The sequence below is a fragment of the Pyrus communis genome, chromosome 11, assembly GCF_041283825.1.
Source record: "Pyrus communis isolate YQ-2024b chromosome 11, ASM4128382v1, whole genome shotgun sequence".
Taxonomy (NCBI): domain Eukaryota; kingdom Viridiplantae; phylum Streptophyta; class Magnoliopsida; order Rosales; family Rosaceae; genus Pyrus; species Pyrus communis.
In genome coordinates this window covers 11,995,780-12,067,868 of record NC_142575.1, presented here as the reverse complement: position 1 = coordinate 12,067,868, position 72,089 = coordinate 11,995,780, and the positions used below count along the sequence as shown (strand labels likewise).

Genomic DNA, 72,089 nt, shown 5'->3' with positions numbered 1-72,089 from the left:
CGTCGAGGTCGACCGATTATCTATCCAAGTCTCGGTCGAGAAAGGTTTTCGAACCTTTGTTGGCAGAGGTCACCTTGCTAAGCTTTCTCGGCATAGTTAGGTGTTACGAATCACATTGCTCGGCGTACTGGTCGCCGAGTGGTTTTATGATTGGATACTCACAGGTGAGTTTCAGGGTTCGGCATTCCGACGGCCGAACTACGTTTACCATCAAGACATATATCACGTTCGAGTACCTGTGCCCATACACCTTGGTCTCGATTCGACGTGCTTATACTCTCACGAATATAATCACAGTGACCGAATCGGGCTCGGACGATTTGTGAACTCCGCAGAATTAGCAGCCTTGTCTTCAGGCTGTAGAACCCAGAGACCGAGAGTGTTCCTTCCTCGGTCGCAATCGCAAGTTAAAGAAGTCAGCAACGCGCTCAAAGCTACATCAACAAATTTTACTCCTCGGCCAGGCTCGGCCGACGAGTTGGCACGCCCTGCATTCGACCGAAGGACGTAGTTAGCTTATTAGTTACTCGGCCTGCGCGCCACGTAGGTTTTGTAATTTTTAGGGTCAACATTTTGGCACGCCCAGTGGGACCATTGTGCTAAACCTTCGGAGTTCATGACCATTGAGACACGGTCTACGAAGCAGAAAACAACCATGGGAAAGTCAACAACTGACTTGCCAGTGCAAGGCCTTGGGCAGGATTTGCATTCTACAAAAAATCCGATCATAATTGCGCCGCCCGAGGCCACTAGTATAACACGCCGAGAGAATGAAGTCTGTCTCAGCGGACAACCTTACAACCCCACAGTCCTGAATCAAACAGCTGGAATGTTCATGGAAGAGATTGTAGAAGATTGTGATGACGATGGTGGAGAAGGTTCCGATCCACCAACTAGGACATTCCTTCGGAGACGACTGGATGAACAATATCGTCAGGTCGAGCAGTCGATTGGTCAGAAGATGAATGATTTGCTAGACGCAATACGTAGTAATAGCGATACACAGACCAGAATGCTTGAACTACTAGTCAGTAAAGCTTTCGAAGATGGCCAGGTCGGCCAACCGCGGCAGCTCCCGACGAATGTGCCCATACCAGCCGAGAGAGGGTCCGCTCGGCCACAACTAGTCCCCTTAGAAAGAAGAGGACCAGGAAATAGAGCCGAGGGACCAAGCCAGGGAGAAGAAGTCGCTTCCATAAACGTGACCGAAGTCCAGAGAATGATTGATTCGGCCCTAAAAAAAGGGCCGAAGTTTCCAAAATTCATTCACCCGTACCCAGCTTATGTGGAAAGGTTTGAATACCCACGAGGATTTAAGATCCCCGATTTCAGCCTCTTCGCCGGGGAATCATCATTATCCTCACTAGAACATGTGGCTCGGTTCACAGCGCAGTGTGGGGACGTCAATAGTGATTTCTACAAACTACGACTGTTTAACTTTTCACTGACAGACTCAGCTTTCGCCTGGTACATTAATCTTCCACCCAACTCCGTGCAGAGTTGGGAAGAGTTGGTCGAAAAGTTCCATGAACAATTTTATCGGCCAGGGATGGAGATGTCCGTATCATCCTTGGCCAGGATGGCTCAAGCATCTGATGAATCTCCAATGGAATACCTAACAAGGTTTAAATCGGCCAGGAATTGGTGCCGAGTGCCACTCCCCGAAGTAGAATTCGTCAGGATCGCCCTCAACGGATTAGACGTGGAATACAAAAAGAAGTTTCTGGGGGCAAATATTCGAGATATGTACGAACTTGCTCAACACGTCGAACAATATGAGTATCTGCTCCGAGAAGAGAAGATATCAAAGTCACCATCCCGGGGGACGTTGTATAAGAACCCCACGGTGAGCTATGCATCGGCCGAAAGTGAAGACCCTCAGTACGCTAGTGTGGATGCAGCCGAGATAATAATAGACAAACCCTATGTTTGCAAGGCTTTGGCGCAAGTAAATACCAAAGACGCCAAAACACGTTTGACCGCCGAGGAAACGGCTAAGTCATCAAAAGTATACACTTTTGATATCACCAAAGCTGACGCAATTTTCGATCAATTATTGGCAGCAAAAATCATCAAGCTTCGGCCGGGGCATACTATCCCTAAGGCCGATGAATTAAAAGGAAAGATATACTGCAAATATCATAATTCTAATAAGCATGCAACCAATAATTGTATTGTGTTCCGGGACACAATTCAAAGCTGGATTGAAAAAGGAAAGTTGAAATTTCCGGAAAAGATGGCGGTCGACGTTAATCCTTTCCCTTCAACAACGATTGGTATGGTGGATGCTCACCTTCCCAAAAACAAAGGGAAGGCCGAATATGTCCCGGTGCAGCATATCCGTCGACAAAATGGTCAAACAAGACTAAAGCTTGATATCTTTTCAAATGCACCACCAACGGAACAATCGGCGCAACCCGCCGATGAACCGATGACAAGGTCAAAATCCGACGGAACTTGTGGGTCGAAGGTGTTATGTGACCATTGTAAAACACCAGTCGAACCTGGGAAGAAATCTTCAACACCACCCATGGCCCCTACAACATCATCAAAGGGATTAGGTCCACGACGTCAAGTGTTTGAACGACTCGGCCCACAAGTACAGCCGAAAGACCAGACCTCGGTCAGGCGGCGTCTTGATTTCGATGCACCTTTCTATAATGAGGATTATTACTCGCGCAATGCCAACAGTTCGGGATTACCAGCCGATCGCAAAACTTTCAAACCACCAAGGACATCAGATCAACGCTGGTACAGTTACAATTCTCCGACTGGTTTGTATACGGCACTGTCCAAATCCCAAAAACGTCGTCGTCAACGGATAGATTGCATGGCTCGGCGACGAGAAGCGCAGGCCAGCCCGGCCAATCAATGGCAACCAAAAAAGGCCGTGGAAGATAGTAGCGAACGGCCAACCCCGACTATCATGACCGAGTTAGCCAAAGGGAAGAAAGTAGCGGATGCTGATTTCGAAACCACCATTGAGGAGGCTGAGAAACGTATTAAGATCCTTCTCTGGCCTGGGGAAACGAGAGCTCATCTAGAGTACTTTACACAAGAGGCCGAAAGGAAACTTTCTCCATCACCACCGCGCGAGCCGTTTATCAAAATACGGCGCAACTTACACCCTCCATTCCTCGGTGCATCCATGGAATACATGCGAGAATTCCATAAGAAATACTCCGCAAATGACTTATACGGACTCCCCAAGGCATGTCAGGAAGCCCTCGACTTAGCGCTAACTTGCCCTGATGCCGAGCAAATTATCCAGAAAACTTCTGACCCGGCCATTAAGGCTAGGTTTCAACATATACGGGAGGCTCGGGTCCTTGGTTTTGAGGTCGATCCTTATACAGATATCGACGCCGCCGAATTACCCTTTTCGCTCGAAGACCTTCAGCATTTACGCTATCATTTCGAAGTCTTCTCGGCCGTATCGCTTTTCGGCCTCACGGCCGACGAGGAAAAACGGATAGCACGATTGGATACTTATCTGGACACGAGGAACGCCCGTATTGCATATGAAGAACGAGCCCGTGTAACAAAGGACCAACGTAAATCTTCGGCAGTCCACATCGTCGAAGGAAATGGCTCACCCGCACTCAATTTGGTTCCCACGTCTCAGATACCGGCTCTTACTGAGGAACTCAAAAGTTTGATCGAGGATTTTCCGACGACTGCTATAGAAGATAGTTCTCCAGAAGATGACGACCATGACCCAATGGGCCCTTCGGTCCTCGAACAGATGGAGATTAGTATGGTACACGTTTTACCAGCTGAATTCCAACCGAGTATCCACCAGTCAAGTTTCTTGGACGGGGACGTAGTTGCCGAAGAAGCCACACAGGTAGACTTCGTCGCAAACGACGACGACCGAGAAAACCAAAGCGGAGATAACCTCAAGGCAGCTTTGGCCGAGCTATTTCCCCGCTCCTCCTCGGTTAATCTCCAACACCTGAAGCCGTTGTACGTCACGGCTCACATCGAAGGATTTCCCATTTCTAAAGTATTTGTCGACTGTGGAGCCACAGTCAACATTATGCCAATATCCGTCATGAAGGCTTTACGCCGTTCTGATAATGAACTCATTCCGTCAGGGATCACTATGAGCAGCTTTGTTGGTGACAAATCTCAGACCAAAGGGGTGCTCCCGTTGGAAGTTAGCATTGCCGGTCGTCAACACATGACGGCATTCTTTGTCATTGATTCCAAGACGGATTATAACGCATTACTTGGCCGCGACTGGATCCACCAAACCAGTTGCATTCCTTCATCACTATACCAAGTCCTCATCTTTTGGGATGGCAAATCGGTCGTAGTCCACCCGGCCGATAACCAACCATTTGAAACCAACATGATTCAGGCTCGCTATTATGATGATCACGTCGGCTACATCACCCTCCAAGGCCTTAACGAGGACGGACGGCCGACGAGAATTTCAGTACAAAAAGTGATTGAGGTCGGCGCCGAGACTGTCCAACAGGATTCGGCGAGACTTGGCTTGGCGAACTTGGTTATCAATACCGATGATTGAGCACACCACACAAGAACGGCGTCAGGCTGCGGTTTCATCTACAATGGAACGTCTGCTGGCCCATTGGTACGCCATTACCAAGCAACCACATTCTGGCGTCAATTTAATCGAATTTCTGGCCGAAGCAGATAACGGCCCCGTTCTATCTTTCGATAAAGTTCAGGCTGCGCCGGCCGAACTCGAAGACCATCGACCTCAAGTCAAGGACCCGTTAGAGGAAGTGAACGTCGGAACGGCCGAGGATCCTCGAACATTGTTTATTAGTGCGTTACTCCCCTCGTCCATGAAGGTCGAACTCCGTAAACTACTCCACGAATTTAAAGATTGTTTCGCGTGGAGTTATCATGAGATGCCAGGCCTCGACCGAAACCTTGTAGAGCATGAGCTACGCATCAAGGAGGGGTGTAAGCCTTTTCGACAGCCTCCTCGCCGATTTTCAAACGAAGTGCAACTCGGCATTAAGGAAGAATTAGTTCGGCTTCTAAAGGCCGGGTTTATTAGGACCGCTCGGTATGTCGAATGGTTGGCCAATATCGTCCCTGTATTAAAGAAAAACGGTGCCCTTCGCATTTGCATCGATTTCCGTAATCTAAATCTGGCTACTCCCAAGGATGAATATACGATGCCGATCTCAGATTTATTAATTGATGCCGCAGCTAATCATGAACTGCTATCTTTTATGGACGGTCATGAGGGTTATAACCAGATTTTCATCGCCGAAGCTGACGTCCACAAGACGGCTTTCCGTTGCCCGGGGGCACTTGGTACTTACGAATGGGTAGTCATGCCTTTCGGCCTCAAGAATGCTGGCGCCACATACTAAAGAGCCATGAATATGATCTTCCACGACTTAATCGGTACAATCGTCGAAGTTTATATCGATGATGTGGTCGTAAAATCCAGACGTCGTCAAACACACCTGGACGACCTGAGGCAAGCATTCCTTCGCATGCGCAAAAACAACCTCAAGATGAACCCGGCCAAGTGTGCTTTCGGTGTTTCGGCCGGTAATTTCTTAGGATTTTTGGTGCACCATCGCGGCATCGAGGTCGACGAAAATAAAGCCCGCGCCATCATTAGCGCCCCACCGCCGACGACAAAGAAACAGCTTCAGTCGTTACTCGGGCAGATCAATTTCCTCCGTCGTTTCATCGCCAATTCGGCCGGTAAAATGAAAGCATTCTCTACACTCCTTAAACTGAAGGAGACCGACCGATTTGAATGGCGCGAAGAGCATCAAGCTGCATTTACGCAAATCAAGGTGGCCCTTTCCACCCCACCTGTGCTCGTTCCACCTTGTCGTAACAAACCCCTTAAATTGTACATTTCGGCAGCTGTTGAATCCATTGGGTGCCTACTCGCACAAGATAACAACGTCGGCCGCGAACAAGCTATCTTTTACCTTAGCCGAAACCTGAATTCACCAGAACTTAATTATTCCCCTGTCGAAAAACTTTGCTTAGCGTTGTTTTTCGCCGCGTCCAAGCTTCGGCATTACATGCTCCCCACAGTTACGCAGGTCATCGCCCAAACCGACGTAATTCGTTACATGCTGACTCGGCCTATGGTCAAAGGCCGAATTGGGAAATGGACACTCGCCTTATCCGAGTTCAGCCTTCAGTATGTACCCCAAAAGGCCGTCAAGGGGCAAGCCCTCGCCGACTTCCTGGCACAACACCCATCCCCTTATGGTCTTGAGGGGGGCGAGGTCGACATCGGTTTCGTCACCACACGCGATAACCATTGGACTATGCATTTTTATGGTTCCAGTACTTCGACCTCAGCAGGTGTCGGCATCGCAATTCAGTCGCCTGACCACTACCGATGGTGTTTTTCTCTCAAGTTAGATTTCAGCTGCACCAATAACCAGGCCGAATATGAAGCCCTCATTATCGGCCTCCATGTTTTACACGATCTGCGGGCCTCCCGCGTTCTCGTCCTTGGAGATTCCGAACTTGTGATTAACCAACTGAACGGCGTGTTTCGTTGCATGAGTTGTACTTTAGCTCCCTATCACATGGTCGCCACTTACCTGGCCGAGTCGTTCGACCAAATCACATTTGAACACATTTCACGTATCCACAATACTGACGCCGACGAACTCGCCCAGATCGCCTCTGGAGCACAACTCATGGGGGGCAAACTAAGTCGAATTATGGAAATTGCGAACACAGGTCAACGCTCGTACCCCGTTTTGATTAATCAGCAAACTCTCCAACGCACGCACGTAATACGTACAAGGGTGATGTCGCTCCCATCCCTGTTAGAACGAGGAGATCCCATAGAAGTATGCGCCGTCGAAGTAGAGCCGGATGATTGGAGAAAGACGATGTTACGGTACCTCAATAACCCCAATGGGAAACACGACCGAAGAACGAAGGTGCTCGCGACGAATTACGTGTCATATCAAAATGAATTATATCGCAAGGGCGAAGATGGTTTACTACTATTGTGCCTCGGCCCACACGAGGCTGCCCAAGTAATGGCCGAGGTACATGAAGGAATTTGCGGAGCGCACCAATCTGGACGAAAGATGCGTTGGTTGCTCCGACGACACGGTTATTTTTGGCCCAATATATTAAAGGATTGCATCGAATATGCGCGGAGATGCGTATCATGCCAGATTCATGGACCCGTTCAGAGAGCCCCGGCCGAATTGCTACACTCGGTTACTAAACCATGGCCGTTCAGGGGTTGGGCAATGGATGTAATTGGCAAAATTACGCCATCATCGGGGGCAGCGAAACACGCATGGATAATTGTAGCAACTGACTATTTCACTAAGTGGGTCGAGGCAAGGTCATACGCCGAATTAACGGCTAAAGAAGTATGCAACTTCGTAGAGGAGAATATTGTGACCAGATTCGGCGTACCAGAAACGATCATAACTGATAATGGTACTATATTTACGGCCGATAGGTTTAGGGAATACGCGGCAAGATTGAATATCCGACTCGAGCAATCTACGCCGTACTACCCACAGGCAAACGGACAAGCCGAGGCAAGCAACAAAGTGTTGATCGGCATCCTTGAAAAAATGGTAAAAGAGAAACCTGGTTTGTGGCATTTGAAGTTAAGTGAAGCATTATGGGCATACCGAACTTCACCTCGGTCAGCCACTGGAACCACTCCTTACGCGTTAACCTATGGACACGACGCCGTGTTACCGGTCGAATTGAGTATAAGTTCGTTGCGAGTAATCGAGCAGAGTGATTTATACAGTATTGAATATAGTCAAGCGATGCGACAAGAATTAGAAGTCTTAGAAGAAAGTCGAATCGATGCAGTTAACTTGTTAATAGCACAAAAGAAAATCGCCGAGCGAGCGTATAATCAGCGTGTAAGACAAAAAACGTTCGGCGAAAGAGAATTGGTTTGGCAAACTGTGTTGCCCGTTGGGATTAAAGACCCCAGATTTGGTAAGTGGTCGCCAAATTGGGAAGGACCATTCATCGTTCACAAAGTCCTCGGCAAGGGAGCATATCATTTAAGAGATCGGACGGGTTCAGTTCATAAGTTGCCGATTAATGGAAAGTTTTTAAAGAAGTACTTTCCAATTACATGGGAAATGCAGGAGTAAGGCCATTGTATTAATAACAAAGCAACCATTGTATTAAGAGCAAAACGACCATTGTATTAATAGCAAAAATCTTTACAAGAACAAATACAAATACAATGGTGAAGTCCTAAGGGGTCGAGGGGAGGAAAGTCTCAAGGGCAGCCTTCAGCTCCAGCCACTTCGCTTCGCTCAAAATTATCTCAGCCTGCCGTGTCTTCTTGTTACACTGCAGTTGCTGGATACGCCGTGCACCGGCAGCGAAGGCCGTCAGCCGACCTTTGTTGGCCTCAAAGTCTTTCTCCAGCTCAGAAGCAGTATCCGACCTTTGCCGTCGAAGGTCAGAGATTTGACGTTGAAGGTCAGAAATCTGACGATCAAACTCGGTCAGCTTGGCTTTCTTCGCCTTGATCGCCTCCATCTCTACTCGACCAGCCTCATGCGCGACCTTGGCCACCTTCAAATCGTCCTCGGCTTGTAAGGCTCGCTCGAAGATGAGAAAGTGTTGCCGAGTCCGCTCCAGGAGATCGGTAAGGAATGAGATACCCTCCGGGCTCAGGTGACCGCCACTGGCGAGGTCATTGAGACACTCTCCAACAGAATCAAGGCCCTTGCACCGGAGAGCTTGGGAGGCAGTCAGAGACAAGACTTCGTGCAGCTTCACGAAGACTTCGGCTGGCGTGGCTCCCGCCGATTCGGCCGGAGCTGCAGAGAAGCCGGCCTCACCTGTCGTGCTCTGAAGAAGAGCGTCAAGCTCCACTTCCCACGACGGCTGCACGTAAAAGGAAAACTTTGAGAAAGAAAGAAGACGTCGTGATATAATGCATAAAAAAAGGGGAAGTGTTTTAGACCTGCCAAGAGGAGACTTCGGCCATGCCCTCTGGGTCATTGCTCGAACCCAGGGAACTTAATGGCCGAGCCCAGTGCCTTAGACCGCTACGCAATTCACGCGGCCGATGGAGGTCATTTACATTAGATGGCCACGATGGCGGCCATGAAATATAGACAACGCCCCTCGGCGCATAAAATTGCCGGTGATATGAATGTTCGGGCACCTGACATTTAATAATCTTTTAAAAACATGTGCCACACAAAAAAAAATCAGCACAATAAAAAGCGAGACTCACAAAGGCCGAAGAGACTTCCTGTGGAGGAATGGGGGGATCTTCATCTTGCGGATGGATCGGTCATTCGGCCGTAGCCTCAGGATCGGCCATCGGTCTCTTGCCACGATCCGCCGCAGGAGAACACGGTCGAACAGTCACCTCGACAACCGGAGGAGGATGGACGGGAGGAGAGCTAACTGGTCGACGACGGCGCTGCAGCGGGACCTCGTCGCTCTCGCTCTCGACATCCTGAACAAAAAGAGAATATTTAGCGTTACGACCAGAAACCTAAAGAAGCAAGTGGAAGCAGAATTATACCTCCAAAACGACCGTTGGAGACAAGGGTGCTTCGGCAGGCGCAGTCGACTTCCCCACCTCAGGTACCACGACCGGCTCCGAAGCTGGAGCAGGTGCGACGATTGGATCGGCCGGGGAGACGGCTGTAGGATTCGGGGTTGGAGATGCCGGGGTAGCCGGCACAGTTGGAGAGCCGGCAGGAGCAGGCGTCCCAGTAGTGTCACTGGGGACGACATGAATTTCCCGGTCGCCCTTCTTCGCCAACTTCTTAACGCGTTTAGAAGGGCGATGGGTCTTTTCCGCCGGCTCAGTCTCTTGGTGGGGGCGTTTGGCAGGGACCGACCGCTTGGTGACAAGGGTCCCCTTCTTGGGCACCAGTTTCTTCGTCCTTGCCACTGCGGTGACCACCTCGACAGTTTTCGACCCGTGACCCCCTGAAATAGCAAAGCAATTAGTAAACAAAGACAAGTGAGTTTTTCTGAACTGGCAAAGCAATTAGTCAACAATATACCTTGGACCGACTCCTTAGGTTGAGTCGAGGGCACTGATCTGGGCCGGTCACCAAACGCTTTGCTCACCACGTCTTCGGCCGAGGCACCGAAGAAGTCGCCAGCGTACTCGTCCCACCAGTCCCCAAACGTATCGGTGCCCAAGGATTCCGGAACGGTTGGCCGAAGACGGAACTTCTTGCACCGCTCCTGAAACTCCTGCTCCATCGTCCAGCACTCCCTCTCGGAAGAACCAGAAAGACGTCCCCGGCTCAGGAGGGAACGAGAGACGATCAGGGGTACAGGGCAACCTTGGAGGTAGCCGAGCTGTCGGGCGACAAAGTGGGGCTGGTAGACCTCCCAACCGGCTCGGCGAGCGTCGCAACCAAGGGGAAGGTCGCGAGCCAGTACGATTGACCCCCAGGACTGACGAAGGCCCGCGTCCTCGGCCGAGGCCCAAGTTGCCGTCGGAAGCCCGATTGACGCAGGGTACTCCTGGCGCCGGCACACCAAAAACTCGTCGTCCGAAAGAACTTCGAGACTGAAAAAGTGCTTGAGGACCTCGTCAGCCCGGTGAGGAGGAGCCGGTCGAGAGGCAAGTTGGGGGCCGAGGGCTGCCGAGCGCTGGAAGGCGGGGACCTCAGGCCGAAGAGTGGAAAAATAGACCTGCAGCCAGAGTTGGAAAACCCAGAGGGGCCCATTCTGGTGCGGGTCAATCTTGTTGACGGTCGTCTCGGCCAAGCAACGAAAAAGGTTGGCGAGAATAGCCGGGCTAAGCGCCAGAGAGTGACCACTAGCCAGGGCCTGGGCCACTGGCATATTCTCGACCAAGCACTTGTTCGACCTGGTACAACAAATAAATTTGTTGTACCAATAGAAGAGGAAGGCTTCATGTTCTCCCTTCCTGAGACTCTCCTCGCCTCGCCGGCGAAATGGAGAATCAGAGTATTGTAGTTGAAAAAGTTCTTATGAAGCTTCTGAACTTCTTCTCTTGAAGGCTCCCGACCGCCTCGGCTGAGCGTTTCGACAGCCCGCTCATCGAAAAGCGCCTTCAGGTCGAGGAGGGAGGGGCTTCCAGAAAGAGCGGCATCGATTGGGAGGCCGGATGGTGGAGTCCCAAGAATGGCCGAGATGTCGAGGATCGTAGGGCCGAGGGGTCCAAATGGAAGGACCATGGTGTTGGTGGCCGAACACCATAGGGTCAAGGCCGCCATAAGCAGCTCTTTGTCCATGGCAATCTCCATGGTCGAGAGCAGGATGGCATCATAGATGCCGAGGGCTTTCCACTCCTCGCCGAAGAATGATCTCATTCGATCCACCCAGGCGGCCCAGGCTGTGGTGGTCGAGGGCCAAGCTCCTTGAGGCCGAGCCAAGCACCATTTGGACCAGTTTACCCCTTGAAGCAGGGGTGCTAGGCACTGCTCCTTGAGAAGGGTGGTGATGGACATCGGCACGGCATCTCTGAAAAGGGGGCCCAGAATCTGATGAGTCGTGGCCATGTCATTTTCGAAGCGTAGGGTTTTGATTGCGCTCCGATCGATGAAGTCTTTGCACTTGTTGATTTCGTCGGAAAGTTTTGAGATAAAGGAGGCCATTGGAAGAAGAAGAAATTGCAGAAAGGAAAACTGGGAAGAAATCGCAGAAGGAAGAACTGGGAAGTTTGATTGGGACGAACGAGAATGAGGAAATTGAAAGTTTAGAATTTCTGAAAGCGTAAAAGGCGAATGGCAGAAATATGGGTATTTATAGGCTTTTCAGGATGAATATCAAACGTCTGGGATTGAAAAAAGCACTGGTTCAAATTGGGGGGAAATTTAACCGGGAAAGGCTCAATCATTTCGGATATTTTGGGAACCTGCGAAGAGGGGATCGAGGAGTCGAAAATCCTAGGCGCACGATTGCGTGCGGCGCCAGTTTTAAGGCATTAATGAGGATGAGATGTTCCAGTTATTACACGGTCTCGAGGCCCACGATTGAAAGTTTTAAGAACGGCGGAGAATCGACACGTGGCCACGCGTTGGGGGCAACGAGGAAAGTGCAATCATGTCTAATAAATGCGCAGGAATAACGGTCATTAAGGAAGTAAAGTCCAAAAGAGAAAAAACGTTTTCGCTTCTTCAAGGTCGAGGCCCGACCAAGAATTAACGGTCGGCGACCTCAGAAGCGAGGGGGCAATGTTTGGACCCAAAATATTATTGCTGGGCCGAGTAGCAGGATGCGCTCGGCCCAAGGTGATAACAAGTAATATGGGCCGAATAATAAGGCCCGGGCCAGCTGGCAGGGTCGGCCAAATCCTATCAGAAGTAGTCCAGATAAATAGAAAGGTCGAGGAAGTCCTGGTGCAACTAGGATTCTCGACCAGCAAGGAATGAAGTCCCGAAAAAAGGAAAATTCAGAATCCCAGTAGGAGTAGGTTTGTTCGAGGAAGAGGCGAATTGGGACAAGGACTCCCAATCCAAATCGGAGTCGGTTTCAGGGAATGGGGCACTATAAATACAAGAAATCATGCAACAGAAAAGGACCTTAAAATCAGCATACAATTGCCCTGCGCAAAACCTCTCAACATCTTGAGATTTTTCCTTTTCTTTTTCTGCCGACACACCTTCAGTTTGGATAAACAGCACTGTGGAAGCGCCCGGCGAGCACCTTCAGTTTGGATAAACAGCACTGCTGCCGCAGAATCAGCCGACCGAGAAGCATCTTCAGTTTGGATAAACAGCACTGCGTCGAGGTCGACCGATTATCTATCCAAGTCTCGGTCGAGAAAGGTTTTCGAACCTTTGTTGGCAGAGGTCACCTTGCTAAGCTTTCTCGGCATAGTTAGGTGTTACGAATCACATTGCTCGGCGTACTGGTCGCCGAGTGGTTTTATGATTGGATACTCACAGGTGAGTTTCAGGGTTCGGCATTCCGACGGCCGAACTACGTTTACCATCAAGACATATATCACGTTCGAGTACCTGTGCCCATACACCTTGGTCTCGATTCGACGTGCTTATACTCTCACGAATATAATCACAGTGACCGAATCGGGCTCGGACGATTTGTGAACTCCGCAGAATTAGCAGCCTTGTCTTCAGGCTGTAGAACCCAGAGACCGAGAGTGTTCCTTCCTCGGTCGCAATCGCAAGTTAAAGAAGTCAGCAACGCGCTCAAAGCTACATCAACAAATTTTACTCCTCGGCCAGGCTCGGCCAACGAGTTGGCACGCCCCGCATTCGACCGAAGGACGTAGTTAGCTTATTAGTTACTCGGCCTGCGCGCCACGTAGGTTTTGTAATTTTTAGGGTCAACAAATGGCGATTAAGCCAAAGGCTATCAACAAAATTTGAGGAGTAAACATATGCTTTCGTTGTTTGTTTTAGCCGGAACGTAGGATGCTTTCGTTGTATTTGTTGAAAAAAAATACAGTAAAGTAACTTCTACGCTCTAAAAAATTTAAATCAAATGAATAAAAAATTCACAAATTGGGTCATATCTTGGTTTGAGAATTCAAAACTTCAAAATAACCATCCATCAATAAAAAAACTTAATTTTCTCTATGAGAGCTATTAGAGTTTTAGCTAGAATAAACGTAGGATAAATAAAGAGTGATCGTAGGGTTTAATTATAGTGTTTGTGTTTATTGAAAATTTTGAGTTTTATTATTAATTTCATTTTGTACTTAATAGTAATTATGCAATAGAATAACATAGACAATTAACATTTAAAATTAAAATTAGGTGTAAAAAGAGGTTAAATGTAAAATTTCCCTAATAATAATAATAGAAAACAACCATTTTACCTCATAAAACCAATTGACAATTTGGAGGTAACTTAACTTCCATTAACTTTAACTCAATTGAAGCAATGGTCCCTCAACTTTAACTCAATTGTAACAATGATCCTTCCAACATAACTCATTTTGACAAAATTCTGACGAAGTTGACGAAAAGGATTATAGCTACACGTTTTGATGAGTTGAAAGACCCCAATTGTAACAATGGTTCTTCCAACATAACTTATTTTGACAAAGTTTTGACGAAGTTGACTAAAATAACCATAGTTACAGATTTTGATGAGTTGAGGGACCAATGGTAATGAATTTTTAGTTGAGGGACCATTACTCCCATTTGATTAAAGTTGAAAGAGTATTGCTACAATTTTCTCTTAAACTAATTAACCAATATCAAGAGTTGCCCAAATCGGTATAAGCACATACAAAAACCTTAATTCCCCGATGCGACACTCAACAGCTCTCTCTCTCTCTCTCTTTTACTAGTAGAGCTGATTAGAATTCTTTGGAGATAGAAAATGATATAACCGAAAAGAAACTAAATAAAGTAGAAGAATAGATTGCTTTGCTTTATTTTCACGCATATCATCTATGAAGTCCATATAATATTAAGTATTCTTTGGAAAAGCAAAAGCACAATATTCCCATTAGGGAAAAAAGTGGCATATGTTATTCCATGGCAACCAATATCACTTGAAATACCAAATAGTTAATTAGCACTGTCTTTCAACTCTCTAATTTTGACTTAAACAAACATAGAAAAAGGCTCCAATTCTTACTTTATCATCTGCAATGTAAGATCCTTCTTCCATATCCGCACGCCTTCTAGATCTCTTATCTGACTATTTCTTATATATGTATGTAGTCTCAAACATCCTTATATTAGCAGACCTCATCACATTTCATCGCAGTACCTTGTGCAACAAGTAAACAAATTGTCAAATACATGCATTGTGTGTGCATGGTTGGTATTCTTTTCAATTCATAAGTGCTTAGTTATCTTGAATTTCTGGTGACCGGAAAGTGTACAGATGGCGGGAGCATTGGCCGGAGATGGCCTGGTGCGGTCTGCAAGTAGCATGAGTTGGCGGTCAATAAGCATAAAAGATATGTGGAATGAGCAGCCGGACGTGTTCCAGAGGAGTAGGGCCGCCGAAGAGGAGGAGGAGCTTAGGTGGGCGGCGATCGAGCGGCTACCAACGTATGATAGGCTGCGGAAGGGAATAATGAGGAAGGTGATGAGCAATGGTAGCGTGGAGCATGGTGAGGTTGATATTACTGAGCTTAAGACTGAAGATAAGAAGCAGTTGATGGACAGCATATTAAACATTGTTGAGGAAGATAATGAGAAGTTCCTTAAGAGGCTTAGAGACAGAACTGACAGGTTAGTGTCTCTTCTTGTCTGCAATGTTTTGAACCTTGGGTTTTGGATGGTGAGGCAATGAAAGAAAACATACTGAAGTTCAACTTTTTTTTATTCGAGCCATGTTCTAATTTAATTTAAACTAAACTTCGGAGAGGGAAGTTCAAACTTGGGTACGTATAGAGGTTGCGAGAACGCTGCTCTACCAACTCGTTTAGGCCTAGGCTTGTTAGGAAGTCCAGCTTCAATCTTTAAATATTTTTTACATATATTTTTAATTTGATCTCAATAAGTAGTTTGATTAGTGACTTGTTGACTAATTTTGACTAAATTGTACTTTTGGGAAATAGGGTGGGAATTGAGGTTCCTAAGATTGAAGTGAGATTTGAGCACCTATCAGTGGAGGGAGATGCATATGTTGGGACCAGGGCACTTCCAACTCTGATCAATTCCACCTTAAATGCAATTGAGGTATCACATTCTTCAGCAATTTTCCTTATTATAAAGGATAAACTTTCCTCTGCATTGTATGAATCATAGAATTTCATCAAGGGTCATTTGCAAGATTGAATTTATATGTAAGAGTAAACTAAGAAAATTGTTATTTGTACCCCTAAATCGTCATTCCCCGGAATCTGCACTCCTTTAGCCTTTATTCATTTCACTTGGTGGCAAATGCAAGATGACTTTTTTGAGAGTGCCAGTAATTGTATTCTAGTATCACTGGGTCGAAATTTCCAAATGACGGATATGAATTCAAATTGAAGATTAGTAGTTTCATGTTCATCCTTATCGCTTATGTTTCTAGCTGCATAAAAGCTTGTTTCCTTTTCTCGTTAATTTCGATTTGTATAGGGGGTTCTTGGACTGGTTGGGCTCTCTCCTTCAAAGAAAAGGGTAGTCAAGATACTTCAAGATGTTAGTGGAATAGTGAGACCATCAAGGTATATTCACTAAATTCTACATATCTGTTATGCAAGAAAGGAAAAAGATGTAGTATTTATATTCTATATGCCAAGAAACACTGTATGCTACAATTGGTATGCTTAGACTAGCATTGGCTATAAGAACTTCTTGTTGTTAATTTGGTTTCTAAGTTCCTTTTTAATTGAATGTGGATTTTTTTTTCTTTTCAGAATGTGTCTACTTCTTGGACCGCCTGCGTCTGGAAAAACAACATTCTTGAAGGCACTTACTGGGCAGCTTGATGATGATTTAAGGGTCTGCCTTCCTCTCCCTCTGGTTGTGTGTGTGTGTGTGTGTGTGTGTGTGTGTGTGTGTGTGTGTCTACAACTTCAGTCCCACTAACTGGTATTTTGTGAACAGGTAACTGGGAAAGTCACCTATTGTGGCCATGAGTTGTCTGAATTTGTTCCTCAGAGAACTAGTGCTTATATTAGCCAGCATGATCTTCACTACGGTGAGATGACAGTTCGCGAGACTTTGGATTTCTCTGGACGCTGCCTTGGAGTTGGAACCAGGTACGAAATGTTGGTAGAGGCATCAAGGCGCGAGAAAGCAGAAGGTATAAAACCAGATCCTGAGATCGACGCATTCATGAAAGCCACAGCAGTGGCTGGCCAGAAAACAAGTTTGATCACAGATTATTTTCTCAAGGTTAATTTTTTACCCTCACAAGAAACCAAAACTTTTCAACTGCTGTTCTAAATTCATAATATCTTCTAATTCTTGAACAGATACTTGGATTGGATATTTGTGCGGATATTATGGTGGGCAATGACATGAAACGGGGCATCTCTGGAGGGCAAAAGAAGCGTGTCACTGCCGGTATTTGTTAATTGTATACAAAATTACTGTTAGAACTTAAAAGGAATACTTTTGTTGGTTGTAGTGAGGATTAATCGAATCACCTTTTACACCGGATGCAGGGGAAATGTTAGTTGGGCCAGCTAGAGCATTTTTCATGGATGAAATATCAACAGGCTTGGACAGTTCCACCACATTTCAGATAATAAAGTACATGAAGCAGATGGTTCATATCATGGACCTCACAACGGTCATTTCTCTTCTGCAGCCTGCGCCCGAGACATTTGACCTTTTCGATGACATTATTCTACTTTCAGAGGGTCAAATTGTTTACCAAGGTTCTCGCGAGAATGTTCTCGAATTTTTTGAACATATGGGCTTCAAATGCCCACAAAGGAAAGGTGTTGCCGACTTTCTGCAAGAAGTAACTTCCAAGAAGGACCAAGAACAATACTGGTTTAGAAAGAATCAACCTTACAGATATATCCCCGTAGCTGAGTTTGCTCAGGCCTTCAAATCCTTCCACATTTTCCAAAGGATTTCTGAAGATCTGAGAGTTCCTTATGACAGATCGAATGTACATCGCGCTGCTTTGGTGAGACAAAAGTACGGAATCTCCAACTGGGAACTCTTGAAGGCCTGCTTCTCGAGGGAATGGCTGCTGATGAAGCGCAATTCATTCGTGTATATTTTCAAAACCGTACAGTTAACAATCATGGCTACGATCGCATTCACTGTGTTCCTAAGAACGCAAATGAAAGCGGGTCATTTAGAAGATGCACCAAAGTTTTGGGGAGCACTGTTTTTCAGTCTCATCAATGTCATGTTCAACGGGATGGCAGAGCTTGCGATGACAGTTATGAGGCTTCCTGTGTTCTTTAAACAGAGGGATGCCTTGTTCTATCCAGGATGGGCTTTTGGCTTGCCCATTTGGCTCCTCAGAATTCCCATATCACTGATGGAATCAGCCATTTGGATCATTCTTACGTATTACACAATTGGTTTTGCACCTGCTGCGAGTAGGTCAGTACGCTAAACTGCTAATTTATCTAATTTTGGTTCCATTTGTTTATAAAGTTTGCTTATAGGTTGACCATGCAGGTTTTTCAAACAATTCTTGGCCTTGTTCGGAGTGCATCAGATGGCCCTCTCCCTCTTCCGTTTCCTTGCAGCTGTCGGAAGAACAGAAATAGTTGCAAGCACAATTGGCACCTTTACCTTGCTAATGGTCTTTGTGCTAGGAGGTTTCATAGTTTCCAAAAGTAAGTATTAATCCTTCTCTTTTCGGGTCGTGGGTTTTATCGTTTTGACGTATACTGCTGCATATGTATCATTCTGTACCAGGAATCTTCCAAATTTTGATCATATTTTCACAACTCAACAGTAACGGTTTGTGTTTGTGCAGATGACATCAAACCATGGATGATTTGGGGCTACTATATTTCTCCTATGATGTATGGTCAAAACGCCATCGCTATCAATGAGTTTCTCGACAAAAGATGGAGCACGGTAAGTTATCCTATTGCCTAGAAGAAAATGAGAAATTTCTTACTTTCTTTCTAAACTTCATTAAGTTCATATACTTTGTGCTATTTTCATATATGTTGTTTTCTCGGTCCCAGCCCATAAATGGTTCTAGCCAACCGACAGTCGGAAAGACCCTCCTTAAGGAAAGAGGACTGTTTGTAGATGAATACTGGTACTGGATTTGCATTGGAGCACTTCTTGGATATTCTCTTCTTTTCAACATTGGTTTCATTGCAGCGCTGACATTTTTAAAGCGTAAGTCACTATTTCACAGTAGTAATTTGGTTCCTTGACTTGAATAAATGAGGAGCCCTGTACTCATTGTTGTTTTCGTGAACTCAATTTCAGCACTCATTGATTCTAAAGCTGTGATCGCGGATGAAAACTCTGAAAGAAAAACGAAGAAACAGTTGACAGGTACTGATAATTCAGCAGGTATCAGTTCTTCAAACAATGAAGCTAGAAGAGGAATGATGTTGCCCTTCCAGCCTCTTTCACTTGCTTTTAACCATGTGAATTACTACGTGGACATGCCTGCCGTAAGTCCATTTGTCCTGTTCACCATGAAATTTTCTTCCAATTTCTATTCAGTCAATTTGATGGTAAATGTGAATTATAACGAAACTTAACAGATCGCTGACTACCTGATATTTCAACTGGAATTTTTAGAAATCACATAAATTTGTATCAGATTAGAAACAAGAATATGTATTAAGTCAAGCTTTTTTTCCCCATAACACCAGGAAATGAAGAGTCAAGGGGTTGAAGAGACCAGACTGCAACTGCTACGAGATGTCAGTGGCGCTTTCAGGCCTGGTGTTCTTACCGCATTAGTAGGGGTCAGCGGTGCTGGGAAGACAACCTTGATGGATGTCTTATCCGGAAGGAAGACTGGCGGGTACATTGAGGGAAGTATAAGCATTTCTGGGTACCCAAAGAACCAAGCTACATTTGCTCGAGTTAGCGGTTATTGTGAACAAAATGACATCCATTCCCCCTATGTGACTGTTTACGAATCTCTTTTATATTCTTCATGGTTGCGTCTTGCTTCAGATGTAAAGAGGGAAACACGAAAGGTACTATAATGACTATCCTATGGAAAAATTTTTAAATCATGTACGAAGCATCATAGATGACAATAAATTTCATTTATCTTGTAGATGTTTGTTGAAGAAGTGATGGAACTCATTGAGCTTAACCCGTTGAGGGATGCTTTAGTCGGACTTCCAGGAGTAGATGGTCTTTCGACTGAACAGAGAAAGAGGCTCACAATAGCTGTAGAATTGGTTGCTAATCCTTCCATTATCTTTATGGATGAACCCACATCAGGGCTTGATGCTAGAGCTGCTGCAATTGTGATGCGCACCGTAAGGAACACGGTAGATACTGGTCGAACTGTAGTGTGCACAATCCACCAACCAAGCATTGATATTTTTGAATCCTTTGATGAGGTATATATCTTTCATCTTTGGACTCGATTGTCACTTGTAATGGTTTCTAACTTTGTCAACTTTGACATTGTATCTTTTCGTTTGCAGCTACTTTTGATGAAAAGAGGAGGAAGAGTTATTTATGCAGGACCACTAGGTAGTAATTCTCATAAACTTGTGGAATATTTTGAGGTGAGTTTTTGTGGTACTCATGACTCAAATTCGAAGAAACCTTCTGAAAATTAGGCTATTAGATAAGGCTATTGGATAACTGATATCGAAAACTTCTTGTAGGCTATTGAAGGGGTTCAGAAAATAAAAGAGGGTTACAATCCTGCGACATGGATGCTAGAGATCAGCTCCACTGCAGTTGAGGCACAACTTAACCTTGATTTCTCAGAAGTTTATGACAATTCCGACCTCTATCAGTAAGTAATGTACTGCATCTTCTTCTCTCAACCTCTTTCCCGTTACATGTGTCCTGGTTTTGTCTTATTTTCCCAACTTTTCAGGAAGAATCAGGAGCTCATCAAGGAGCTAAGCACTCCGCAACCAGGTTCCAAGGATCTTCACTTCCCGACCAAGTACTCGCAAAGCTTCATAACTCAGTGCAAGGCTTGTTTCTGGAAACAACACTGGTCTTACTGGAGGAATTCGCAGTACAATGCAATCAGGTTTTTCATGACAATTGTTATCGGTATCTTATTCGGCGTAATCTTTTGGGGCAAAGGAAGCCAGATGTATGTTCAAACTTGAAAGTTCCTTTAAACAAGCTACATTGCTTACGTAACGCATGGAATTTGAGATGAAGCTAAATGCCACATTCTATTTTCTGCAGACACAAACAACAAGACCTGATTAATCTATTGGGAGCTACATATTCTGCTGTTCTTTTCCTTGGAGCCTCCAACGCTTCTTCGGTGCAAACTGTTGTGGCAATTGAGAGAACAGTATTTTATCGGGAAAGAGCAGCAGGAATGTATTCCGAGTTGCCATATGCATTTTCTCAGGTAATCGATATGACCATATCTATCTATCTATCTCGCATTTTCTTCTCTAGAAACATAAATGGTCATTTTCTTCTCTTTGGTGCTGCAGGTGGCTATAGAAACAATTTATGTTGCAATACAAACCTTCATCTATTCTCTTCTACTCTATTCCATGATCGGTTACCACTGGAAGGTCGAGAAGTTCTTGTACTTTTACTACTTCATATTCATGTGCTTCACGTACTTCTCTATGTACGGGATGATGGTCGTTGCACTGACTCCCGGCAGTCAGATTGCTGCCGTTGTTATGGCATTCTTCATCAGCTTCTGGAATTTATTTTCGGGCTTCCTCATTCCCAGGCCGGTATGTAATCACAATTAATCTTCATTAGCACGCGAAAGTAGATAAGATATGAGAATGCAATCTGAAAAGCAAACGAAAATATAATTAGAAGCTAGTATAACGCAGTGACCAAAGTAACTCATGCTCTACTGTTATTGTCTCAGCTAATCCCGATATGGTGGAGGTGGTACTACTGGTGTTCCCCGGTTGCTTGGACAATCTATGGCGTTTTCACATCTCAAGTCGGGGATAAGAAGACATTACTCGAAATTCCTGGCTCAGCGCCAAAGCCGGTGGATGCATTCCTTAAGGAGTACTTGGGATATGACTATGATTTCCTTGTAGCAGTAGTCTTTGCACATCTCGGTTGGGTGCTCCTCTTCTTCTTCATCTTTGCCTACGGCATCAGGTTTCTTAACTTTCAAAAGAGATAGAATTTTCCATGTGCTTTCAAAGAACAGATTACAGATAAGACAGATCGATGTGTGCATGTTTCATTCGCAATCCTAGGCCAAAGTAGTGATCTTTGGCTAGACAGATCGATGCGTGTGTGTGTTTAACTCTACAGATAAGACAGATCAATGCGTGTGTGTGTTTACAATCAATTTTTCTCTAGAAGCTTGGATGTAAAAACTGTGTGGAATGGAGTATGATCATCAACTTCTCAAAACACATGACAGTGTGTAGCACAAATCTTTCCAGCAGGTGTTACATTGAGCGAACGGAGTTGCAAGATTCTAGCCCAACTGACGATAAATTGAAACAGCATCCAGTGACGAGACTTCAGCAGGCAGCCAATGCTGATTACATCCTGAAACCAAAAGCCGTGAAAACTTCAACGACAAGAAAAGTCATACGAACTACGTATATTACTGCAAGCAGTATACAAAGTAAGCCAAGCATCAAATTCAAGTTTACCATGCTTGAAAAGACAAAATAATGATGGCTTTTATTGAAACAAAAGGAATATGATTACTAAATGAGATTAGGCACAAATCATATGATCTTAGAGAACATAAAACACACCGTGCTATCAGAATATATGAGTTCATCTTGATGGTTCGCTCTAAAGTTTGAGAAATTAAATCACTATGTAGACGAATCAAAATGTATTCAAGATATGAAACTTGTTCAGAAATTAGTACAGTGTGACTAAGTGCCAGTAGTGAACTTGTTCAGAAATTCGCTTTTCAAATCATCACCAGATGAATATAACAAGAAGCCTGTATTTAACTGAAGTAAAAAATATAAAGATATTTTGATAACAAGAAAAGGCTAGGGGAAAAAAGATACCCCTCATATCTGGAACATGTTTTCTGGAGAACTGAAAGTTAGAAACCTTGAGCCATTGGGGCCTGAGAGCTTGGTGCATCTTTTCTGCGGAAGGTGACATCCACGATATTTTACGTTGCAGAGCCTCGATTGTGGGTAGGCACATCAAATTCTCGCACCAATGAATTTTCAAGCGGGTAAGCAATGCCTATCTTAACTATAGAAATAAATTCTACAACCAAGATATAGTGGAAAATAAAATTAAATTATAGCGATTACACATACATCACATAAAAATTTATCGAATACCTATTGGAATAAAATAGTGTACAAATTAATTCACAACAAGAACTACCAATTAAATAATGATTAAATTGTAACCATTCTTGCAAATACATAAAATATATGCAAATGGGATGGATGAATGTACTCACTCCTTTCTAATCCCGCTAACACATACCTAAGACATCCAAACCTGCACGTCTCATACCATGCTTATACGAACTACTTGGCTCCGAATACCTTAGAATATGAGTTAAGTCTCGTTCATCCCTTAAGCTCAATTTTTAGAATTGAATTCTCAAATTTCACTTTGTTATGCACTTCCCCCGACGTTCGATTGTATATTCAAGCCTTCCCCCGACGCCTAACATATACAAGATTTTATTAATTTATAACCAACTGGTTGTATACTTAAGTCTTTCCCCTGACACCTGCTGTATACAAGGTTCATTATTTTATATTAAAGGGAAACTTCAGCCCTTGAATATACTCACAACTTAAACACTTTACATAAGTGAGCACTTGACACAACACAACTCTTTTTCTTACTTTGCATGAATGCTTATGTATATGTCATGTTCACATAGATATCAATACTCACATTTTATCTAACAAGCCTACAAGTTTCAACATGAATCAAATTACTTAGTATCAAGAGTAATATAATCATAAGTAAACAACAAAGTAATAATCTTTAATAGCAACATAAATGATAAACAATACGTTACCATTTCCTCCTTTTTATTGTTTTCAATTTCATTTCCTCCCTCGTTATCTTTCTTCCTTCGCCACTTCCCCCTGCTCTTCGGAGATGTTGGCCATACAAAGAGGTTGGCCAAGAAGGCTAGCTCAACCGAACATTAGTTGTTCGAACTGGCGTACAAATTAGTACATATATAGGATTGTCGTGGCTTTTGGATATGTCATAGAAGAGATGATAAGGAACAACTGTTATGAAGGAAGTGTCTCTGTTTGAGCTAAGGAAGTTGGAGTTTTGAAGCTCTAAACATGATTTCAGGGTTTTCTACGGATTTTCAAGGCTGTGACAGTATTTCAACGATCTGAAATGAATGGACCATTGGATTTTTCTATTTGGATATGTTATGGTCAGGCCCTTTATGTAAAGGGATCCCCATTTTTTTTTTTCAAAAAATGGGGATTAGGTGTGAGGCTCACTTTGCATCAAACTTCAACGATCTAAACCGTCTATTTTGTAAGTCTCGATTCATAGATCATCCTTGCAAAAGCTCAATTCAATCCGAAACCATTGCCTATTTAATTATCAAGATAAAATTTCATTGTTTCTTATATAGCAAAGTATTCGTTAATTTCTTTGAACCTAAATACATGTCTTAAACATTTCCAATTTAGCTAATATTTTGTAAGGATGATCTATGAGGTGCAACTTGAAAAATAGACGGTTCGGATCGTTAAAGTTTGATGTAGTGTGGGCCCCACAACTAATCCCCATTTTTATAAAAAAAAACAAAAAAAAAAACAAAAGGGGATCCCTTCCCTTAAAGATTTTCATGTTATGGTTGAGAGGAATATGAACAACTCTTGTGAAGGAAGTACTTCGATCTAATCGACGGAAAATGGGGTTTTGGTACTCATTACATGACTATCCATTTCTGCGGGATTGGAGACTAGGTTGCTATTTCAAACATATGAGATGATCTTATTGTTGGAATTTCCTAAAATTTGGATATATCATGATAGAGAAACAGACGAACAACTTTTATTAAGGAAGTACTTTGATATAAGCTACGGATGATGGTGTTTTGGTCTGAAAAATAGGCGGGATGAATTTCTTGTTTTTGGATATCTTTCTTTTGATAGATGAAAATGATGGTGAGTTCAGTGGAGAGATTTGTTGGGTAAGCTCTCATGCATTTTTTGGGATTTGTCTCTCACTTACTATACAGGGGAAATAAATGGAGATTTTCAATGGTTTGGTGGAAGTGTTTCTCATGGCAATGATCTCCAATTGTAAATGCATAAACAACAAAAGATTTAAGTGGTTCACCAAATCGACTACATCCACTGAGTTTGATTTCATTGTATTTCACTACATATGAGGAACTTACAAATACAATGAAAGATGGCTTAAAGCCTTAACAACATGTAAAAGAAAGAAGGTAATATAAAAGGGAGAATGGCTTTCTATTTAAAGATGTTGTCTGTTTTTTTTCTTTTCTTTTCTTCTTCTTCTTCCTCTCCCTTCTCTTCATGTCCCTTCTGTTGGTTCATGCTCCTTCCTTTATAAAGATTGAATAACCTCTTCCTTCCCATCTAGCCAATAGAAAGAAACCAAGTATTGTGCTAATCATCACCATAAAATGTGTTCCAATAACAAGGCAACAAGTGTTGTCCTAATCGTTAAGAATGATAAGTGTTCAAGTGGCAAAGCAACAAGTGTCAAGTTAATTATGAACAAATGAATATCATGCAAGATGGATGCAAGCATCAAAGGCCACGTAAAGGTTTATCTCAAAGTAAGCTTAATAGAGTTGCATTGGAGTGAGAATATTGCCCAAATGATTAAGATTCCTTTAGATTGATGAGTAAGCACTTCTAATACCACAAACATTGCTTCATGCATGCTAATAGACTAACATACACATGCTATAGACTCCACCTCTTCACCCTAATTATTAGCTTCTATTAATTACCAACTTCCACCTCATCCCTTGGATAAAATAACAAGACAAAACTACTCAATTAGTCCCACCTCAAACTCTTGGTCCTTTGTGAGGAAATATCAAATTAACTCTACTAACAAAATTCCCACCTCTCATTCTATTAGTAATTAGGTATATTTGTCCAATAAACCAAAATAGAGGAAATACAATTACAGAGAGATACAAAACTTTTGTAATATAGAAATAATACGATACATATTTTTTTTTTTTAAATACGGGATATTACAATCTACCCTCCTTAAAATAAATTTTATTCTCGAAATTTGTAAAATTTAATTGTTGTATTAATAAGGTAAACAATTCTCAAAGACGTAGTAAAATATATAACAAATAGTAATAGTTTGAAAACATTAAGAAAGTATTTAGTTAGAGCGGTTGCATGGAGACTACCTTTCCATATAAAGTGGATTGCAATTCTCCAATTTAGGCCTTCCAACTCTAGCAAAACACCTTTATAGTGAACCTGATAGGAAAACGAAATTAGTCTTTTAATTGAAAATCACTTAATAATGAAATCAGTGTAGGAAAATTGATGGTTATACAAATCGGTAATGTAACTCACCAATCACCTTACTAATTGGATTCCTATATTCTCACCCCATGTCATTTAAAATTTTATAACTCATCACATAGCCCAAAGCTATGTAGGAATGAGATTTATTATTGACATTACCAATTCGTGTAGGAATGAGAATTTCACTTCACAAATGGGCCATTTTCTTTGTTTTTCCTTTGTGAGTAGGAATGAATTACATCCAAATTCGTTTCACCATCAAAATTTACAAACATTTACTAAAGAAAATATATTCCTGCAAACAAATTGCAAGTGTTAAACAACAAGTAGTTAAATTACCAATTTACAAAACCATTACACAAGTAAGTATATTGAAATAAATGAGCATCGTTGAAAAACTCAGCTTTTTTTCTGAAACAAAACTCAAATTCCGAAAGACATGGACCACCATGTCATTATCTTTGTAGTGCAATAATATGAGTCCAAAAGCACAATCTAGCTCACAAGAAAATACCCATCAAGGCGTAAGACAAATCCCAACTTACTCCAACATAATACTTTTGAAAACATAACTAGGGAATCTAAAATAAAAGGCTATTCGACAAATATGGTAAACACCACAGGTACTATCCTAGGGTATCTCGTCCTAAGCTCTGATACCATTTTTCACGCCCCAACCCGCGAATAAAGATCATTCACGAGTTAAGATGTGAGTCATATCTTAGTTATATTAATAAATTCTACAACCAAGATATGGTGGAAAATAAAATTAAATTATACGATTACATATGCATTACATGTAACAACCCATCCCTAATTTTACAATTTTATAAATTTTAGAGGAGTGAATTGATAGAAATGCCCCTTGAGGAGAGATTATTGACTTTCATTGACTGTCAATTTGTAACACGTACGAACTACTATTTTACCCTATTCTCAAAGTACTTGATGATACGAAAGCGTAGGCGCAAGCGGAATCAAATTTTGAAGCTACGATGAAGACTTTACGGAACTACGAAATTTGACAGTGTGTTATGAAATTTGAATTTAGGGTATTTTATTATTTTAGTAATTTTGGTGGGATAATTTTAATATTTTATTAATTTTCTGGCTCTCCTCTCCTCTCTTGCCTCATGGCACCTTCTCCTCCACATTTGGACTCTCTCTCACTCTCTCGGCTCTGTCTCGCCCTCTCACTTTCTCTTATCTGCAAACATCGACACCAATCACCCTTGCCCACTCTGACGAGCATCGCGACTCCGTCATCACCACCCAAGTGCACGACTAGAGACGAGGGGCAGAGCCCTAAGCTCACTTATTTCTCTCTCTCGTATGTGTCACTTGCAAACAAACCACAATGCTCTGACATCATGTGTGAAATGGGTTCATTCCCGCTCACAAGCACTCTTATATTTAGGCACTTTTAGATTTAAATTTATTCACATTTTTCACTTCACTACACTTTATAGCTTCGTCACCTTTGTGATATCTGTCAGCACAACTCGATTCGGAGTCCAGCGGACATTCCGGATCGGGGTGTGTCATCACATAACAAAATCTTACATAAAATTTATCGAATACGCATCGGAATAAAACAGTGTACAAATTAATTCACAGCAAGAACTGCCAATTAAATAATGATAAATTGTAACAATTCTTGCAAATACATAAAATATATGCAAATGGGATGGATGAATGTACTCATTCCCTTCTAATCCCGCTAACACATACCTAAGACATCCAACCCTGCACGTCCTATACCATGCTTATACCACTTGGCTATGAATACCTTAAAATATGAGTTAACTCCCATTCATCCCTTAAGCCCAATTTTTAGAATTAAATTCTCAGTTTTCACTTTATCATATATGCACTTCCCCCGACGCCTAATGTATACAAGGTTCATTTTTTTATATTCAAGGCAAACTTCAGCCCTTGAATATCCTCATAACTTAAACACTTTACATAAGTGAGCACTTGACACAACATAACTCTTTTTCTTGCTTTGCATAAAGGCCATGTTCACATAGATATCAATACTCATTTTATCTAACAAGCCTGCAAGCTTCAACATAAATCAAATTACTTAGTAACAAGAGTAATATAATCATAAATAAACAACAAACAAATAATCTTTAACAACAACATAATTGATAAACAATACGTTACCATTTCCTCCTTTTTGTTGTTTTCAATTTCATTTCCTCCCTCTTGTTCTTTTTCTTCCTTTACCACTTCCCTTTGCCCTTTGGAGATGTTGGCCATGCAAAGAGGTTGGCCGAGAATGCTAGCTCAACCGAACATCAGCTGTTCAAATTACAAATCAACTGTTCAAATTGACGTACAAATAAATGAAGATTTTGATGGTTTGGTGGAAGTGCTTCTCATGGCAATGATCTCCAATTGTAAATGCATAAACAACACAAGATTTAAGTGGTTTGTCAAATCGACTACATCCATTGAGGTTTGATTTCATTGTATTTCACTATATATGAGGTACCTACAAATACAATGAAAGATGGTTTAAAGCCTTAACATGTAAAAGAAAGAAGGTAATATAAAAAGGAGAATGGCTTTCTACTTGAAGTTGTTCTCTTTTTTTTCTTCTTCTTTTCTTCTTGTTCTTCCTCTCTCTTCTCTTCATGCCCTGTCTGTTGGTTCTTGCTCCTTCCTTTATAAAGATTGAATAACCTCTTCCTTTCCATCTAGCTTGAGGAGAAAGCTTCCAAGTGTGCCAATAGAAAGAAACCAAGTATTGTGCTAATCATCACCATAAAATGTGTTCTAATAACAAGGCAACAAGTGTTGTCCTCATCATTAAGAATGATAAGTATTCAAGGGCCAAAGCAACAAATGTCAGGCTAATTATGAACAAATGAATATCATGCAAGATGGATGCAAGCATCAAAAGCCACGTAAAGGTTTATCTCAAGGTAAGCTTGATAGAGTTGCATTGGAGTGAGAATATTGCCCAAATGATTAAGATTCCTTTAGATTGATGAGTAAACACTCCTCATACCACAAACATTGCCTCATGCATGCTAATAGACTAACATATACATGCTATAAACTCCACCTTTTTAGTGGCGGATCCAGGAAATAATGTTAGGGGGGTCAGTAAGAATAGCGTGTGCTAAATTTTTTTACCAGAAATAGCATGCATATCGCCATTTCAATGAGTTTTGGTAGGCCTAAAGTCATCTGAAAAGGCATATTGCACACTTGTTAATGTATGCAAGGGGCAAATCCCAAGGTATCCATGGGCATTCACCAAGTCTTGGTAGACCTAAAGTCAGTTGGAGGGCATGTATGAAGCCATCTTTAATCTTTAAAAGGGCAGCACCCAAGTTATCCATGGACATTCACTGAAGTTTGGAGGGTCAGCACCTAAGGTATCTATAGACGTTCACTGAAGTTCGGGGGGTCAGCTGACCCCTATTGCCCCTCAATGCATCCGCCACTGCACATTTTCACCCTAATTATTAGCTTCTATTAATAACCAACTTCCACCTTATCCATTGGATAAAATAACAAGACAAAACTACTCAATTAGTCCCACCTCAGACTCTCGGCCCTTTGTGAGAAAATATCAAACTAACTCTACTAACAAAATTCCCACCTCTCATTCTATTAGTAATTAGGTATATTTGTCCAATAAACCAAAATAGAGGAAATACAATTACAGAGGGATGCAAAACTTTTGTAATATATAAATAATATGTATACATACACTTTTTATTATTTAAATACAGGGTATTACAGAGTGCGTAGACGAAAGCAGAATCAAATTCGGAGTTACAAGAGTTGAATTATAATATAATTTTTGTTAAGAGAAATCTAATGACTGGAAGGTGGAGAAATTATAATAGTTTTTCTCAAAATTAATATCCAGTTGGAAGGCTTAAATCGACCCATAACTACTAGAGCATGATGATTGATGACCATATTAATATTGAAGCCCTAAGAAAGATGTTGATCCAACTCCAATACCATGTTGCATATGAGCGTTCTCTATAAAGGTATGTTGGAAAAATATTAATGCAAGTAAAAACACAATTTAATGCATAATGGTAAACATTATCCTAATGCACATGAAATTTGATTAGAAAATCTTGAAAATAATCGTCGAGTGAAGAACTTGGTTTTCTCTCCATAAAACAATTTATGCTTCATTACGGCACTCATAGTTGATCGACTCTTGTCTCATATGATACGACGATCACATCCTTAGGATAGTAACACACCGGCTCCAGTCAACTACGATTGTGTTAAACTCTCTCAAAAGACTCACTTAATCTCTAAGTATGTTATGGGTCACATGAACTTGTATGACTCTGCCGCAATAGGATGAGGCTTTTAGATGTAGAAGTGACTCTTTAAAATAGTCGTGTCTTTTCTTGAATGGTCAATAATAACATCTCTTCAATCAAAAGGCAAAGGTTGCATCATTTATCTTTATTTGAACATCCACAACCTTATTAATGAAAAGCCACAATTCATCAAACTTCATTCGCATAAAATAATTTAATCAGTTTGAATTAAATCTTCCAACAAAGTAAACCATGTTTGATTATTTTGATACTATTGTGAAGCATGATCCCAAAAGCCGCCATTAATTTATTGCATATTGGATGCATAATAATTGACAACATAAGTATTTGAGGGTATTGGGTGGGGAATGCAAGTTTGCCCATTGCACGATTGAGACAAATCATGATAATTTAAGATTGAAACCATGTCTGGACTACTGAATAAAATACGACAATTTCATTTTTGGATTTTTATCACAATGGTCTCCAAAATTGACCCATCCAATCAAAATGGTCTATGAATTTGAAATTGATCAATTTTGTCCCTAAAAATAAGTCTCAGAAATCAATTTGGTCATTCCGTATTCTCTCCGTCAAATACCTTGTTAATATATTGACATGGCACACAAATGACACCCATATATCTAATGAAGCAGCTATATTAGTTACTAAACTTTAAAGCTTGATGACATGTTGGATTTTAGAATGATGATGTACAAGAAAATAAAAAAAGTGTAAATAATTACAAAAATTATTTGTTGTAATTGGCTAACAAAGTTGAAAAAGTATATAAGAAAAAAAGTGATTAGCTTAGGCCTAAAACCGCCCGAACCAAACCATTGAACATCAGATTCGCTTGATTCATATTCCTTAGAGATTTTGTTAAAACCAAATCGAACAAAAATTGTTATATTATAATTGATTTGATCGTAAATTAAAAGTAAAACGAATCCAACCCAGACCCTTTCTTCCTTATGATTAGCCTTCTCTTCGGGGTGAAGTGCGAGAAAGAGGTGTGGGGCATCGGGTTAGGGTTTAGGTGTGGTGGTGCATAGAAGGTGAGATACTATGTGGTGGTGGTTGGGTTTCAAGTGTTTTTCTTTTTTGCTTTAATATTTTTTTAGTAAACATTGCAATGAATTTACGAGTGCACACTAAAATTTTGAGAAATTTGAAAAAATAACCAAAATTTAGATCCTATATAGGATCTAGCCTCATTTTTAATTTTATGTTAATTATAACCAAAAATCCAAACTACTAGTATACCCTTAAAATTATGAGTTCAAAGTGATAGATTGCAAGTTTATACAAAGTCACCACTTATAATTATCATTCACACATCTAACTTCCAAACTATCCTTAGTCGATTTATCCACTTTGAACTCATAATTCTTTCTCATTGCAACCATAGCTAATAATTGCAAGTGGCAACTTCGTGTAGTAGTAATTTTAAGCGTATATTAGTACTTTCTTATTAATTTTTTGTTATAATTATCATAAATTTAAAATTATAGCTATAATTGTATACAAGGTTCAATTTGGATTATTATTCCAAAATTCTTAAAAAGGGTTTATATCACAAATGATCCTTGAAATTGACCAATACATCAAGATGATCCCTAAAATTAAAAATCGATTATTGTAGTCCTTAAAATAGGTGTCACAAAATCAATGTGGTCATTCCGTCATGATTTTGTCAAAAATTTTGTTATGTGCTGTTGTGGCACATAAATGAGTCTTACAAGTCATTTTTTTTAATCACAAATGATCCCTGAAATTAACTCACATCATCAAGATGGTCCCTGAAATTTACCTGCAGATGTGGCACGTAAATGGACCCACAAACTCGGTCCCACAATCATGAATTAGAAATAGGTCTAATAATTAATTAAAAAAAATTATCAACTCAGAAACTTGGTCTCGCAATCACCTATGATCTCAACCCATACTCTTCTACCTTCATTTATGGTAGCCTTCACCGTCTCTTTCCTGAAAAAATTAAAAATTCTCAAGACACCCATCTTTACACCCTTTGACAACTTTAATTGAATTGACCAAGATGGAGACCACCTTTGGTAACGACTTTTGTGACTCCATCATCATCATTTGGGCGATCGACAACTTCATAACCTTAATCTTAGAGCACTTCCAGTGTTGGCTGGAGCTCGGGGGACATGCTAGCAAACAGGGCTCGAGAGCCTGACATATTGACTCCAAAGTGTGGGAGCCCGAAGGACAGGGCATGCCCAAGCACCAGGCCTGTCACAAATTGCCAGCCTGCGACCTCGAAGGCTATCTGATGCAAGGCTGACGTCAACCCCCTTTTTTTATTTTTTTCTGTCAGGCGTGTGCACTGCACCAGCGCGTGGCGGGGGCATCACCCGACATGTTTTCAACGAATGGGGCCGGCGACGCAGTTTCAAATTGTTACCGTTGGGAAGTCATGTGGCTTCCCATGGTCTGTTGGATCTCAACGACAAGAAAATGTGGACCGTCAGATTTGCAACGGTAAAAAAAATAAAAAAAACTTATTTAATATCAACCGTTGGATCTGAGATCAACAATTGATATTATTGTCCTTTATAAATTAAAAAAAAAAGAAAAAATAGTTTTAAAATTCAGAAATGTTACCGTTGTGCCATGTGGCACAATCTGGAGTGTTGGAATTCAATTTTTTTTTTTAAAATCCAATGGTAGAGATTAATTAATTGGATAAAAAAAAATTTAAAATTGTAAAAAATGAATAAAAATCCGAAAAAAATTGTTTTTACTTTTCTATAAATACCTTCTTATTATCATCTACCTTACACCACAATTTCATATTGGTTAATAATCTTATCGGAAATTCATCACCAATAATTGTATTTTCGGATAATGACACGTGGTGCAACGACTATGATTAAAAATCTTATCGGAAATCCATCACCAATAATTGTCTTTTTAGATTTTACGACACGTAGTGCAACGAGAACGATTAAAAATCTTATCCGAAATTACAAATAATATTAATTTGTATTATTTTATAACTTTTCGGATAATGACACATAGCGCAGCGAGAACGATTAAAAATCTTATCCGAAATTACAAATAAAATTATTTCGTATTATTTTATAAATAAAAAAAATACTAATATTTTATTGCCTATTGTCAGGGCTATTGAAGTGCAACGGTGGAGATACAAAAGACGGTTACTGTTCATTAAGGGCAGTTACTGTTCACAGGGTGGATAACATAGTGTATTGCCTAGGGGGTGGTTCCCACACTGGAACTACTCTTAGAGAGCTTGTTGAGTGCTTCCCCGGGGATCTTGACGAAACGGAGAACAACAAGCTCTGCCTTGAGATAATCTCATTGTACAAAAAAATTTTTTTGACAGCTTTTATAATTAATTATTAAATCCAAATCATCATATGGTAGATTTTTTGCCAAATTGTAACAGAATGACCATATTAATTTGTGACACCTATTTTTAAAGACTACGTTGATCGATTTTCAATTTAAGGATCCATCTCGTGCGGATTAATTTCAAGTACCATTTGTGATAAAAGCTTTTACATCTTGTGGGCTCTATTTATGTGCCATATTTGTACATAAGAATTGTGACGGAAAAATCATATTGATTTGTGACACCTATTTTCAAGGACTATATTTATGAATTTTTAATTTTAAGAATCATCCTGATAGTGTGAGTTAAGTTCAGAGACTATTTGCCATATAAATCATTCTTAAAAATCACTAGAGCGAGAACTAATTCGATGATGAATGCAAATACAATTAAAGTTCAAGTACCAAAGTCCAATTCAGGTATAGTCGAGGGACCATCGTAACAATTTAGTGCTTTTCTCTTTCCCCTTTCCCGTAGGCGGTGACAGAGAAAACTGGGGCTGTGATGGCCAGAGGCACCCAATCAAAATCTACTCGTCTTATATACTATAGCAAGGAAGGACTTACTTCCTCGAACAATCTGGCTATTTGAACCGTGACGGAGGGGCTGCGACTGAGGATCCGCCATACAAATTGGGGCCGTGAAAGCAGAGGTTTGGCTGCAATTGACGACCTAATCGGCGACGGCCGCCGGTTCGGCGTTCTGGAAAGACCTAGGTCGCCTGTTCGACCCCAAAGCACATGGACCACCGGAAGCAACCCAAGGATTCTCTCTCCTACTCCAACCTTTTCAATCTTGAGGTTTGTCCCTTGAATTTTTCTCGCATGGGTTCTCTTTGTTTGCTCGAATTACAGCGTTTCTTGCCCTTTTTGCTTTTTCTTTGAATTGGTAAATTTTGTGCTCTAATGTTTATAATTCACTTGTTTTTGAATTGGGCATGTTGAATTTTATTATTTTTTGGACTAAAGTTTGTTGATTTTTGTTGCACATTGTAGTCTTTGATGAACTTTCAAGTTCCCCGACCGGATGACGATTTCGATTATTATGGAAATAGTAGTCAGGATGAGAGCAGAGGTAGCCAAGGTGGGCAATTTGTCTTAGTTTTTGGAGTTAAGCTTTTTATGACCAAATTTATTTGTTTTTCTGCTTGAAAATTTGCATGTGTGATATACATTTGTGTATGGTTGTTGTCGGTTGGAATGGTGATTTGCGGACTTATAGATGTGCATGTTTGTGATTTTTTTGCCGGTTGCATGTGTAGATGGAGCTGTAGGTAATGGGATGATGTCTGACAGAGAACTGAGTTCAGTTAAAAAAAGAAGGCGATCCCAAAATAGTGACTACGAGGATGATGACAGTTATTACGGGACACGCATTACAGAGGAAAGGTATCGATCAATGCTTGGAGAACACATTCAGAAGTACAAAAGGAGGTTCAAGGATTCCTCATCGAGTCCTGCACCAATTCAGACGGGGATTCCAGTTCCAAAGAGTAATAAGGGTTTAAAATCTAGGAAACTGGGCAATGAGCACCGGGGAGGGATATATGAAATGGAAACCTCATCAGAGTGGCTCAATGATTCTAATCCTCAAAAACCCGGGAACCACCATGATGCAGATTTGGTACCACAACGTGGCACCGATAGGTTTGCTTTCTCTTCTAGTTTCCTTTTCAGCATGAGTTATTCCAATTGCTAAGCATGTGCATGATGATTTTATTAAATTATTTGGTTATTATATTTTCGTCTCTGTATTTCATGCAGAATAATCTATGAACCTCCTTATCTGGATATAGGAGATGGTATCACTTACAGGATTCCACCAATTTACGATAAGCTGGTGTCGTCTTTGCACTTACCGAGCTTTTCAGATTTTCGGGTGGAGGAAGTTTACTTAAGAGGCACGTTAGACTTGGGATCCTTGGCAGAAATGATGACTAGTGACAAAAGGTTGGGGCCTAAAAACCAGGCAGGGATGGGCGATCCCCATCCCCAGTATGAATCCCTTCAAGCTAGACTAAAGGCATCATCCACTTCAAATTCAGCCCAAAAGTTCAGCCTCAAGGTCTCTGATATTGGGTTAAACTCTTCCATCCCAGAGGGTGCAGCTGGAAATATAAAGAGATCTATTTTGTCTGAAGGTGGAGTTTTACAGGTCTACTATGTGAAAGTTTTGGAGAAAGGAGACACATATGAGGTTTGTGTTCCTTCACTTATGATTATCTCGGGACAATAATGTTTCTTTGCTGGTGGGTATAGGCTGGGTTGTAGGCGTGTCTTCCTTTTCATGTGATATCTTGGGCTGGTTTCTCATTAATGTTTTGTCCTGCAGATCATTGAAAGAAGTCTACCGAAGAAGCAAAAGGTTATTAAAGACCCTTATGTGATTGAGAAGGAGGAAATGGACAAGATTGGAAAAGTTTGGGTAAACATAGTAAGAAGAGACATGCCAAGGCATCATAGGATTTTTTCGAATTTCCACCAGAGGCAACTAGGTTATGCTAAGAGGGTCTCAGAGAACTGTCAAAGAGAGGTACTTATATGTGTATGCCCTATGTAGTCTTCTACTTGTTTCCCCTGCACAGAATGTGAGATGTGGATTTCGATACCCAAACTTGGGGATTGGTTTTCATCAGATGGCATTGGTAGTTCTTATACTGAAGCTGTCTACCTTTTTATTTTTTGTAGGTGAAATTGAAGGTCAGTAGATCTCTTAAACTGATGAGGGGTGCTGCAATTCGTACAAGGAAACTAGCCAGAGATATGCTACTATTTTGGAAGAGAATAGATAAAGAGATGGTATCCTTCCTTTCTCCTTTCTGAAGGGAATTGAGTGCAAGAAGTATATGCATGCCTTTTTATCCTATTGCTCTTAAATTTAGTCATCTTTAATGATGTGTAGTTGCCTGATATTCATTTTCTTGAAATATGTCTAAGTTCTAGATCTTCTGTCAGATCATTCCCTTAGAGATTTAACTGTCAATAATTTTGATTATTATCAGTATGGAAGGCTATCCTGCATTATTTGGTTGTAATGCGTACTTACTATCTGTTTTTTTTCTTTCTTTTGACAAAACTTGGTCATTTTTTATTTTAATTTTAAATATGGACACTTGCAGGCGGAAGTGAGGAAGAAAGAGGAAAAAGAAGCAGCTGAAGCTTTGAGGCGCGAACAGGAGCTTCGAGAAGCAAAGAGACAGCAGCAAAGGCTCAATTTTCTTATACAACAGACGGAACTTTACAGTCACTTTATGCAGAACAAGTCAAGTTCACAGCCATCAGAAGATCTGCCTGTTGGCGATGGAAAAAAAATGGAGGAAAAAGCATCTTTAAGCTCCTCAGATGATGAAGCTAATGAGGAAGAAGACCCTGAGGAAGCTGAACTGAAGAAGGAGGCTTTTAAAGCAGCACAAGATGCAGTTTCAAAGCAGAAAAAGATAACTAGTGAGTTTGATAATGAGTATTTGAAGCTATGTGAAGATGCTGAACCTGAGGCAGCACACGATGTTGCTGGAGCTAGTAGCATAGATCTACATAACCCGTCAGTTACTCTTTCCTTTATTGTTTTAGTATTGCCTTTCTTTTGGACTCTATCAGGAAATTGGAGGCAAGGCTTTTTCAGTCAAGTTGATAATGTTTCTATTATTATATGTGCAGTTCCACAATGCCTGTAACATCAACTGTTCAGACACCGGAGTTGTTCAAAGGATCCCTTAAAGAATATCAACTAAAAGGCCTCCAGTGGTTGGTTAATTGCTATGAGCAGGTTCGTCTGTACCCAAATGGATACACATAATATGTACAAGTACAGTTTAAATTCCTTGATTCGTTTCTCTTGATTTGTTTATAGGGTTCATTTCTTTCTTTTCTTTTCTTCTGTTTATCAGGGTTTAAATGGCATCCTTGCTGATGAGATGGGCCTAGGAAAGACCATCCAGGCGATGGCATTTTTGGCTCATTTGGCTGAGGTAATAGTTCGACTTGGTGTTTTTTGCATAATGATTGTCTTTGGTGTAACTTGGGTTTCTTGTCCTATCCAGGAGAAAAATATTTGGGGGCCTTTTCTGGTTGTTGCTCCTGCCTCTGTCTTGAACAACTGGGCAGATGAAATTAGTCGTTTCTGCCCTGACTTAAAAACTCTTCCATACTGGGGAGGACTTAACGAGCGTCAGGTACTTAGGAAAAAGATCACTGCTAAAAAACTGTACCGCAGGTAATTTTCTTTGCCCTTGCTATTATTTTACACTTTCAAGAGAAGAATAATATGAAACTGGCTGGTCTTAGAAGTAGATTAGTGCTTGAGACAGTGTCTGAGCAGGCTTGCAACAGTTTGAGGCCTTAGATGGAAAATTTAGTGTTTATAAGGAATATATTAACTAAGTTTTATATATCAAAAGTTTCTTAGCTAAATCATATTTCTTTACTTTTCTTAGCTAAATCATATTTCTTTACTTTTAGAAAAAGTAATTGTGAACAAAGAAAACAATACTGATAAAACAAAGAACTATATAGGTTTTAGAAAACACTATGTAAGAAAAAAACGGTAGGACCTGCAAAACTGGTTGTAACTCCAGCAAGATTTGTATAATTTCTTCTTATAGCTCTTTAAAAGAAAACATTGTTTCAGTTAATCATTTTTAAACTCGTGAATCCGAGTCTTTGACCAGACTAATCACTAGGCCCCCCGCTTGACCCCACAACATTTGGGGAGCGAGAAACTCTAGCATTTGCTAGGTGGGTACCGTAGGAGAGAGTTGAACCGCAGACCACTTGGGAGCAAACCAAGGACCTGACTGCTAGACCAACTCCTCTTAGGTCATATTGGTGTGGACTGAAGATTTAGGTCATTGTGTTTCATTGAATGCTTATTTGGGAAATTACACCTTTAAAGCCATTGAATAAGAAATGAATAGGGTTGTTTTGCTAGGCCATTGTATTTCATTGATACATAAAATGGTCAATAATTGAAAAAGCCTCCTCAAATCAATCAGTAGCATTGGAAGTCATCCCTAGATTAGTGACAAATAAGATTTGGAGGGGTAGAGAGAACGGTAATTAGAGTGTCACTAAATTTTTATTTCTCAAAAGTACGCCTTAACTTAATGGGGCCTTAGGCGACTGCTTAAGTTGCTTTATCCATGAGCTGGCCCTGGATGGTGTCCTATTCCATTAATTCTGTGTCTTGGTAATTTTGTTGTTCTTAGATATTTTAGCTATATTAAAAAGTATTACTGTACAATTTACTATGGCTAACCATGTAAGGAAGTTTACTTTACAACAATATGTGGTGGTTTTTTATTGTTGTGCTAGTATCCCTTGGGCAGAAAACATTAAGGACACAATAGGGGATTGACTGATTCTTTGAAATTTGGGAAACCAAAGTAGCAAAAACTGTGGAGCACAAAACTGTATACATCATAGAAAAGTAAAAGGGATCTGTTCCAAAAAGTCCTTCTGCATTTCTCCCAAGTGTTATTTCTTCCCTAAGTTTCTCATGGGGGGAGTGCAGATTGACTATTTTGGGGTGCCAATAACAGCACCCAAGTAAATATATGCATATTGATTTGATTGTTTTTGCATGCACCACGCATAATATCTAGAAGTGACCTTTAGGGCACAGAAGCTTAGTATGCTGGCCTCTGCCAAATCAATTGCATGTCGTCATGTGTGTTGCTGAACTCTTCATTTTGTCATGAGTTGGTCTCTTGATACTCTTGTTCCTTTTCTTTCCCTTTTCTTCACCAAGTAAAACTTGATTATATGGGTGAAACCCAAATACACAGGAACTGTACCCAAGTTAATTGAAAATCAAAAGAAACTTCAAATTGAAACAAAGAAAAAACAGAATTGCGTATTTCCTTGCTTACCACTCAGCAGTTGAACTCAATTCTAGTAAAGAATACTGCACCCTTTGAAAAGCACTCTTTTGTTTATGATTTATATATGGTAAAGCATGCTAGTCATCCACCCAAGCAATCCCCTGCCTTGTTTTCTGTTATTTTATCAAATGATTAAGTCCTTTTAACTTCTTTGCAGGGATGCTGGATTTCATATTCTCATTACCAGCTACCAGCTGCTAGTGGCTGATGAAAAGTATTTTAAACGTGTGAAATGGCAGTATATGGTATTAGATGAAGCCCAAGCAATCAAAAGTTCTAACAGGTTTGGACTGAAATCTTCTTTGATGTTTATTAAGGGGTTTGAACATAATCATACTCCGTGGTCCTCCATTATTGTGGTATATTGAGTTTATGATGAAGTGATACCAGGTGCCACAAGGTGAAACAAATTTAAGAAACCATTTTATTATTGGAGTGCCAAATATCCTTAGATTTTCATGTCTACTGGGTGTTTTTGTTTTTGTATTGTTTAAGAAACCATGTTCATCTTAGGGTGCCAAATATTCTAAGTAAATGAATGTTTATGATTTGAGCATCCAAAGAAGTGTCCAGGGGTGTACATGACGTGTTTTTAGTTGTCCCAGCATGGAAATCTCTTATGGAAGTAGTTTCCTACAACTCATTGATTTTACATTCTTGTAGATTTGATAATATTTGTGGTTTGGTTCCCCTTGATCCTAGGACCTACCATTTATATTAAGTACGACTCAACTACAACTGCTGACATTTGAAAAATCCCATTTAGTCAGATTTCATTTATTTCATTCTTATATTAAGCGTGCTCATCCATATCTCATTTGATATTTGATCTTACAGCATAAGATGGAAGACACTTCTAGGCTTTAATTGTCGAAATCGTTTGCTACTTACCGGTACACCTATCCAAAATAATATGGCAGAGTTGTGGGCTCTACTACATTTCATTATGCCAACGTTGTTTGACAGCCATGAACAATTCAATGAGTGGTTTTCAAAAGGGTATGCATTTTGGACCCGAAATTCGTGCCTACAAACCTCAAAGTATTTTTGTTAATTAATTATTTTCTCAAATATTTCCAGAATTGAAAACCATGCGGAACATGGGGGTACTTTGAATGAGCACCAGCTTAACAGATTGGTTAGTACCCTGACTCTGATACATGTAATGATTAATAAATTTTTGGATTGATTGCAGTTCTTCCTTGCCCTTCGGTCTGATCTAATGTTCCTAATTTGATAATTTTTGAAAAATGCTGGTCTGTCAAATATCTCCTGTTTGCAAGATCTGTAATTTGTGAATAGGAAAAATGTATATAGTCCACTTTAAAATTCTGACTAAAACCAGTGTGCGTCGAAGAAACTTTTATGGATCATTCTGACTAGAAAAGAGTTCATTATGTTTTTTGTTTGACAATATTGACCAAACTATAACTTTCTGTATTGTAGAAATCACGAGGCTTATATGATATCATTTCCTATTTCACCATTCCATCTTATGTATCCGTAGACTGTACATAATGGGTGTATGTACTGGTTTAATCTTTTGTAGTGATCCCAGCGTTGCTGCTTCACACCTCTCTGTCATCCCAATATCTGACCTGTGCTATGAGATCTGAAATTTGCTGGAACGCTTCTAACTACTTCTGTTGTTATTCTCCTTACAGCATTCCATTTTAAAGCCATTCATGCTGCGCCGAGTTAAAACAGATGTGGTTTCTGAGCTGACCAGGAAAACTGAGGTTACCGTGCACTGCAAGTTGAGCTCTCGGCAGCAAGATTTTTATCAAGCTATCAAGAACAAAATATCTCTTGCTGAGTTGTTTGACAGCAATCGCGGTCATCTTAATGAGAAGAAAATTTTGAATTTGATGAATATTGTCATTCAGCTGAGAAAGGTATGCTATCTAACTTGATATTCATTGTGGTTTTCTTGTCATAAATTTATGTAGTCTATAGGATGCGGTATAATTATTAAATGTGTTTTAATTATGTTCTATTTTCTATAATATTGTCCATATCAAGTGTTCTATTTGCGCAATGATAGGTCTGCAACCATCCTGAGTTATTTGAGAGGAATGAAGGAAGTACATATCTGTACTTTAGTGAGATACCAAATTCTCTTCTAGCTCCTCCATTTGGGGAGTTGGAGGACGTGCACTACTCAGGAGGTCAAAATCCTATAACATATTCGGTACTTTCCTAGATCCTTTTTCCTGTTACGCAATTATGTAGTTTTCTTTTGTGTACTTTAAAAGGAAATAAGTTTTCTTTAGTGCATAGGTGAAATAATCACTTGGCTTGCACACTACACATGACATACTGGTCAATGAACAAAATGGGAGAGAGAAAGAAAGAGAGGGTGGTATGTAGGTGTTGTGGGGAGGGCGGGGGAGTGAAAGTTGAAATAGAGGGAGGCTCATGGGTAATTCCATTATTTGATGAGTAATTTGCAGGCATAACACCATTTCATGTCATTTTTCTGGCGCAAAAAATAATTTTAACGTGATCTGCACTTGTACTTTCCATATATTGTTGATTGTTTGAGCTATTTAACTTGATTTAGAAGTCCAGGGGGTACTCTATTAGATTTTAAAGTTTAAAGGAGTCATTAGAGCTGGTCAGAAAGTGCAAGGGGAAATGAAATGGCATTTGATTTCAATGATTTGTATGTACTGTGTACTGAGATTGAGTCAGAAGTTTCATATTTTACATCTCCAAATTTACTGGCTCCCCCATATCTTGTAATCTTAAGAGATGATTTATCGAAGTGAAATAAAAAACCAAAGACAACATACCTAAACTAATGTTTGACCACGCAAACTAATATTGCATGACATAACTTATTCTTGTCAGTCATGTCATGTATACTTTATCGGGCTTCTCTTCCATTGTGAAGTCAAATCTAGTTCTTTAACTCTTTTCATGTGAGCCAAGAATTTATTTATATTTTGATTTGAACATAACTTCACATGTGGGTTCTCTCTCCACCACTAAAGCCATACATGTGAAATGCAACCTATGTTAGGTTCAATTGCAGGATTCAAGCTCAGGAATGCTTTTCTGAATGATATGCTTATTGGTTCACCATTATTTTCAAAAGTTTAAGTTGTAAGGTAGTGAGCTAAAGATATGTATCCTACAATCATGATGGACCATGAAACTTGGTACTTTCAAGTCGTTCAAAGCTATGTCAAAAATGTTCCTTTGTGTTCTTATAACCTTTAGAAATTAAGTTCCTTCTCGTTCTTTAACCTCTTAGAAATGTTCCTTTAAATAAATGCAGATTGGACCTGTATTTAGAAGTGGATATTTTTAATGATATCTGAAGAGGAAATTCAATACCTGCTTCTATTGAGTAATATGATGTTATTTATTGTACAGAACTGCTAGCACAATAATTGTTTCTGACATAGGAGTATTTCCAATATACTTATTCACCTGCAGAAATAAATTGAAGCAGCTGCGTCCATGCACTGACATTTGTGTTTTTACTTTTCGTAACTTACGTACTGACTAAACTTTTAAACGGATTTTCTTTGTTTCATCCAGATCCCTAAACTTTTCTATCAAGAAATTCTCTGGAGCTCTGAAACTTTGTGCTCAGCAGTTCAACATGGTGTCTACAAAGAATCTTTTGAGAAATATTTTAACATATTTTCACCGGGAAATGTTTATCAATCGACACTCTTGCAAGAGAATAGCTCATCCTTTGGAAGTGGAACTTTTGGCTTTACTCGTATGATGGATCTGTCCCCTGCTGAGGTGGCATTTCTAGGAACTGGTTCTTTTATGGAGCGACTGATGTTTTCCATTGTGAGATGGGACCGACAATTTTTGGATGGAATTGTGGACTCACTAATGGAAACCATGGATGATGATTCTGAATGCAGTTATCTTGAAAGTGGAAAAGTGAGAGCTGTTACACGAATGTTGCTGATGCCTTCAAGATCTGTAACTAACTTTCTTCAAAAGAAATTGGCTACAGGCCCTGGTGATGATCCATTCGAGGCTTTAGTTGTCTCTCATAGTGACAGGCTACTCTCTAACACTAGGCTTCTTCATTCAGCATACACATTCATCCCACGAACTAGAGCTCCCCCGGTATGTTTATACTTAATTCATTTTACTTTCATTTTTTTCCTTAGAATTATTGTGGTTATTCAGATTGACCTAAAGGAACAGCAAAAAAATTGTTGTTATCTTTGTTAACACTAGATTGATGTTTACTTGATCAAGATTGTATAATGTTGATAGGTCAATGCCCATTGCTCAGACAGAAACTTTGCTTACAAAATGATTGAAGAACTACAATACCCTTGGGTGAAGAGGTTGTTTACTGGGTTTGCACGCACATCTGACTTTAATGGACCCAGAAAACCTGAGACTCCACATCATTTAATACAACAGATTGATTCTGAACTGACTGTTTCACGTCCGGCTCTTCAGTTAACGTACAAGATTTTTGGTTCTTGTCCTCCTATGCAAAGCTTTGACCCAGCAAAATTGCTCACCGTAGGACTGCTTATCCTTTTTTAGTTTCTTTCATATTCTTTAGTGACCACTTTTTTTTGTGTTTTTGAAAAGATGAGCTTTTCTACTTTATATATAGGATTCTGGGAAACTTCAGACGCTTGATATACTGTTGAAACGCTTGAGGGCGGACAACCATCGTGTTCTCTTGTTTGCTCAAATGACAAAGATGCTGAATATTCTTGAGGTAATTCATTTCTTATGGTTGTTCTAGGTTTGTGGGTTCACATTGGGTTATATAATTTGGTTCCCATTTCAACCATACGTAACTATTAAAGTTTCATGGATAACCCCGCCCAGGCGAAAGCTAGGTGGGAGGCGATTGCCTCTTGGGACCAAAATTATTAACATATAATTATATATAAACAATATAATACTTTGTAAAACAAATATATTGTCATTCAAAAGTGCGCAAGTCAACAAACAAGTTTAACTCAAACATTTGGTTTTAATTTAAAAACCCTGCCCAAAACGTCATTTTGGGTTTGGGTAGTTTCTTATTTATTTATAAAAAGAACGCCCAGTGGAACGCTTCAGCTGCACCTCAGCTGCCTAGGCGCTCCTCGACCATGTCTAGGAGAGTTTAAGCCTACTCCTGCTGGGCAGAGGCATTTTCATCATTGCCCACCTCCAAAGCTGCCTAGGCTCTCCTTAAGGCGCGTTTTTTAAAACACAGTTAATACATGATGCGTTCTTTATGTGCCTTAGGGAATGTTTATTTAGGGTAGTTGCCCTTTAATTTTGTACCTGTTGATAAGTAAGATGGTCTGACAAACTTGAATTAGATGTTCCCATCATGCTTAAGTTAATTGAGTTATTTGCTAGACAGCCTGTCCTTTTGGAACCTTTTACAGCCCCATAGTACAATTTGTATTTCTCATTTTGATAACTCGAAATGCAGGACTACATGAACTACAGGAAATATAAATACTTACGACTTGATGGATCCTCCACCATTATGGATCGGCGAGACATGGTCAGAGACTTTCAGCAACGGTAGGGATTTCATGATCAGATGAAGGCTTTGATGAGCAGTGTCTGTTTTCATCTCACACTTGTTCATTAACATATTAGATGATTGTCTTCTTGCAGGAGTGATATTTTTGTGTTCCTGCTGAGTACAAGAGCTGGTGGACTTGGCATTAACTTGACAGCGGCTGATACTGTCATATTTTATGAAAGTGATTGGAATCCAACCCTGGATCTACAGGCAATGGATAGAGCTCATCGGCTGGGTCAGACAAAAGATGTGAGTTTTTGTTTGCTGAATCCAACCATAGACTTTTGGTTTTCCAAATTTTGTTTTCTTTGATAAAGACAATTTATTAATATCCCTCTGTGTTCTGACAAAAACGCTATTTTCTCCCTGCAGTTGTAACTGGGTTACTTTTTTTCCTGTGCATTCATCCTGCATCCTACGTTAACATATTTCCATTATTAAAATTAGTTTGCTTGTGTGACATATTTAGGGCCTACAGGTCCGATGGTATATCACCATTTGGATACGTTTTTTTTTTTTTTTTTTTTTTTTAAATTTACAATAAAAATCTAGAAAAATGCCTGAGAAAAAAGAAATCTTTTGATAAAGTAAAAAAAAAGTTTGAAAGCTTTAATAAAATAAGCCTCTACACCATCCTACCAACCGCCACCACCAAATCCACTCCCCTATCGCAGCCACCACCAACCCCCTTCCCCTATTGATTCCACCACTCACCCCCATCCCTTAAAATTTCAGTGCCATGGCCCACCCAGCCCCGTTCATCATCCAAACCATTGCACCCCAGACAAACCTCACCATGTAATCGGGCCAATCCCAAACTCCCCCTTCCTGGTGAACCAAACTGAAACAAATCCCCACCGCCCACAAACCAACTTCCTCCTCTCAAAAGGATCCAAATACTCCAAATATGAAATTTCATTTTTGGTGGTCTTATTTCCAAATTTTATGGCTTTTAATTTGTTATTAGACATATTAAGCTTCTTAATATCTTTGGGTATATGTGAAAGTTCATTAACATCTCCATTAGGTTTGAAATATTAGACAACTGGGTAATTTGGAAGTAGGCATTAGGGGAATGGGGAAGGGGTAGTGGCGGGAGAGAGGCGTTGCGTCTGCGGGGAAATGGGGTAAGGATGCTGTGTAGGGGAGGAGAGTGGGTGGGTTTGCCCATGCGGACATGAGATGGGGATGGTTAGGGTGGTGGGTATGCTATTTCTTTTTCTACAATCTAAAATTTATAAAATTACTAAAAATGTAAGCAAACTAATGGTTTATATGACGGAGAGGGTAATATGAGACACAAGATGAAAGCACATGGGGTAAACTGAACTAATTTAAGTTCAGGGCGGAAAGTGGGATACCAATAAAAGCCAAATTATAAATTTTATTGAATGATTACGTAAGAGGGAACAAGACGAGAGATGCCATATAAGCAAGGCGTCACCAAAGCACCCTACAAATGGTTCTACATATTGTATGGTCAAGCCATTTGGAAGATGTAAATGCATTTGAGTTCTGTAAATATAATTATAGATTTCACGTATTCATCGTGCAGGTGACCGTGTACCGACTTATTTGTAAAGAAACAGTTGAAGAGAAGATCCTGCAAAGAGCAAGTCAGAAAAATACTGTGCAGCAGCTTGTAATGATGGGTGGTCATGTTCAGGGTGATATTTTGGCTCCTGAGGATGTTGTATCTTTACTTCTGGATGATGCTCAGTTGGAGCAGAAATTAAGAGAAATTCCGTTACAGGTGCTGTTTAAGTTCGTCTTTCAATTCTTTTGAACTTTAGCTCATTTCGTGACAGAATCTGTGTTGCATTCAAAAATTTGGTAATTCTAATTCGTATCATATGGTTTTTTCAGGTTAAAGATAGACAAAAGAAGAAACAAACGAAGGGTATACGAGTGGATGCAGAAGGTGATGCCTCTTTAGAAGATTTAACAAACCCTGCATCAGCACCTCAGGGAACCGGATATGAGGACTCTCCAGATATGGAAAAAGCAAAATCTAATAATAAAAAGGTAATGACGTTTATCTGGAATCCGTTGTATGTACAGGTATAACAACTGGCAAAGTATAATCGCTATTTATATATGTTCCTTTGAGTTCTGCTTATTATCACGTGTGCACAGAGAAAAGTGGCAACGGGCAAGCAAACTACAAGGCCGAAGAATTCACAAAGCATGGACGAACTAGATACATATGAGTTGGATGATACCTTACCAAATACTGATCCACAAGCTACGAAACCCAAGAGGCCGAAGAGGTCAAAGAAGAGTGTGAACGAAAATCTTGAGCCGGCATTTACTGCGTTTTCAGAACAGACCCAGTATCCACCACGGAGTTAGTTTGGATCTGGCAGTTGCAGAGCAGAACCCAGGCACAAGATATCTCAATCAGAAGGGCATTCCATTTTCTTGGAAATATCATGCATTGTAGATGATTGTAATTGAGTGATGAGCAAGAGCTTCACTTCTAGGTCGTTTTGTCGATGGTCCCGTTGTGGCTGGAAACGACGGGACCATAGTTACAGAAAACAAAGCCAGAGCTGTATGATGTTTGTACAATATATTCATAATACGTTCAGGGCTCAGTGGCCTTCAAATTGTTAGATGGAGAAGGGTTGCATCTTCTTTTGCACACCTTAAACAGCAGTAATTTATGCACACCTTCACTTATGCCTCGACTCCAGCCGAGTTGATTCTCTTCCAGCACCGTGGCTCCCAGCCACGTTGTCCCATGCCTCGACTCTAGCCGAGCCATTCCACTTAGTCAAGCACGGCCCCAGTAGAAAAAAAAAAAAAAAAATTAAATAAAATTAAAAAAAAAAGGAATATCTGCGGCAAGGAGAAAAAGACAACAACGATAAACTCTTCGCAGGCAAGCAAAGAAGACGACTAGGGGATGGGGTACAGTTCCCTTTGGTTCTCTCTATTGGTCTTTGGGTTTATTTAAAGAAAACTAATGAAAAGGGTTTGAAAACTTTGAGTTTTAATGATAAGGACAAAATAAAAGGTAAAGTGAATAGTATATTCACTTTTTAGTGTAAAAATATGGTTTTTAGTTAAAGTGAACAGTACAGTAGACTTTTCATTAAAACTCTCAGTTATTTAATCCTCTAAATAGTCTTAAATAAGTTCTAGAGGTAATTTATTTCTATTTTCCAAAAACTTTAACTTCAAGTCTAAGCCCAGAATTTATAGCAAATTAGGAAATATTTCCCTGCTCGCCTACTCAACTTCGGATTTATACACTTCATACCCTTTCTTGCATGCATCACATCAAGTGTAGGGGCATTTGTGGAACAAAAAATAATCTGAAAAAACCTGGATCTAACATGTGGCCTTTTACCAACAAAAGATGAGAATGCCCTTATTTAATTGGCGAGGCCCACATTTAATTCACACACAGTTCAACATCTCTTGAGGCCTGAAGAGTTGGGTACAATCTCATCAAGCCTTCGTGCCCATGGCAAGGAGAAAAGTCAAAGGTATTAAAAATATAATTAATTACTAAACCCTATCTTTATACTCTCTTACTTGAAGATCAACTCTATTAAGTAAGGAATTACAATCAAATTCAATCTTGAATTCCACAAGATATTATTTATTAAATTATATCATGTTGTTGTCAACAGTGGAAATTTTTTCCAACTTGAATTTTCCGTTCTTGTTGAAAAATAAAATAAAACAAAGGGTGGTCATGAAGCACTAGCTCTTGTGTTGGGTACACCTGCTGTCCATTTGGACCTTGCTGGGTTCAATTGATCACCATCACCCCTGGCCCAGCAACAAAAAGAGCTATTGTATTCTAAATCGGAGGCAGCATGAAAATCTCTAGCAATACGAGCAGGCATTTTGCCAAAGTTCAAAATTTAATCCCGCTACCACCACCAAACTCGAGACTGGTCAAATTGTTCTTGATCTGTCCCAATTAGAAAGAAGAAAAAAAAAAACATATTGTACTATTTCGGTCACAAATAAAAACAAGGCATGCTATGGGGCCAATTAATTTTTATTCACACAAAATCACACGATTCCAGTTCACCAACTTCTAAGTCTAATTAGGATTATATCCCAATGTCGACGATCAACCCACTTCACTCCACACCCATCCGAGGGCTCGGAGTCAACTTTCCCTGAAATGCGGCTGTCACGCAGACAATCCGACTTAGAAATATCTCACTTTCTTGAATGCCGATAAACACATCATCTAACATGCTGATGTTACATAGCAATCGTGAGAAACAGAACAAGACACAACCGAAGGCCACCAATAAAAAATTGCATTCATTGTCTATGCCAAACGATCAATTTACCATGCTCTAGCTTAGTGATAAGATCAATGTTGCTCATTCTCCACTACCGATAAATAGAGCTAGAGGCCTTCAAGTCAAGACTTCCGTTAAAATTAATCTGTACAATTATACAAACTTCAAGTGATCCTTCAATTAACCCAACTGATTTTCAGTCAGCAAAACCCAAATTGCTCTTCAGTAAAACCCTTTAGCTTTTCAGCTACAATCCTAAAGCCTTCCTTCAAAACAAACATTGTTTACAATTCCTAAGATCTAAATTTTTTATGGTTCTGTCACTTTGTGGTATGAATTGGTTGACGTGCAATTCCAATCACCCTGATCACCTCTATGAGGCAATGTTTCCTATTTAGTCCAGTTTGATACCAGCGATCTTGGTAGACTCCTCTAGCATTATCTTTACGTTTTCAAATTTATTTACTTTTCAAGTCATGTGAACTGGCTTTTTAGTTCAGAATCACTTTTGTAGATGTTTGTAATCTCAAATCTATCATAAAATGATTACATCCAGTTTCTTTTCTTTATTGTCATTTGTACTTTCAGTTTCAGTTATTACTTAGGCATACATTTATTTCGCATTGGATGTCAAGTCCTCATTCCCTCAAGGCATAAAAAAGAGTTTAACTGAACCAACATCCCACTCGGTGCACAATCATTTGGTTAAGAAGTCAAGTCTACGCCCAAACACTACACAACTCTACACACACTATTGGTTGTTGGTAGCCTCCAACCAAGGTCTAAAAGACGTTAGGCGCTAGTCGGGCTAGCGCCTAGGCAGACTAGGCGGACTTAAGTAAATATATTATATTTCGTATAAATAATTGTATGCTTATACTTAAAATATATATAATTTCATCATAAATTGCAAAAAAAGAATGACATATACTATGAAGTATAGGAACATAATGAAAACATGGAGAATAAGGATATATGTGCGTTCATTTAAGTATGCAATAAGTCTCTTACAATTTAAAAAAAAAATACAAAATGATAGTTATATTCATACATTGTACAGTCCTCGTGTAGAATGTAAAAGTAAAAAAGGTTTGATACACAATAAAAGTTGATCTCATCGTACAGTCCTCGTGTAGAATGTAAAGTAAAAAAGGTTTGATACACAATAATAATATTCATACATTGGAAATGTCAGACTGGAAAGTCTTCATTAGCATGACGTGTACTCATATTCAAGTGCGCATCATACGGTCCCAGATCCTACCTACTAAACATGGGATTAAGCAATAGTGGAAATGCTTCAAGTCTAAATTTATCTTCTTTGAAATTTAAAGCAAGATCAAATATATGTGCCTAGAAAATGCCTCTTCAGAACCAAGTTGGAAATCAGGAATGCTAATTACGAATTCACAATCAAATTTTTAACAAACTTCTACATTGGTAACACACTGCGTCATGCTCTGATAACAATCATGTGAATTTTGATATTTTTCATATTTCTTATCAACCCAACACAATATACCAAACGTATAAATGTGTAATTTTTTCTAAACATTCTTGTTTCACCTAAACTAAATTTTAATATAATTAGCAGTTGCAAAAGACTTTGTGCTTTCTTGCATGCCCAAGCTGGATGGATAATTAATTATCTATGTGATAAAGGCAGCCGGTTTAACCGATGGGGATCTCTCCTAATCTGTCTTGGCCCCTAAGGCTTCTCATCAGTCTTCGCGGTTCAGGTGTAGGTGAGCCCTTACAGTCTACTCCTCAAAACAATACTTCCACCCCAAGCACCATTCTTGATAGACAAATAATAATTATAAATACTATTTTAGACCTTTCAACCAATTTTCACCTATCCAAATCATACCTAGTACAAGCAAAATTAATGTTAGAATTATTATATATAATCACTGTTTCTGCAAAGCAATAATTTAGTAACTCTCTTCCTATATACACTATACTGTATATCTTCACATGTACACCAAGAAGTGAGCAGTTGGCCAATATAATATAGCATAAATATACCAAATTTGTAATTGTATACATTAAGGAAAGAGAACTGAGATTGGTTAGCTGAAGCAGCCAATATACCAACTTAAGACAATAGCTGCCTTACCAAAACATGTCCATTATAAACTTTTCCAAAGTTTTTATATTTTTTATTGAAGGGGAATTTGTTATTGCAGACATGATGATAGATAAGTTGGCTAAAGCGGTGGATTAGTATTTTGGACTACTAATAATAGCTGCGTTTAAACATGAAAATTGTAGACCATAGGTAAGAACAATATGATACATTAGTAATGATTTTCAGGCTCGTATTTCACGCGGCGCGTCATGGATTTGATTCCTAGCGTTGGTGAATAACACGATGGTGGCCAAAGAGAGGCTGAAATGCCTATGTGAGTCTTCCTGGCCCCTGAAAGGGTGGACTGTCCTAGCGAAACTGCCAGCTAGTCCCCTCTTTTAAAAGAAAAAATAAGTAATGATTTTCTTGTACATGACAACATGGGTGTGGCTACAATAACCCATGGCTTAAAGTGCATCGAGATATTAATGGGATAGATGAAGGTGATGAAAGTTCATATGTTTTTTTAAATCTCACCCATTCATTTTACATTATCAGTAACTGCAACGTGGTATTGTAGTTTTTCCGACAATTTATTCACCGCAAAGATTTAGATGGTGTGATCAAGTAGGATTTTGAGTAAAGGTGGAAAAAAAGATCAGAGGTTATTGTGTGGTAAGTCTTCATTCAACAAAAGTAAAATCCACTCTTATCTTTTATGATTATAAAGTAAGCAGGCATTATGGTCACTTGAGGTCATTGTAATAAAATTATGTTGTAAAGTAAGTTGAGGGGTTTCCATACCTTTAAAGCCAGCTTTGCTTTAACCAACCACAACAGGAGAGAAAGATAGCCATCATTTGAAGTAAAAAGAGCAAAAAAGAGAAGTAAGGGTGTTGTTGCAGAGGAACCAATGGCGACGCCGAAACAGATGTGGGAGCAGCAGCAATTGCAGGTGCAGCGAGTGAAGAACTCCGGTATCATCAGTTACAATGGGAGTCCAGTAGCTGATGATAAGGAAGAAGAAATGTCAAGGTCTGCATTGGCTTTGTTCCGGGCAAAGGAGGAAGAGATTGAGAGGAAGAAGTCGGAGGTGAAAGACAAGGTTCAGGCTCAGTTGGGACGCGTTGAAGAAGCAACTAAACGTTTGTCTGAGATTCAGGACGTAAGTGATGATTTACAATTGCCACTGAGTCATATGCTATATTTTTCCTCATTAAAATCTGACATTTATACCTAGTTCCATTGTTGGTCACACATAATGTTCTAATGCAGCATGAAAAAAGAACAATATATTAACTCAGAATATATTGAGAAGCAGCATAAGACAAGAATAAACTGAATTTGTGAATAAACTAAATTTAAAAGATTTTTTTTTTCTCAGAATGATCCATTTAATGACTGAATTGAAAACTTTAAAATTGTACAATAAGCTCAATTCAAATGGTTTAACCTGTGAATTACAAGTTCTATTTTCCACTTTCAAACAACGAACATAGGATTCGAGAATAATGTTATGATCTTTCTCTTATCCCACAATGATGATTTATGATTGGCAAAAATTATCTCAATTTATTAATTTGTTCATCTAAAACTAGTTGATTATGACATTTAGAGGATGCTTCAAAACTATGATATCTTATAGGAGCTTGAAGCGCTACCAGATCCAATGAGAAAGGAACTTGCAATTATTCGCAAGAGGATAGACGTTGTTCACAAAGAGTTAAAGCCGCTAGGCCAGAGCTGCCAAAGGAAGGTAAAACCTTTGTGACCATATTACCCTTTCTTCTACCTGCTTATGCTGTTCTATGGAAAATACTAATGTTAAACGAAGAACATGGAGATAACGTGGTTACGTTTTACAGTTTTGCTCGTTGTATGACACAACTTCGTTTTGGTATGGCAGTCCATAAAAACATTCAATCATTTTGATCTATAGTTATTTAGTTATGCCAAGTACTTTCAAAGCTCCATGGATATTCTTATTGATTATCGTCATTCATTAGCAATTATTATGCTTAAGTATTACGTTGAACGCGACAGAAGAGATTACTTATTCAAGACTGAGTCATTTCATGTTTTTATATATTGATCAATGGACACAGGAGAAAGAATACAAGGAAGCTCTTGAGGCTTTAAACGAGAAAAGCAGAGAGAAATCTCAACTAGTTTCCAAATTGATGGAGGTGAGCATTCTTCATATATTAACTTATAATGACTGTTATCATACATTAGTTAACTGCTTCTCTGCATGCTTTATATCAGCTTGTGGGTGAAAGTGAGAAAACGAGGATGAAGAAGCTGGAGGAGCTCAACAAACATGTCGAAACTCTGCGTTAAGATGTGCTGATCATTAAGTGTATTAAGATGGACTGTGCATGTGTGCTGTAATTAGGATCTTTGTGCTTACATTCTGGTACAAATTGTGATTTGTGTCTCTTCGTTTCACCGGTTATGTTCAAGAATGGTTTTCTCTGTTATGGACAGATACACCCCCAAAAATGTTGCTTGCCAATGAATATGTAGCCTAAATTGTGCATAGGATTGTGAGTTATATATCCGCCTGCTAATCAAATTGTGGATTGAAAAGGGAGGTTTTCCTCGTCTGATTATGCTAATTTGTCAGCCATTGTTCCTAATCTGATTTGTCATCAATAATCTTGGTCTCTTACTGAATATTGTTGGAAAAAATAGCTTTAGCTTTATTCCATTTATCCAGCATGACTAATATGATCGATTCATTTCTCTCTCCCTCTATTGTCTCCTTTTTTTTTCGGTATAGGAGTGATATTGAGGGACATGGGAATCGAACACAGAATCTCAAGTGTCGGGGGAATGCTCTCAAGAAGTTGATACAAAGTACAAACCCATTGCACTCACTAACAACAATAAAGAAGGATAAATACACACCTAATTTGTTCCCGTGTTGATGTTGCCCGAGGAAATTCAGAATCATGTTTCGGATTACACACCTGCTCTTATGTCCTGTGATGTTTTTTCTGACTTAGTGTAGTGCGTACCTTGCCCAGTAGAGAGCGTAGGATCATAATTGTTTCTCATGCTTGATGCTTGCAATATGATCGTGATTCATCAAAGACGAGTAAAAGAATATCACAGCAAAACCTACACAAACGAAGCAATAGATGAAACCAAGCAGTGGCGTTCCCTGGACAATTTCACACACGCCTGTTGGCAGAATTCTCCTTTACTCCCTACCCAACCTCACCCTCTTTCCTGCATTTTGTCGAACATGTTTGCCCTTATGACAGCCATGCTCAAGGAACATAATTTTAGGGCTAACTAGTAACCACATTTTGGTTTTGGAAATGGGTCATAATGTTCCAATTTTCTCACATTGCACCAACCAGTTTTGAAATCAATCTATACCTTTATGTTCGAATATCCAATCATCCATTAAATTGATAAGTTTTTTTTCACGATGTGATGCAAAATGTGGCTTACACTTTTGTCCCGTATAAGGGTCTCACACATCACCATGTCATCAATTTAATGAAGATCAAACAATCAATCACATTTAAAGTGTAAGCCACATGCTTAATTTCTGAACTTTCTACATCAATTACTTAATTTTCTTTTATTGTCCACCCATCTACAACTTCCTTTTCTCCTCCACCTACAATCTCACCTTCTCCCTCTACAAAATAAAAAATAACGCAAATGAAATCAATAAAATCAAATACACCCATAGATATGAGCCCAGATCGTACCCCCGCTTCATGTCCTTCAATTTCAGAAAAATCTCAAGTCTTCAATCATTTCAATATTTGTGTGGACTAAAAAACCCTGAATTTTGGTTACCAAACAATTTCCGAAGCATCTCATGGCCCCGGTGGTTTCGTGGATGGAAATTACTGAAAACATCACATTTGTATCCATGGTGCATCATGTAAATCAAAATTGTAGGTATAAAAGGTAGTGGCTTGGTAAATCAAAATTGTAGAGTGTGTATGTATATATATAGTACAAATATATAGGTGTATTGTAAAATAGATATTGGAGCAGCCATGATTCGAGTTGCTTTGGGCAAGACAATTTTTGGACCCCAATTGATGGGTACTGGAAAAAGAAGCAGTCGGAAGATGCAGCGGCAGGAGATTACAAGCGCTTTTGATAATTTATTTTTTTTCTTCTGTACTTATCATTAAATAAAGTAATTAGATGGGTTTTGGTTAAAATTCAAAGTTTTGAAACCTGGAATTGCTCCTAAACTTGTACCCGAACATCAATTTGCCCTTGAAACTTTTATTTTTGCCAATTTTCCACTCAACTATTCAACTATTATAAATAGTCAATTTCCGCTACTATCATGTTTGCCAACATTTCATCCAATTTTCCATACCACTAGAGCCCTCCTAACTTTTAACAAAAAGTTGAACCAACTGTGTCTAAATATGACGATAAGGGGACATTGGCTATTTATTCTAGTTTAGGGAAAAGTTGGTCATTTATTATAGTTCAAAGGTGAAGTCGGTTAAAGTTTAAAACTTCAGGAGGTAAATCGGCAATAGTACAATCGGCGGGATAGCCATATATTTTTCGGTTGATTCTTTTTCATCTTTTAGGCTTTTATGCACATCTTATTTTGAAAATTGATGTCTTTTCTTATTTAAAATTGGGAAATTTTGAAATAGGTCCAATTTTATAGGCCATCTTTTGAAATAGGTCCAATTTTTAGTGACTTTTGACTTTTGAAATAGATCCAATTTTTAGTTACTTTGGACCCATATCAAAAAACCCCTTTAAAATTTGCTTCTTTATTTTTTGTTCTTCTCTTGCTTCACCCCTAATTTTGGTTTTCTAACTCCACCAAGAAAATACAAAGATTAATTAATTTCTGATGCTATGTGATGACCCGTCTCGAATTAATATATATTTTATCCTCGAATGTGTGAAAATGATGATTATACCCTTGAGCCATAGTGACGTGAATGTACGTATATGGTTTTAAATTATTTTCCCGTTGACGTAATTAAATCATATTCGATGTCACGAAAGTGTTGACGTGATTTAGGGCCGGATTGGGTTCGTAATGAAAATGTTACGAATAAACGATGGTGTAATTGGGCTAAGGAAATGGACCAATCCCCACACCTCCTACTTTCTTGGGTCCAATTAGAATTTTAGGTTTGTTTTGGGGTCCATTGTTAGCCTAAACATGCAGCCTAATTAGGGCTTAAGATCCCTTTTATCTATGCCCAATCCGGACCACACGCGCGTACATGTACATACCCTCACCCTTTCTCTCTATCTTTCCTTCGTCTGTACAGTCCTTACACATACGCACCCAACCATCTTCATCTTGCACATATCGAACTAGTGGAGGTCACTTTTGAGGTCCTTGCAAGGTCAGGAACCTAATCATACCCTTAGTTTTGTGAAAGAACCTCGGAAACCTGGGAACTCTCGAGCTCTGGCGAGGTGCTCTGCTACTCCATCGTGATCGTGGACGTTTCACAAAGTTTCAAGGCTTAAGGGAGTCTTAAAACAACTTCACATAGATCATAGAGAAGTTTTGGAGGATTTTGGACGTCGCGATAGGTTGGTTCCTCGAGTTGAAGTTTTGACCGGAATATCGAAGGATTTTCCGATTATTTCCCGTTGGTTTTAGGACTTCAAAGTGGTAAGAACATATTCTACTCATTTAGGGCTTCAAATCCATGTAAAGTTCGTGAAATTTGGTTGAGATATTTAAATTTGAAAATTTTCCAGTTTCCGGCGACGCAGCGGCGATTGGCGCTGGAATTCAGCGAACCACCGGAAAAGGAAGGGGAATATTCCGTCAACTTTGACGGAATATACTAACAGCGTCAGGTAAAATTAACGGAATATTCTATTATTTAGCAGAATATTCCCTAACGGCATTTAAAATTCCATCCGTGTGCCAGGCACATGCCTTCGCGTGGCTGGCACATGAGGGCACATGGGACGTCGGAAAATTATTCTTAAAATATGGGGATGCTCATGGTGTTGAGTAGGCCACGATGGTATATTCAAACACCCCAATTGAGCAACGTATGAGAAGTTATTACACGGTTTTGGTTATGTGCTTAAAATTAATGTTAAAATAGTGGTTTCACATATAGGTGAGACGTTTCCGGAGGACGAGCGCAGTCAGGCGAGACTCGGGGGTTACAATCCAGCTACATACCAGTGAGTGGGCTTTTGATTTTCTCTATATACGTATATATGCTTTGCGTTTTCCCAAAAATTTCTTTTAAATGGAGTCATGATTTTAAATGCCATGTCAATTGCATTATGCTTTAGAGTATGCATTAGTATAGATATGCATATTGTTGCTTGATGCTGCGGACGCCCAGGTAAAGCTTCAAGTGAGTACATATTGATGATAGTGGATGCATTGTTTGTGGTTATACGTAGATGCATTTAGAGCTCATTATCCTGCACCTTGGTGCCAGTGCTCCCGTTCGCGACCAGGGCACGGTCCTTCACGTGAAATTCACCTCCCGCACCGCATGCTCACCTTGGATCCAAGTTTGGTGCACAGCCCTGTCGTACATACCACATTAGGTGGTTTTGACTTGTAGGTGACCCGCGATTATTCGCACAGCCTTCATGTGATCGTAGCACTTAAGCGTACTTATTTGCACCCAGCTTTATCGTATAGACCACAATAGGTGGTTTCGACTCATGTGCAGGCATATCTAATGAGCTATAGGTTCAGCCGTATAAGTCACGTTAGGTGACTCCGGTTGGCATATAATTTTACATTGATTTATTTCACCTGGCTACTTATTTCCATACTTGGATACTTGACATGGCATATATTTGATTTTCACTACTCTCGAGCATGATTTTATATATGTATGTATTTTTATTTTCTGGGAAACCATACAGGTTTTACGGTGAGATGTTATTACTTTTGGAAAAAGAAATAGTTTTGAAAAGCTTTATTTTTGTCTACTCACATTTTCTGTTTTACACCCCTCCAGGTTCTAGATAGAAGTGCGTGTTGGTGGCTCACGAGGACTCTACGACGGTTCTGATAGACATCCATCAATGTAGGGTTTTCTTTCATAGCCTGTATAATTAGTATTTAGCCTGCTGGATTGCACCTTGGCACCTACGCTCTGACTATGTGTATCTACACTCTAACACTTCTTCCCGCACTTATTTACTTATTTTGTGTGCATTAGTTAATTGGTTTTTGATTTCTCACATCTTTGTATCACTATCACTTCCGCAATACGCACATAGCTACGTCACCATCACGTGACAGGCAGCATGCCTCGATTTAGGTCGGGGTGTGTCAATTTGGTATCAGAGCCTAGGTTTGGCAGTCCTGCATATTTTATGAGTATTCTAATCCTTTTGATGTTTTATGTCAGAACCATGCCACCTCGTAGAGAGCCACGTACCTCTTCTGAGTCTAATTTTTTGGATATTAACCAACTTGGGGAGGCTATTGCTACTGCCATTCAGTCCTCACTTCATCTTCCCCAGAGAACTCCCTTAGAGACTGTATATAACTTAAAGTTGAATAATTTTGTGGGTAGTAAAGGACCCGAAGGAGCCAAGCAATGGCTTAACCATGTCGAGAAAACCTATCGAATGATGCAGCGGCTGGAGAATTTCCATGAGGATAGATGGATCGAGACGACCACTTTGTTTTTGGATAAGGAGGCTGCATCCTGGTGGAAGCAAGAATCTTTTCAGTTGTTGCTGGAAGAAATTGCAGATTGGGAGGTTTTTAAGCAATTATTCCAGAAGAGATTTGTACCCCCAGAGTATTTGGATCGTAGGAGGCAAGAATTCTATCAATTAAAACAAGGGAAAATGTCAGCTATTGAGTATTATAGAAAGATTATTGATTTGTCCTCGTATTGTCCAGAGATTGCTGAAAATCCTGCAAGATGCTTCGACAATTCAAGTGGGGTACTCGAAAGAAGTGGCGTTCTATGACGACCACGACTCCCTGCTCTACATATCAGGAGTTTTATGAGATTCTACTACGGGTTGAGGATTCTGAAAATATGCCCAATTATAGTGAAGAAGAGGAAGAAAAAGATAATATTCAGAAGAAAAATAATAATAAAGATAATGGCCAGTCATCTCAGGGACCTCGCAAGACATAGAGTTTCAAGAGAAGTGGTACTAGTTCTAGTTCTTCTAGTGGGGGTTTGAGTTCCACTGCGCAACGGAGAAGCGGCTGGTTTTCAGAAGGTTCTCAGTTCCAAAGACAAAGAGATTTTAGCAATTCAGGTGCCACACTAGGCGAGGTAGTAGTGGATGTTTCACGTGTGGCTAGATGGCACATCAGGCTATTCAATGCCCTTAGAATCAGCAAAAGCCCTAGCCACCTGCCTTGCCACCACCAGCTCTTATTCAGCAAGTCCCGGGGCTTAGTACTTATACCCAGACAGGTTATAGTGGAGTATATCATTATCAGAGGGATATAACTCCATATTTTGGAGGACGTCGTCATGCCAACTAATCTTGTTCCATTAGATATCATTGATTTTGATGTCATTTTTGGCATGGATTAGTTACATTACAATCGTGCCAAGATGGATTATTATGAGAAGACAGTCATTTTTTATCGGTCAGGCTTGCCTGTGGTTACATTTGTGGGTGCACGTAGTGGACTAAAGTAAGGCATTATCTCTACAGTGAGGGCTAAAAGGTTATTAAGGAAAGGTTGTCTGGGTTATTTGGCTCACGTGGTATTGAATGAGGATACGCCTACTCATATGGAGGATGTACGGGTAGTTAAGCACTTCCCTGATGTTTTCCGGATGATTTACCTGGATTACCACCTGATAGAGAAGTGGAATTCACTATTGATTTACTCTAAGATACAGATCCTATTTCCTTAACTCCCTATTAAATGGCTCCCGCGGAGTTGAGGGAATTGAAAACCCAGTTGCAGGAATTGGTTGATAAGGGTTTCATTCAACCTAGTACTTCACCTTGGGGGGCTCCAGTTTTATTTGTACGAAAGAAAGATGGGACTTTAAGGTTATGTATAGACTATCGATAGTTGAATCAGGTAACGATTAAAAACCATTATCTGTTGCTGCGTATAGATGATCTATTTGACCAGCTTCAAGGTGTTTGCATGTTCTCCAAGATTGATTTGAGATATGGGTATTATCAATTAAAGATCAGAAGTGAAGATGTACCTAAGACGGCTTTGAGGACTCGATATGGTCATTATGAATTCCTCGTGATGCCATTCGAGTTAACGAATGCACCCGCAACTTTTATGAACTTGATAAATCGGGTATTCAAGCCATACCTCGACAAGTTCATTATTATTTTTATTGACGATTTTTTGGTGTATTCTAAGTCTAAGGCAGAGCATACTCAACATCTCACTTTGGTTTTGAAGAAATTGAGGGAGCACCAATTATATGCTTAGTTTAGCAAATGTCAATTTTGGTTAGATCAAGTGGCATTCTTGGGGCATGTAATATCAGCCCGGGGTATTCAGGTGGACCCACAAAAAATAGTCGCAGTTGAAAATTGGGAACAGCCACGAACTGTCATTGAGGTACAAAGTTTTCTGGGCTTAGCAGGTTATTATTAACGGTTTGTTAAAGATTTTTCAACCATAGCGTTACCACTAACGAGGTTGACTAGAAAAGATGTTAGGTTCGAGTGGGACGATGATTGTGAGTGGAGTTTCCAGCAGCTAAAGTATTGTCTCACTCATGCACTTGTTTTGGCGCTTCTAGACGACAATGGTAATTTTGAGATTTACAGTGATGCTTCCTTAAATGGCTTAGGCTGCGTACTAATGCAGCATGATAGGGTGATTGCATATGCCTCACAACAGTTGAAGCCACACAAGATGAATTACCGTAATTACCCTACCCATTATCTCAAGCTAGCAGCCATCATTTTCGCCTTGAAGATTTGGATACATTATTTATATGGAGAAAAGTGCAAGATTTTCACAAATCGTAAAAGCCTCCAATACCTATTCACCTAGAAAAATCTTAACCTTCGACACCAGAGATGGATAGAATTACTTAGTGATTATGATTGCATGATTGAGTATCATCCTGGTTGTGCAAATGTGGTGGCAGATGCAATTAGCAGGAAATCTTGAGGCTATATTAATGGTTTATATGCTTGCCATATCCCTCTTTTCACAAAATTGAGATCTACTGGAGTTGATTTAGAAGTCATAGATCGGGAAGAAGCTTTCCTTGCTAGTTTCCAGGTCAGACCAATTTTAATTGATCGGGTGCTAGAAGCTCAAGGGGAAGATGAGGAATCCTAGGAAATAGCTAAGGCAGTATCACGAGGAAAGAAGAAAGATCTTAGAATTCGGGAATTTGATGGCATGCTTAAACAGGGAAGTCAAATGTACGTGCCGAATATTGCAGAACTAAAGAAAGATATTCTCGATGAAGCACATATATCAACATGTGCGATGCATCCTGGGAGCACCAAGATGTATCACATTATTCGACCTTTCTACTATTAGTCTGGCATGAAAAGAAAAATTGTTGAATATGTGAGTAGGTGTGCAATTTGTCAGTAAGTCAAAACTGACAGGAAAAAGCCTTTTGGACTGATACAGCCACTTCCTGTTCCCCAATGGAAATGGGAAAATATTACTATGGATTTCGTGTACAAGCTTCCTCGTACGCGAAATGGTTATGATGGCATCTGGGTGATAGTGGATCAGCTTACTAAGTTAGCACACTTTATACCAGTTTGAGAGAAGTATTCTTTAAGCTGATTAGCTAAGTTATTTATATCAGGGACTGTTAAATACCACGGGGTTCCGGTTAGTATTATTTCTGAACGGGATCCTAGGTTCACTTCTAAGTTTTTGGGTGGCTTTCCAGGAAGCTCTTGGTACGAGATTGCTCTATAATACGACGTATCATCCATAGACAGATGGGCAATCTGAGAAAATTATCCAAACACTAGAAGATATGTTGAGATCTTCAATACTGCAGTTTGGCGACGCTTAGCATAAGCGTTTGGATTTGATTGAGTTTGCCTACAATAACAACAACCATTCTAGTATCGGTATGTCACCTTTTGAGGCACTCTATGGTAGATCATGTCGTACTCCTATTTGTTGGTCAGAAGTTGGTGAGAGGGTGTTAATGGGCCCAGAGATTGTTGATGAGACTACCCAGAATATTCAGGTAATTAAAGTTAACTTGAAAGTGGCCCAGGATCTATAGAAAAGCCTTGATGATAAACACGCCACTGATAGGGTGTATAAAGTTGGAGATTAGGTATTTCTGAAGCTATCCCCATGGAAGGGCGTTGTACGGTTCGGTAAGAAAGGTAAGTTAAGTCCTCGCTACATTGGACCGTATCAAATCACCGAGCGAGTCAGTGAAATTGCCTACAGACTTGAGTTACCTCCAAAATTATCACGGGTGCATGATGTTTTTCATGTTTCTATGCTTTGTCATTATGTCTCTGATCCATCACATGTGATACCTCCTCAGCCTTTAGAAACTAATCCAGACTTGACATATGATGAGGAACTAGTGACAATTTTAGACTGGAAGGATAAGGTTCTTAGGAACAAACCTGTGTGCATGGTGAAAGTTTTGTGGAGGAACCACTCGATGGAGGAAGCCACTTAGGAGACGGAGGATCATATGCGAGATATGTATCCACGCTTATTTTATGGATACTAGTGGTCAGTTATGTTAGTGTATAGAAATTTCGGAGACAAAATTTTATTAAGGAGGGTAGGTTATGACGATCCGTCCCAAATTAATATATATTTTATCCTCGAATGTGTGAAAATAACAATTATACCCTCGACTCGTAGTGATGTGAATGTATGTATATTGTTTTAAATTATTTTCCCGTTGACGTAATTAAATCATACTCGATGTCACGAGAGTGTTGACATGATTTAGGGCCGAGTTGGGTTCGTAACTAAAATGTTACGAATAAACGATTGTGCAATTGGGCTAAAGAAATGGGCCAATCACCACACCTCCTACTTTCTTGGGTCCAGTTAGAATTTTAAATTTGAAAATTTTTCAGTTTCCAACGACTCAGCGGCGATCGGCGCCGGAATCCGGCGAACCACCGGAGAAGGAAGGGGAATATTCTGTCAACTTTGACGGAATATACTAATGGCGTCAAGTAAAGTTAACGGAATATTATATTATTTAGTGGAATATTCCCAAACGGTGTTTAAAATTCCGTCCGTGTGCCAAACATGTGCCTGCGCATGGCTGGTGCGTATCGCCGTGCCTTGGCCAGCGTGTGAGGGCACGTGGGACGTCAAAAAATTATTCTAAAAAATTTGGGGATGCTCATGGTGTTGAGTAGGCCACGATGGTATATTCACACACCCCAATTAAGCAACGTATGAGAAGTTATTACATGGTTTTGGTTATGTACTTAAAATTAATGTTAAAATAGTGGTTTCATATATAGGTGAGACATTTCCGGAAGACGAGTGCAGTCAGGCGAGACTTGAGGGTTACAATCCAGCTACATACCAGTGAGTGGGCTTTTGGTTTTCTATATATATGTATATATGCTTTGCGTTTTCCCAGAAATTTCTTTTAAATGGAGTCACGATTTTAAATGCCATGTCAATTGCATTATGCTTTAGAGTATGCATTAGTATAGATATGCATATTGTTGCTTGATGCTGCGGACGCCCAGGTAAGCTTCAAGTGAGTACATATTGATGATAGTGGGTGCATTGTTTGTGGTTATACGTAGATGCATTTAGAGCTCATTATCCTGCATCCCGGTGCTAGTGCTCCCGCCCGTGACCAGGGCACGGTCCTTCACGTGATTTTCACCTCCCGCACCGCACGCTCACCTTGGATCCAAGTTTGGTGCACAGCCCTGTCGTACATAGCACATTAGGTGATTTCGACTCGTAGGTGACCCGCAATTATTCGCATAGCCTTCACGTGATCGTAGCACTTGAGCGTACTTATTTGCACCCAACCTTGCCGTAAATACCACAATAGGTGGTTCCGACACGTGTGCAGGCATATCTGATGAGCTATAGGTTCAGCCGTACAAGTCACGTTAGGTGACTCCGGTTGGCATATAATTTTACATTGATTTATTTCACCTGGCTACTTATTTCCATACTTGGATACTTGACATGGCATATATTTGATTTTCACTACTCTTAAGCATGATTTTTATATACTATATACGTATGTATTTTTTTCTTCTGGGAAACTATACGGGTTTTACAGTGAGAGATTATTACTTTTGCAAAGAGAAATGGTTTTGAAAAGCTTTGTTTTTGCCCACTCACATTTTCTGTTTTGTGCCCCTCCAGGTTCTAGATAAAAGTGTGTGTTGGTGGCTCATGAGGACTCTACGGCAGTTCTAATAGACATCCATCAATGTAGGGTTTTCTTTCATACCCTTTATAATTAGTATTTAGCCTGCTGGACTGCACCTTGGCACCTACGCTCTGACTATGTGTATCTACACTTTAACACTTCTTCCCGCACTTATTTACTTGTCTTGTGTGCATTAGTTAATTGGTTTTTTATTTCTCACATCTTCATATCACTATCACTTCCGCACAGTGCACATGGATACATAACCATCACGTGACGGGCAGCATGCCTCGATTTAAGTCGGGGTGTGTCATTCTAGACCTTTTAGTATCCTTGTGGATTTTTTCTCTGCGTAGCAGGATTAATCATGGTGTAGTGAATCCTCGTATTCTCTGCTCAATATATTTTGGATATAAAATCCCAAACTTTACATTTTAAGTAACTTAAGACGAAGTCCAAAATCTTGATGAGCAGGAGTGGATTATCAGCATAAACTCTAACAAGCAGTGAATCTGAAAGGATTATAACTAAACTCCTTCCGTAGCTGTTGATATCATATCATATCACAAACACCTAAAACATGACTAAATATCTGTGACAATTTGATCTTTCCCTGATTTCGTATACCTCCTTTTGCCATATATTCACCACACTTTGTTTTTGCTATAGTACTATTGCATTGTTAGTTTTCCGAGTGCTCGGCGGGTGTTCTTGTTGTGGTTAGTTTGAGAGATATGAGAATGTCTGCTACCACTTCTTCTTGCTCGTCTTCTGAAGCATCAATGGGGTTGGATAGTGATGAAGTACCACATGTTTTGGCTGTTGATGATAGTTTTGTGGACCGCAAAATCATTGAGAAGTTACTCACCAAGTCTGCATGTAAAGGTATGCTACTGTCATCTGCCCTTCCATACCCTAGCACTGTAACATTTACATATTCAAAAAAGAATGTCTTGTTAAATTAATTAGTCTATGCCAATGGTTGATCGAGAGGTGACAAATTGCTGAAAATTTAGTACGTTAGGGGGATTAATTTATTTTAACTTGGAATCTCGGGTGCGGGAATAAATAGTTTCGAACTGACAGAGTATATTTTGAGATAAGATATTTTTGAACTTTTTCATATTATTTTCAAGAAGATTTTTTGTTTTGTATGAATATATAAAGGATAGTTTTAGTAATTAAAATACTTGGATTCCTCTTATTGTAGTGACTACCGCAGAAGATGGACATCGAGCACTGGAGCTATTATGTTTGGCCGATGAGCAACAAAACTTAACAGGGTGTAGTCAACTTGGATTTCAGAAGATTTTAATGGATTTTTTTAAGTGATAAATTTCAAAAGATTTTAATAGATTCTACAATTTCATATGAATTTTGACAGATTATTATAGATTTCTATGGATTTGTAAGGATTTCTTTCATGGATTTCTTAGGATTTCTTGTTTGACTCCTACAACATAAATTCTTTTCTCAATGCACAATCTGAAAAAGATATAAACATATATATATATATATATATATATATTGATATGGAAATATAAACCAATCAAATATGTCTTTTCTTTCCCTTTCTCATTTGAATTGTGATTTTTTTACAAAAAATAATTTTAACTAACCAAAACAAGTTGTGCTTTTTAAATCAAATGTCTCAAAATTAACCATTTTTCCTCAACAATTGATTAGTTCATAATGTGTTGTTCAGTGTAAACTACCAATATAAATACCAAAATGAAGAGGCTTTGGAAGATGCTTGCACCCTTACACTAACATGATTACACGAAAAAGAACAGAAAGTTTGAATTGGCAATAAGATTCTTAGTAGTAATTTCTAAAAGTTCAATTAACATGGTAAAAAATTAACACCTTCAAATAGAACGCATAATCATTACAAGAACTGTTAGTAGCCATTAACACTTCCCATCAAAGCATTACAAGAAATACTATTACACAGTCCAAATTAAAGAAATAAAAAATTCAAAAAATATTGTGCAATTCAAAAAATTCAAGTTTTCAACTGGGATGATGAAGGATGAACGTGAAAGGAAATCAAGTTGGCAGGTTCTATGTCCAGAAGAAAGTGGAGAGTGAGAAATAAAGATCAAGTTGCAGAATGGAGAGAGAACGAGAGAAAGAGCGAGGGGGTTGAAAAGAAATCCTAGGTATAGAGGTAGGATTTTGTTATGCTTATAATCTCTTCTCAAATCCTACAAAATCTCTTATTGAAAGAAATTCTTCAAACTCTATAAATTTTTAACACCTATAGATTTGCATGGACTCTATAAAAATCCTTTACAAGGAATCTAAAGTCTTTTAAAATCCTTTAATTGACTATCTCTGTATTTGAATGGATTCTTTTAAAATATTTTAAAATCCTAGTTGACTACACAATGATTCTAAAGTCTTTTAAAATCATTTAAAATCCTCATTTGACTACACCCCCCTTAAACAACACCGTAAGTCAATTAGACATATATGCAAAAAAAATTTATCAATTAAACTCATATATCTTTTCCTTTTTATTTTATTTTTCTATCAATCTCGTTAATTTGCATATTTCAAATGTAAACATGATAATCATTGATTACTCTATGCTGGGAATGACATGATATGAGCTACTGAAAAAAAAAATTAAGGTAATTGTTGTAAACTTTCTAGTTTAAGTGTGATTGTGTAAATCCTAGATTTGATTTGATTTTAGTTATTCTCTCATATATGGACTTGTATTCCTTGGGGATGAAGGATTTCTTCTCTCCTTTATTACTATAAATAAAGGCATTGCGTAGGGGATAATATATCCTCTACATATTCTTCTACACAACTCATCAACCATATCTCTCTCTGCCGCAGGCCCCGTTCCCCTATCAGATAAAATAGGCTACAACACGTTATCAGCAGGCTCCTACCACTGTGCTTAAGAATCTGACGTGGAAGCTTTCTGCATGCATCAAACCAGTTCACCAATATTATCATACAATCAGGTTCTTCCAAAACAACGGTTTTTATCTCGATATTTTTGCAACCCTGATAGCATGAACATTCACCATAATGTATGACCAAACTTTATGTTTTTCGAATTTAGATTCTACGTAAATTGTGTATGCATTATATCCATAATTGTTGAATTATGTGAATTTGATATTGCCATGAATTGCATCAAATATTTGCTCATGCATTAAATTACATCTTACATATACATGCAATTGAAATTAAATTAATATTCTATAATTGAATTAAAAAAAAAAATTAGAGTTTCGTGGGGAACCCCGAGGGCAATGGCTGGAAGCCATGTTGTTGGGCTCCCCGTGCTGAGCTAAGAAACACCAAGCCACGGAGCCATAAGCTCCAGGCTTTGCAACCTAGTAAAACCCGACACCATTCATGGCGTCCTTGTCCACGACCACCACGGGCTTGGCCTAGAGCCACCACCCTGAGCCTTTGGTCATTGTCACTGACAACCAGAAGTTGTCCCCAACGGAAATTAGACCAAGATTCACTTGAATCTCATTGAAATTTTTTTGAAAATCCAATTCAAATTTTTCTAGGGTTTGGTTGGTGAGAACTATGAGTTCTGAAAGATCAACATGACGATGATCTTTAATTCTCATAGACTGTGGAAATTAGTGGAGAAATGGATTACATTCCTTAATGTCTCAAAGAGGAAAAAGAAGGTTGATGAAGCCAAAGCAGTGGATGATGATAATGAACAAATTGTTGTGATGTTCATGAAGGATGCTAAAGCTCTAGGGATTATTCAAAATGCAATTTTCGATCAGATTTTCCCTCGAATCGCCAACATAGATTCATCTAAAATGGTTTGGGATCTGTTGTATGGAGAATACCATGGTGGTGATCAGGTACGATCAGTAAAACTTCAAAATCTCAAACGTGAGTTTAAACATGCTAGAATGTGAGATGGTGAATCTTTATCTAGCTATCTTACTCGTTTAAATGAGATGATTAATCAAATGAAAACATTTGGAGAGACACTTTCGAATGTGGTTCAAAAAGTGTTGATTGGTCTTAGTATAGCTTATGACCTTATATGTCTTGTGATTGAAAATACTAAATGTCTTGAAACTGTTGAGCTACAAGAAGTGGTTGCAGTTTTGAAAAGCCAAGAGCAACGTTTTGACTTACACTCATATGATGCAACTGAGAAGGCTTTTGCCTCTTTTCTGGTTCAAAGCCAAGGTTTCAGCAAAAACCATTTGGCACACATGCACAAAATTTGAACTTATCAAAAGCCTATGGATCAAGCAGGTGCAAAACCTCAATGCAAAGTGTGTTCTAGGTTTCATTTTGGAGAGTGTAAACATAAGAGCAAATCAAAGTGCTACAATTGTGATAGATTTGGTCATTGGGATAGAGAATGCACTGCAGGTAAGGCTATTCAAAAAGCAAACTGTGCAAATTAGGTGGAAGTGACAAGGAACCTTTTCTATGCAAGTTGTGCTATTTTCTAGACAAATGTCGATGGTAATTGGTACATTGATAGTGGTTGTAGCAACCACATGACATGGAATGCTAATCTCCTTGTTGATATAAGAACAAATATTGCAAGAAAGGTGCAAATGCCTACTGGAGTGTTGGTAAATGTTGCTAGAATCCGTTCATTAGAAATTGACACTAACAGAGGCAAGAAATACATTAAAGAGTCATGTATTTGACAAGCTTGAAGGAAAACTTGTTGAGTGTTGGACAAATGGATGAGCATGGGTATTATCTATTGTTTAGAGGAGGAATGTGGAGTGTGTTTGATGGACCTTCACTTGACAATCTTGTTATCAAGGTTAAAATGAAAGGAAATAAATGTTATCCTCTATCTTTGTTGATGAGCAATGAGCTTGTTTTGAAAGTTAGCATAGATCATTCTACTTGGACTTGGCACAAAAGGCTAGGTCACTTACATTTCAGAGGGCTTAAGCAGCTTAGAGAGAAAGATATGGTGCATGGTCTTCCATATCTAGAAGAAACAAAAGAGGTGTGCCAAGGGTGTCAACTTGGAAAAAAAATACAGAGATTGGTTTCCAAAAGAACAGGCTTAGAGAGCAAATTATCCCCTAGAACTCATTCATGTAGACTTATGTGGTCATATGCAAAATGAATCTATTACTGGAAACAAATATTTTATGTTGCTTAGTGATGATTGTACAAGGATGATTTGGGTATACTTTCTCAGATATAAGTATGATGAATTCAATTGTTTTAGAAAATTCAAGTGAATGGTGGAACTGCAATGTGGTTTCAAAATTAAAAGTCTAAGAAGTGACAGAGATAAAGAATTCTCATCAACTGAGTTTTCTAAGTTCTGTGAGGCTGAAGGGATTCAAAGGCAACTCACAATGGCCTTTACTCCTTAATAGAATGAAGTAGTGGAAAGGAAGAATAAAACTATGATTGAAATGGCTAAAGCAATGCTTCATGATAGGAGTATGCCATACTACTTGTGGGATGAAGTTGTGCACACAGCTGTGTATATTTTGAATAGATGTCCTACAAGGGCACTTGGAGATAGAACTCCTTTTGAAGCTTATAGTGGTAGAAAACCAGGCATAGCACATCTCAAGATCTTTGGTTCTCTGTGTTATGTACATGTACCTGCTGAACTGAGACAAAAGCTAGGTGCAAAAAGTACCAAGGGTGTGTTCGTTGGCTATGCAACCTGTGAAAAAGGGTATAGGGTTTTTGATCCAATCTCCAAGAAACTTATTCTATCAAGGGATATAGTCTTCGATGAAGAGGCTTCATGGAATTGGAAAGAAAACCTTGAACCATCTGTGACAATGCTTAATGATGAGAAGCAGTTTAATGTGTGTCCCAGAATTGAAGTTAGTGGAAATGAGACTACTCAATCAACACCTATACCTCTATCTCCATATGAGGGAAACATGTGCTCAAATTGATTATGGCTACACCAACATTAATCACTTTCAGACGACTCTTCAAATGGTATAAGCAGAGATGAAAGAAACACCCAAGCTTAGGATCATACACCTCTGAAATGGAGAAAACTTAATGATATCTTGCTCAATACAACCTGTGCATTATGGAGTCGGAAAAATATGCAGAAGTAGCTCAAGATGAATTCTGGTTAAAAGCAATGCAGGATGAGTTGTCAATGATTGAAAAGAATGGCATATGGGAATTAGTTGATAAACCAACAATGAAGCATGTTATTGGGGTTAAGTGGCTTTACAAAACCAAATTAAACCTTGATGGCTCTGTTTTAAAGAACAAAGCAAGGTTAGTTGCCAAAAGCTATGCTCAGAAACCTAGATTTGACTACAATGAGACTGTTGCTCCAGTGGCTAGATTGGATACTATCAAGACCCTCATTGCCTTAGCTACTTAGAATGACTGGAAGTTGTATCAGCTTGATGTTAAATCTACTTTTCTGAATGGAGTATTACAAGAGGAAGTGTATGTGGATCAACCAAAAGGATTTGTAGTAAGAGGCAAGGAAGATAAAGTGTATAGGCTTTAGAAAGCTCTGTATGGACTGAAACAGACACTAGAGCCTGGTATGGGGAAATTGATGCATATTTCTCACAGTGTGGTTTTGAAAAGATTCTAAGTGAACCATCACTGTATATCAAGTCAAGGGGAGAAAAAGATATCATAATTGTTTCTATCTATGTAGATGACAGTGTCTATACAGGTAGTAGCACGGACGATGAAAGAATTTAAAGAAGACATGATGATAAAGTATGAGATGACAAACTTGGGTCTCTTACACCATTTTCTTGGAATGGGAGTCATTCAAACTAATTCCAGCATTTGTATTCATCAAAATAAGTATGACTATTCTCTGTTGAATAAGTTTGGTTTGAATGAATGCAAATCAGTGACTACACTACTTGTAGCAACTGAAAATTTGAGTACGGATGATGGAAGTGGATATGCAAATGAAGAACAATATAGAAGCATTGTGGGAAGCTTGTTGTACCTCACTGCTACCAGACCTGATATCATGTATGCATATAGTCTACTTGCTAGATTCATGCATGGTCCCACTAACAAGCATTATGGAACTGCTAAAAGAGTATTTAGGTACATACAAGGAATACGGGATTATGGTTTGGAGTATTTGAAATGAAAGAATGTAATCTTAATTGGATTCTGTGATAGTGATTAGGAAGGATCAATTGAAGACAACAAAAGTACCTTAGGCTATGCCTTTTCTTTTGGAAGTGGAGTGTTCTCATGGGCATCTGTCAAACAAAATTGTGTTGCATTTTCAACTACAGGGGCATAATACATCAGTGCATCAGAAGCTACAACTCAGGCAATTTGGTTACGATTTGTACTATAGGATTTTGGAAAACTTCAAACTGAAGCAACTCTATTGCAGTGTAACAACATACTGCAATTACCATCACTAAGAACCCAGTGTTTCAC

General features: G+C 39.5%; 4 protein-coding genes across 5 annotated transcripts; all 4 read left to right on the top strand.

Annotated features, from left to right (window-relative positions):
* Positions 1-14,619: 14,619 nt before the first annotated feature.
* On the top strand, positions 14,620-21,847 carry LOC137741954 (pleiotropic drug resistance protein 2). Of its 2 annotated transcripts, XM_068481662.2 has the most exons (19): positions 14,620-15,140; positions 15,470-15,590; positions 15,975-16,063; positions 16,256-16,340; positions 16,446-16,736; positions 16,817-16,907; positions 17,009-17,909; positions 17,988-18,148; positions 18,292-18,395; positions 18,509-18,668; positions 18,762-18,952; positions 19,157-19,489; positions 19,574-19,864; positions 19,952-20,035; positions 20,138-20,271; positions 20,356-20,583; positions 20,682-20,853; positions 20,942-21,196; positions 21,340-21,847. In XM_068481662.2, exons 1-19 carry the CDS (start codon positions 14,788-14,790, stop codon positions 21,607-21,609), a joined length of 4,314 nt encoding a protein of 1,437 aa, XP_068337763.2. In that variant the 5' UTR covers positions 14,620-14,787; the 3' UTR covers positions 21,610-21,847. The 2 variants fall into 2 exon arrangements, with proteins under 2 accessions (XP_068337763.2, XP_068337762.2); XM_068481661.2 differs by having other exon boundaries at positions 19,574-20,035.
* Positions 21,848-34,057: 12,210 nt separating this feature from the next.
* LOC137741593 (chromatin-remodeling ATPase INO80) lies at positions 34,058-47,663 on the top strand. Its single transcript, XM_068481287.2, has 23 exons — positions 34,058-34,440; positions 34,636-34,723; positions 34,902-35,286; positions 35,404-35,836; positions 35,972-36,172; positions 36,328-36,438; positions 36,759-37,180; positions 37,297-37,405; positions 37,527-37,607; positions 37,680-37,852; positions 39,676-39,801; positions 40,356-40,517; positions 40,599-40,656; positions 41,183-41,413; positions 41,563-41,709; positions 43,068-43,619; positions 43,773-44,030; positions 44,128-44,235; positions 44,950-45,044; positions 45,141-45,297; positions 46,604-46,801; positions 46,915-47,073; positions 47,185-47,663. The coding sequence occupies exons 1-23, from the start codon at positions 34,381-34,383 to the stop codon at positions 47,398-47,400; spliced, it is 4,530 nt and encodes a 1,509-aa protein (XP_068337388.2). The 5' UTR covers positions 34,058-34,380; the 3' UTR covers positions 47,401-47,663.
* A 4,535-nt stretch (positions 47,664-52,198) lies between these two features.
* Positions 52,199-54,051, top strand: LOC137741295 (uncharacterized). The gene is made up of 4 exons (XM_068481018.2): positions 52,199-52,558; positions 53,039-53,149; positions 53,499-53,579; positions 53,659-54,051. Exons 1-4 carry the CDS (start codon positions 52,307-52,309, stop codon positions 53,731-53,733), a joined length of 519 nt encoding a protein of 172 aa, XP_068337119.2. The 5' UTR covers positions 52,199-52,306; the 3' UTR covers positions 53,734-54,051.
* Positions 54,052-58,764: 4,713 nt separating this feature from the next.
* LOC137743026 (uncharacterized) lies at positions 58,765-59,334 on the top strand. The gene has a single exon (XM_088680261.1). It carries the CDS (start codon positions 58,765-58,767, stop codon positions 59,332-59,334), a length of 570 nt encoding a protein of 189 aa, XP_088536387.1.
* Positions 59,335-72,089: the final 12,755 nt, after the last annotated feature.

Coding starts and splice junctions, on each gene's coding strand:
- LOC137741954 (XM_068481661.2), top strand. CDS start 14,788: ATGGCGGGAGCATTGGCCGGAGATGGCCTGGTGCGGTCTGCAAGTAGC. Junction 20,272..20,355: donor GACAATTCCGACCTCTATCA/GTAAGTAATGTA, acceptor CCAACTTTTCAG/GAAGAATCAGGAGCTCATCA. Junction 20,854..20,941: donor TGCCATATGCATTTTCTCAG/GTAATCGATATG, acceptor TTGGTGCTGCAG/GTGGCTATAGAAACAATTTA.
- LOC137741593 (XM_068481287.2), top strand. CDS start 34,381: ATGGACCACCGGAAGCAACCCAAGGATTCTCTCTCCTACTCCAACCTT. Junction 36,439..36,758: donor AGAGAATAGATAAAGAGATG/GTATCCTTCCTT, acceptor GGACACTTGCAG/GCGGAAGTGAGGAAGAAAGA. Junction 44,031..44,127: donor ACCCAGCAAAATTGCTCACC/GTAGGACTGCTT, acceptor CTTTATATATAG/GATTCTGGGAAACTTCAGAC.
- LOC137741295 (XM_068481018.2), top strand. CDS start 52,307: ATGGCGACGCCGAAACAGATGTGGGAGCAGCAGCAATTGCAGGTGCAG. Junction 52,559..53,038: donor GTTTGTCTGAGATTCAGGAC/GTAAGTGATGAT, acceptor GATATCTTATAG/GAGCTTGAAGCGCTACCAGA. Junction 53,580..53,658: donor TAGTTTCCAAATTGATGGAG/GTGAGCATTCTT, acceptor GCTTTATATCAG/CTTGTGGGTGAAAGTGAGAA.
- LOC137743026 (XM_088680261.1), top strand. CDS start 58,765: ATGCCACCTCGTAGAGAGCCACGTACCTCTTCTGAGTCTAATTTTTTG.